Source organism: Miscanthus floridulus, chromosome 11 (genome assembly GCF_019320115.1).
Source record: "Miscanthus floridulus cultivar M001 chromosome 11, ASM1932011v1, whole genome shotgun sequence".
Classification (NCBI taxonomy): Eukaryota; Viridiplantae; Streptophyta; class Magnoliopsida; order Poales; family Poaceae; genus Miscanthus; species Miscanthus floridulus.
In genome coordinates, this window is record NC_089590.1 from 54,498,871 (window position 1) to 54,570,577 (window position 71,707).

At 46.1% G+C, this 71,707-nt stretch overlaps 4 protein-coding genes, 1 long non-coding RNA gene and 1 pseudogene across 5 annotated transcripts; 2 read left to right on the top strand and 4 right to left on the bottom strand.

Annotated features, from left to right (window-relative positions):
• Positions 1-269: 269 nt before the first annotated feature.
• LOC136491968 (uncharacterized) lies at positions 270-1,454 on the top strand. The gene has a single exon (XM_066488151.1). The coding sequence runs from the start codon at positions 270-272 to the stop codon at positions 1,452-1,454; it is 1,185 nt and encodes a 394-aa protein (XP_066344248.1).
• Positions 1,455-23,338: 21,884 nt separating this feature from the next.
• LOC136491969 (uncharacterized) lies at positions 23,339-24,674 on the top strand. The gene is made up of 5 exons (XM_066488152.1): positions 23,339-23,363; positions 23,583-23,724; positions 23,809-23,963; positions 24,229-24,409; positions 24,494-24,674. The coding sequence occupies exons 1-5, from the start codon at positions 23,339-23,341 to the stop codon at positions 24,672-24,674; spliced, it is 684 nt and encodes a 227-aa protein (XP_066344249.1).
• An 8,899-nt stretch (positions 24,675-33,573) lies between these two features.
• LOC136491970 (DNA topoisomerase 2-like) lies at positions 33,574-34,186 on the bottom strand (annotated as a pseudogene).
• A 5,339-nt stretch (positions 34,187-39,525) lies between these two features.
• LOC136490910 (uncharacterized) lies at positions 39,526-42,696 on the bottom strand. The gene is made up of 3 exons (XM_066487112.1): positions 42,373-42,696; positions 40,810-40,859; positions 39,526-40,695 (listed from the first exon to the last, which is right to left on the bottom strand). The coding sequence occupies exons 1-3, from the start codon at positions 42,647-42,649 to the stop codon at positions 39,607-39,609; spliced, it is 1,416 nt and encodes a 471-aa protein (XP_066343209.1). The 5' UTR covers positions 42,650-42,696; the 3' UTR covers positions 39,526-39,606.
• Positions 42,697-46,080: 3,384 nt separating this feature from the next.
• Positions 46,081-52,274, bottom strand: LOC136494861 (uncharacterized). Its single transcript, XR_010768713.1, has 4 exons — positions 51,930-52,274; positions 51,192-51,341; positions 50,823-51,057; positions 46,081-46,918 (listed from the first exon to the last, which is right to left on the bottom strand). It is a non-coding gene; the product is annotated as an uncharacterized lncRNA (long non-coding RNA).
• A 1,230-nt stretch (positions 52,275-53,504) lies between these two features.
• LOC136491971 (uncharacterized) lies at positions 53,505-54,692 on the bottom strand. Its single transcript, XM_066488153.1, has one exon. It carries the CDS (start codon positions 54,690-54,692, stop codon positions 53,505-53,507), a length of 1,188 nt encoding a protein of 395 aa, XP_066344250.1.
• Positions 54,693-71,707: the final 17,015 nt, after the last annotated feature.

Genomic DNA, 71,707 nt, shown 5'->3' on the forward strand with positions numbered 1-71,707 from the left:
GGGATGAGAGGAACCGATGAAGCACTATGCCTTTTGTGATTAGCTGTGGGAGACTGGGAGGTCGGGGCCTCGGGGCGGCACGTGGGGGACCTGAGTTTTCTGGTGTGCAGGTGGAGCGCGCAGCGGCGCAGGCTGGCCCGCGTCGGACTAGGACTCCGACTCCGACTCCGCATGCGCCTTGATCTGATCAGAATAAAATGCTCCCCACGGACGGCCTTCATCATCAAATCAGTATTCAACACCAGCGCCCGAATCCAAGATTAATCGACATGGCGCCGTTCGGTCCTTGGGCGGATATTCCCCCGAAGCCCCTCGCCCTCGTCGGCAATGGCCTCCACCTGCTAGAATTCTACTGTCGTGCCCGCGGCGTCTGCACGGCGTGGCGCGCCGCCCTCCCGCCTCCAGTCCCTTCGCTCGTCATCGTCACCATCCCACCACCCGGCGCTTCTTCCCTCTACCGGCACTTCCCGGAGGTGTTCGCCCTGTTCCTGCCGGCGGAGCGATTGTTCCCCCTCACCACGTTTCGACGTGGCAGCCTTTGCGTCGGCTCGAGCAACGGTTGGTTGGCCGTCGACGCTCGCTCCTGCAGCCTGGGGATCTACCTCGTGAGCCGTCTCTCGGGCGGCAAGGAGATCCGTCTCCTCCCGCTGAGGAACGACAACAAGCCTGTGCCAAAGATCGTGTTCGCGCCAAACCCCAAGCCTGATGACTATGTTGCCATTGCTATCTGCGACCTGCGTCGGCTAGCCTACACCAAGACACGGGACATGAAGTGGATGATCCTCGACGTTGCCATTGGGGAGAGGGACAAGCTCATCGACCTGGCCTACGACACCGACGACGGCAAGGTCTACTGCGTCACCTTGTTGGGAGACGTGCACGTGCTCCACATCCCCCGGCGACAGCGACGGAGGCCCATCGTTGAACCCTTGCTGGCCGAGCGCGCCGGCCTCCCGTTCGACCCCGCCGCCGCCTACGCCCCGCCCTACGACACCGTGTCCAAGTTCACAGGCGTCAAGAATGTCTTCTTCTTCGGCGGTAACTTGTACCAGGTGTGGCGGAACGTGATGAAAGACGACATCTTCGTCCTCAAGTACAACCCCGAGCGCCGGCCATGCTGGGACGCGGTGACGAACCTGGGAGGCTACTCGGTGTTCGTCGGCAAGAACCATCCCGTGGTGCTGCAACCAAAGGATGCGCCAGGGGTGACGGCCAACTGCGTGTACTGGATCAATGAGCGGTCGAGGAATGAGCCCATGGTGTTCGACATGGTCACCAGGACCTCGACACTTCACCCTTCCGCCGCCAAAGCAATGTCTCCCTCGTTCGAACCAGTCTGCTGCTGGTACTTCTTGGATGACAAGATTACAGAGGTCCAAGACAATGGAAGAAAACGACGTCAAAGTATAGATCATTGCGAGCAGGTCTCCAAGACTAGTCGGAAGGCTCACTAGTGCTTGGTCACGTACGTAGTTTTTTTTTTTTGACAAGTCGACCCGGGGGAGTCCCCCACCTGAATTATATTGATAATAAGGTGGCTCTCAAAGCCTAATGTTTGGAATACATTGTTTACATTTTCTAGCTTTTGACTTTTACATTGCGTTAACTAGAATAGAACACCAAGCGTCAGCTATGTCTCTGTCCTTCTTTGGCAATCGAACCTTCCACAGTTGAGCTTCAGATTTGCGTGCCGTAAGCCCGTAAGAGCTCCTTGGAGCGTGGTCTGGTCATTCCTGAAGACTGTTATTCCTTCACTTCCAAATATGCCAGCAGCACAATAGCACAAATGTTTGAAAGTGTTTGTCTGGGATATGTGTTGGCGGCGTGATTGGTGATCTGCTGGAGTTGTATGACCGACCAGCTGTCATCAGTTGGAATCTGGATGGCCTCCCAAAATTGCCTTGCTGCAGGGCAACCAAAGATCACATGATCTGCCGTTTCATCAGCTGCATGGCAGATATCGCAAACCGGGCTTTCCACAATACTCTTCCTGGCTAGATTGGTCTTGCACTGTATTCTTCCTTGTGATAGCAGCCAAAGATCACACGAAGAATTTGACCCTAGGCGGCGCCTTGTTGTTCCATACAAATTTTGCCCAAGGTTCAGGATTGGAATCGGCCGTTTTCAGTACAGCATGGAGGTATCCAAGTCACCATTTCGTTTGATCGGGGGGCTCTGTCGGCGGTCTCTGCCCTCCTGTAACTGCTGTTGCTCGATAATCTCAATAACTTGGGCCAGCTGTAGTTCTGCTGCTGCCGATCGCCGAGACACCATGCTGCTCTGAATAGCACCGTTCATTGCTTATCTGACGGTCATCTCCTGCATTCTGCAATGGGCAATGGCTATAGAGCTCTGGAAATCTATCTGCCATTGGGTCATCGCCATACCATGCATCATGCCAGAAAGAAGTGCTTGCTCCATCTCCTAAGATCACAGTAGTGATGGCTCTGTATATCGGCAGTAGGGACCTCAGCATAGCCCAATGGTCGTGCATTAGGAAACGTTTCGTCTCCTTCCGATGTTTATAGAGCTCCTTGGCTTGGTGATTGTGAGAGACGAATTAAATTGGCATCTGCACTACTGCATTTTTCCCCTCTCAGAGAGATCCATCTGCAGGCCCACAATTTTTACTAGTTGATGATTTCCTATATATGCTTGATGAGCAGGTGAATTTTCATTGGTCATTTTACGGTTTCTCATTGTAGTCGCCCCTTCCCTATGTTCATTGGCTTTGTTAGAACACCACCAATAGTTCCTAAAAAGACAATTAGTAAATCCATGAGTTTTCGAGTATCTAAAGAAATAGGAAGCATATTTGTTAGCTTTCTCCAACCATTTTCAACGTCTCGCTCTTAATAGCTAGAAGACAATTTTGTATCACAGACTATTTCTAAATCACCTTAGACACTTTATACTTTCTTTATTTCTTATACCTACTCTTATACATTTGTACTAGGATCATGCCTGTGCATTCCAACGGGAAAAAATAATATCACACAATAATTCAAGTATGAATGCGTGTTATATTATTATCAAAAACGATGTTTTGAGTGTGATGTTTGCAACATTCTGTTTGTAGTCAATCATCAATATTACATGAGTTTTCACGAAGTATGATCAATTAGAATACAATCCATGTTTTGATGTGAACAAAGGTAAACCTCAGGTCTTGTCTTGATTAATACAATGAAATTATAGTACAAATAACGATTGGTCTAAGATAATCACATAGGTAGACCACCGTTGCCAAGGAGTACCACCGTTTTGGATAAATTGATTGATGAAACTGACATCCACGGCTACTTTGATCAATTTTTTTTGGACGTCTACAATTTTTTAGATAAGAAATGTTGTCAATACTGTATGTTTCAAAAATATATTAGTGGGCATTTTTTTAATATGTGAAGATTACACTCACCGTGAGTTGGATTGAATAAAAAACATGTATCCAAACACCCGGTGTTAATATTAATCCAAAATAATTACTCCTCATATTGATAGAGGGATATAATAATAGGAGGAGCTCCGCATATTGAATCCAAAAACATGGTATCCAAACACCTGGGTGGGAAAGGGAGGTTTCGCGGTGAAACTAGTATGGGGCGTGTCACTGAGGGGAGGAGGAGCTTCCGCATGCTGGGGTCGACGGGGAGTGGGCGACCACATCAGATCTAGGCTCGGCCGCAACGGGAGGATATTGTCTGAAAAATGCAACCTTGCAAACGTAACTGTGAGAAGGAAGATTTTGCATCAGAGTTGAAGATATAGTAAATGGTGATCTAAAGAAGTCATTTTCTGAGTGCAAAATTTCATCCATCCGGTTTGCAACATACAAGGAGACAGGTGATTTGGAAGGTTATGCATCTTGACATTTCTGATGGCACGTCTCTTGCTGTTGCTCTGAAGCTAGACCAAGGGGCGCCCAGACAAAATCAGATGTGCTTTCCCCAAAAAGGATAACCAAAAACTCAATGATAATGGGAACTCAGATCATTTTTTGAAAAGTAAAATTCCGACATGCTATGAATGTGGAACCCCTGGCACTTCTCTTCTTGCCCAAACAGGATTCTGAAGTAAGGAAGTGCTAAGGGCGCGTTTAGTTCGGCAAAGTTTACACCTGCAAACTTTGCATAGTGCACGATTCTCCACTGTAGCATTTCGTTTGTATTTATGAATTATTGTCCAAACATTGACTAATTAGGCTCAAAAGATTCGTCTCGCAAAGTTAAAGCAAACTGTGCAATTAGTTTTTGATTTCGTCTACATTTAGTACTCCATGTATGTACCGCAAGTTTGATGTGACGAATAATCTTCTTTTTGCATAGTGCACTTTTGGAGAACTAAACAAAGGCTAAGAATAAGAAGGATTCTGAAGCAAGTGCTGTGAATAATAGATACATTGCCCATATAATTCAGAGCATCTCTAGTAAAGTATCTAAACAGACTACCTATCCCCAATTTAAATAGTAGGGGCAAAAAAAATCCAACTTCAGCAGCCTATCTAGGCCCAATAAATTTGTTGCCTACCCGAATCCCCCTTCCAACTACCCATTCCTGTTGGGCCAAGGATGGCTACCTAAATGTTTTCCCCACCGATGCGCTCGTCTTCGTTTAGTAGGCACGTGTCCCGCCCGTCTCCATCTCCGGCCCCCTTCCACTAGTCCGGCGAGCCCAACGGCGCCGCAGGGGACCCTCGATGCGGCTGCCGACCCTGCTCCGCCGCATCTGGAGGTCCGCCGCCGACCTTGCGGACGTCTTCTTCTCCGGCGGATCCCGCGTGCGAAGTTCCCCGGAGCGGCGTCCTTCCCCGTCGCTGCCCACCGCACGGCCTGCTCCCCGGCGTGGCGGTGCTGCCCCGGCGCGCGCTCCTCAGCAGGCGGTTTGCTCCACGGCGCGGCGGCCTGCCCCTGGCGCAGGCTCCCATGGGCGGAGCTCGCCGGCGCGACGACCTGCGCCCGACGCGAGCTCTCTGGCATGCGGCCTGCTCTCCGGCGGTCGGCCCTGCACCCCACCAGCGCCGCCTTTCTCCCCACCTGCGCGGCTCCATCTGCTCCGGCCACCTCCAGCTCACGAGGGACCCGCCTGTCATTCTCTGCCACGATAGGGTTGGGTAGCCTATTTTAGAAAGTACTGTTGAAGTTGGGAGTAAAATATTGGCAGTAGAAAAATGGGTGCCTATCTAGGGTAGCTTATTTTAGAAAGTACTGTTGAAGTTGGGAAGTCAAATATTGGCAGTAGAAAAATGGGTGCCTATCTAAATAGATATTTAGGTAGTATCGCTGGAGATGCTCAGAGAAAAGATTGCAAGAAAGACACAGCCAAAACATGAGAATGAGATAGGTATCATCAACAATCCCGTTCCTAAGTACTATACAAACCCATAGCAGATCCATCCCCACTAACTAACATTGACACCATGATATCTACCAACGTTTGAACATCATCAGTTACCATAGCCACTACACTTATGCAAGAAAATGATTGTACAGCATGTTGCAACTCCTCTTTACCGAGGTCATCTTCCACCAATCTTCTCTATGAGCATGTTTCGGATAACACCTGAGTTAACAACTGCAGTGGAAGTGAACATTAGCTTTACTTTTACAACTAAATTGCACAAATCCAGACCAGGTAGATCGTAACATACCTTTTTTCAAGAAAACATCAGAAAACTCACATTTCAACCCAAAGCTTTGTGGATTTGTGGTTAAAGTGTCCTTGGTCTGTGAGTCGAAATGACAAAAGGGTACCACAGAAGCTAAAAGGCAAGTTTTATAGGACGGCGATTAGACCTGCTATGTTGTATGGTGCAGAATGTTGGCCTACGAAAAGACGACATATTCAACAGCTAAGTGTCGCGGAAATGCGTATGTTGCGTTGGATTTGCGGTCATACAAGAAGGGATCGAGTTCGGAACGATGATATACGTGAGAGATTAGGGGTAGCACCAATTGGTCTGTGAGTCGAAAGCAGGGTTTTCAAATAGCACATTAACAAATACCCATAAATGGTTCTTTACGTTATGCACATCCACATCCACATTTTTCATTTTCATATTCAAGATCTTTATCACAAAGGTGGCAATCTGATTTGTGACATAATCAACATGACTTCCACCTCCTGTGGTTGCAATTCCATTTACGAAGCTGACCTGCAACACAAAAAGGCATGCGGGGTGCATCAATAATCACATCTCGAGAAGCTACTAGAACAAAAACAAACGCACACAGGCACACTTACCTGCTGGAACTGCCCTTCACTTAGACTCACGCACACCTCCCACTGATCATTTACTTTCTCACAAATCCAGAAATAAAGTCAAAGTGTGAATGATCAGAAACACACAATCACAAGAGCTTTTGTTTATTGGACGTCTCAGTATCATACTCAAATTGATATTTGTAAAGCTATCAAAACCTTGGGGTCCTTGACCTCTCTCCCTGGAAGCAGACTTGATATACCAGTTCACATAGTTTGAGAAGTTCTTTATAGGCACCATCTTGCCATCCAACTCAACATTCACTGTTTCCCCTAGAGTGCCAGCCATATCAATCACTCTCTTTCTCATCAGGGATACTACATCATCCTCCAGATGGGTCATGTTGAACTTGGCAAGATCAGGCTTGAAGGTAACCTGGGTCCACTTCTCCCCCAGCTTTTGCAGATGGTGATCTCCGGCTCTGACTTCTTCCCCATGTTTCCAGTGCAGACCTAAAAAAAGGAATAAAAAGAGGAACACTGCATCTGAAAACAGGGTGGTTGTCCCAAAAAAAGAAGTACACAACACGTAAGTTCATACTAAATGTGCCATCAACGTCCTAACATCCAGCTTTACACTAGGTATGATTTATACTGTGTTACTAACTTACTATAAAAATATACCAGGCAGTGCTACAAACTATTTTTTTTTTTGCAAATTTTGTTGTGGGACACCGCATAAACTTTTAATTGGCTGGCACACACCGCAACGATGCTTCTTTGCCAGTACCATTATAAATTCTTGGTTATTTGACAATGAACACCGCGCCAATTAAAATAAGAATTTCCTACGTCAAGGAGAGAGAAACTTTATAAAATGACCATGGATGCTTCTGTGGACCAGACTTAGTTCGAGTTGGTCGAACCAGACCACGTCCCGACTGGCTTAGCTCGATTTGGTCGAGCCAGACCCCGAACGCATCGGCCGCGAGGAACCCTAGCCCTATCTTATCCCCACTCTCCCGCATCCACCCGCCACCGTCGCCACCATTGCTCTGTTCCCCGCTGGCGGCACAACGTAGATCTTAGTCGCCACCACCCCCGCCGCCGGTGTCGCCCACTCACTTGATGGACGTGTGAAGATGGTGGCGTCCCCGAAACTGAAGCGGCTCCGCCCGAGTATTGATTCTTCCGTCGAAGGGCCTCAATCTGTCATGGGTTTCTAACGGGTATGCACTTTGCTCCTCTGTGCCCTTCTTGATTGTGGCCAGGCTCGGTCGTTGCATTGATTTGCGGTTAGAAGTAGTTGTTTGGCTGATTTTAGGGATTTCATATGTGTTGTTTTTGTCCATTTTTTAGGATGGACAGTAGTTCTGCTTTAAGGATAGCTGTACATGTCCTAGCTTATGTCGAGGCTTGTGATGATGGTAGAAACGTGTTGCACGGTGCATCAGATTTTCAGCTCATACTGGATAGGGACACTATGAATTTGAAGGAGTTGACAGAGGATGTAGCACAGAAGCTGTCTTATGGAAAAAATCAGGGCTTCAATATGTCATTCTTCGACAAGCACATCAAACGCTATACCAATCTAACTACTAATGCAGCTCTGATGAATGCTTGTGCCAATTATTGCGACTTAAGGAGGCTACCTTTGTTTGTGCAATTCTATGACACTGTTGCAATGGCATCTAGTCAGAGCGTGTCTGTTGATAATGAGGCTGGTGCTTCTTTTCATCCCCCTCTGCTTGCAATTGATGATGGCAATGCTGATGTTGGTACTGCCTTCGCTGGTGGAGATGAAGCTCACAGTGGTGATGCTAGTGGAGATGAAGCTCACAGTGGTGATGATGGGCAGGATGTTCAGTCACTTAGTGTGGGAGATAGTGATGCTGACTCTGCAGGCTCTGCTGACTCTGCTGAAGCAAAGAAGGGAAAAGGCACCAAAATGGTTGTTGATGATGATGATGAACCATGGGATGAAGCTGATGAGGAATATTGTCGACGAAATACGTCCGACAGTCTACCGAGGGGTATGTCCCACGGTAGTAGATGAATCGGTGGAGGTGCGTGTGAGGGAATCAGATGATGACATAGAACGCAAGAGACAACGATTAGACAGGTTTAGACCGTTAGCTTAACGTAATACGCTACGTCTTGTGTCTTTGTGGATTGTATTATGAGAGATGAGATGAAAACTGAAGGGGGTCCCTACCCGCCTTATATACTTTGGGGGTAGGGTTATAGATTAGTTGTTTCTATCCTGATCGATTTTATAAGATAGGAAGTTACAGATATTACGGGATCTGGCATATCCGAGCAGGTTTCCTAGATCACCGAAGATCTTCACGCAGTCTTGCAAGGCACGCCGACCTGTGTTGTGCCTCGCACGGCGCAGTCTTGTATGCTAGCCTCCACCAGTGGCTGGCCCATGCGCAGTCTTGTGGGCTGGACCTCCCCTAGCGGCTCAGCCCATGTACAACCCTACTGGTATCGGGGGTTATACCCCCACAGCTAGTCCCCGAGCGCCTTGCATCCGTTGGACAACATCGTCTTGAGCTTGTCCGAGCTGTTGAGCATGCTTCCGAGCTGCTGAAAATGCTGTCTGAGCCATTTGAACATGCATCCAAGCTGTCTGAGCATGCGTTTGAGCTATCTGAGCATGTATCCGAGCTGTTCGTCTGGTTGCTGGAGCCGAGCACACTCGAAGCCAAGGTTTGTCAGAAGAATGTAAGGAGCTCAAGTAAAAAAATTTGAAAACCGCCACCTAGGGTGAGGTGTGCCCACTTAGGTTCTGAGTGTCAAAGTTGGTTGCATGGCGTCCTTGACTTAGTTAGCGCGGAAGAACTTAGCCATTTTGTAGAAGATTAAGACAAAAAATAAGCACATTCACCGCGAGGTGAAGTGTGCCCACTAGTCCCCGAGCCCGGTAGAAGGTGAAGTAGTCACGTGGTGCCAGAGTCCAAAGTAGTGGTATTCAAGTGTTGGGCCAGTCCCCAATGTCGTTGGAAACCAGTGTAGAAATAAATACAGTCATCACGAGATGAGATGACGTGTACACACATAGTCCCCAAGCCTGTTGGAAGATTATGAAGAACTCTTGTAGTAGGGTCAGAGAAAGAAAATAACATGTCATAGTAACACTCAGCATTGAATATCAACCCATGTTTGACACAGTTTGACGCGACGGCCCACCAAGCCCACTCAGTAGCCCAGCGGCATGCGGAGACATCAGAAGAGAATGCGGCACGGCGAGCGTGGTTTCTCAAAAACCCTAGAAGGCAGAGGGTCAGGGGTCCAACCATTATAGGAGTGCCACAACTCCGGCGCACATTCCCCACTTTCTCTTTGCCACTTCATCTTCTTCCTCACGCCCACACCGCTTCGCCTGGCAACTGCTCCGCCATTAGAGCAACCGCAAGCACGCAGCCTCCTCCAGGCGATGGATCTGCTAGATGGTGACCAAAAGAAATCACGGTGGTTCGAGTAGAGCATCACGCAAGCTCAATCGCACCGAGGAATGGGTGGGGTCCGTTAGCAACGAGGCGACACTCAATCGGTTGGTAGAGGATGATGTGTTGACCAATAGGGTGATGGCAGGATGGCATCCGGCTCGCAGTGAGAGCTTTCTGACTCCTCACGGCGATGAATTAGTAGTTTTTGAAGATTATTTCTATCGTGGATTTGGCGTTCTAGTCCATCTATTTCTCAGTGGATTGATTGATAATTACAAGATTAGTCTTTGCAATCTGGGCCTGAATTCCATCATTCATGTCTCTGTCTTCATCCATTTCTATGAGGCTTATCTTGGCATTCTTCCGCCTTTTGATCTCTTCCACCACTTCTTCTATTTGAAAGCCCGAGGGGTCTGGATCTAGGATCATAGGCAGCGCGTACTTGCAGCTTCGGGATGAGATGGTTGTCCAATACATCGCCACCCCATTAAACACAAATGTGAAGTATTGGGCACAACGATGGTTCTACATGCCACAGGGGGAACACTATGTGGCATGCGACATTGATCAGATTTCTATGAGCAACGCCAAGTGGTCGGAGAGACCTGGTGCCAATGGGATGGAGCAAGTGACAAAGCTGTTAGCCCTGATCGACCGGAGAAGGGTGGGTGGGGTCATAGTGGCGACAAACTTCACTTTTCAGCGATGCCAGCCCAGCAAGGAGATAGCACATCCTAGATATGAACTCTGGGGAGATACTGATGGGACCCATGAGGTGCCCGAGCTGATTAACCGGGATGAAGTCATGCAGTGAATTGGGGTGTTTTTTAACATCATGGGGCATCGTAAGATCTATGCTCAGCAGAGGGCCTTTAGTGTAGGGACCCTCCCACCATGGGTAGAGCCTTCTTTTTAGTTTTGCTTGATCTCTTATCTGTTGCAATTGCAATATACTCATTCATTTTCCTGAAGATTCGTGGGCAAGATCGGTTGGTATACTTCTTGGCGGTGCCGTCAGCTGACTGACCGAGGGGTGTTGATGCTCGGTCGAGCCATCCTCAGCGTTGATCTAGCCTGGAGGCTTGTGGGGACAGCTCATCCTGACCTTGATGGCAGAGATGAAGATGAGCAGACGTCGTATGTCCACTAGAAGCTCCGAGGGAAGCGGCCAGCTGGCAAGGAGCCATCCCCAAAAAGAAGAAAAATAGCTAGATCATCTCGCCATGAAGAGAGGCCAGTAACCATTGGAGCATCCACCCAGCCTTGAAGATGGCAGGTGGTGTTGTCGAGCTTATAGGACGATGATGAACAAGCGGCGCCTCCTTCACCGAGCGTCGTGACGCCCTCGCTGTCTGCGCTGGCTAGGGTGGAGACGTGGGAGAGGCGGTGGACACAGGGGGCTACAACAACAATGCTTGAATAACATGTGGGAGGTACTAGCAGTAGTAGCTTGGGTGGCGCCATCAACGACAGACCGGACAACTCTAGTGGCTACAGCGCAGGCAACCACCATAGTCCTCGAGACCACGCTAATGACTCTGGTGGTAGGGGTGGAGGCGTCGAGCAGTTCGACTTGGGTAGACTGGTTCTAGGTGGGGATGCAAGTTCCGAGCCATGCATGGGAGTCCTAGTTGTAAGTGCTTTATTTATTTATTGTATTCCTTCGGCACGATGGTATGCTTCTTGATGAATTTTTTTGTTGTAGTGCGGTCGACGGAGGTCCTGTAGCCATCGGTTGCTGATGATGGAAGGCACACGGAGGAGTTGGCAACTCCCCATGCCGAGGAAGCACAAGCAAGGGCGGATTCGGTCACCCCTACTATGGAGGAGCCCTCAACAACTGGACCGACCTCACCTGGCAGCGGATTGCATGACGAGGGTGATCCTGTGTAGAGGAGGCATGGGGTGCTACGGCGACATCGAGTTGCCTTGTTGGAGCAGGTATGGAGCCTACAAGGGACGCACCAAGCAGTGCAGTGCAAGGTCAGCCTGTGGTTGCTGAGCAAGCGGCGTCTGCAGTGGCATCAACGACTGGGAGTGGTGCTCGAACGCTCTAGTCCGAGCACAGCAAGCAGCTAAGGAGGGCACCTTTGCCTGGTGGCAGTAGTGGAGATTGAAGAGATAGTGTGGGAGCCCACCCCACCACCCCAACTTCTCCACACTGGTAATTAGAGTGGTAGAGAGATGCTAGAGGAGGTGAGAGGCGAGCACAGAGACAAAGAAGCTGAGGGCTAATCTAACATCGATGATGGGCCATATTGAGGTAAGCCTAAAGAAATCTTCTTTGTCCTTTAACTAGCAGTAGTCTATTAATCCATTTGCCCACTTCAAAATGTGATGAAGGTGTCCGAGCTAGCGCCGGCAGCAGCTGGAGGAGATGGCTCCGAATACTAGAGGAGAACAAGAGTCTACAAGCATCGATGAAAGACCTCTAGGCGCGCCTACTCCAAGAGCAGCCACCGCAGGGAAGACCTAGAGGTGAATGTTCTAGCATTGGAGAAGGAGCACCAGCAAATGGAGGTGGAGGGCCAGTCGATGGCCGAGCAGCTCAGTCGTAGCACTGATCGACAGAAAGGTGGGTTTCGGAATTTCGCTTTGTTGGTATTCAACATTGTGAGACATTTGACTGTTATTCATAGCACTAGAGATGGAGCTCGTCCTTTCCCTAGGAGGCCTTCAGCTAGCTTTAGGAGGCAAAGGAGAAAGCATAGGAGAAGGTCGAGAAAATCTCTAAAGATCTTCGACGTGAGTGTTTTTCACGCTATTTTGACTTGCGTGGCGTTAAGCGCATGCTTAGCATATGGCTAGTGTTGTTTGTAGAGTATCGACACCAGGCCCAGGCACAGTTCTAGGTGCTCATGGAACAAGTGAAAGCCCGTGATGATAAGCTAGAGATGATGATCATGAGAATCCAGCCCATGCTAGATTGCGTCAGGTCTTGAGCAACCCGAGGGGTCAAGGTTGCCCGGCAATGGGCCATACCGGTCAGGTCCTGGATCATTGCCAGACTGGCATGGGCAGACTTCAAGGAGTTTGCATGCAGCACCACCCATGGAGCCGTTGTCCACGTACTCACGCAGCTACGTTCACACTACCCTTCAGTGGATCTCCGATGGGTGGTGACTGGGTACGCGTAGGGCACGGACACGGAGAAGATCGCTAGGCTATTAGACGATGTGGAAGAGACGGTGAAGAGGTTGGTCGAGGATGTCAAGTTGTTCAGTGAAGGAGGGAGCAGTGTTCCGTAGAGTAGGAAAACTCATGTTGAATCATTGTACAAAAGTGCTTAGCAACTTTTTGTGAACACTTGTTGTTATGGTATATTTGTGTTTATATTCGATATAAACCATCCAATCAGAAGTGTATAGCTAAGTCCCCAGCCCTAGCTAGCATGTTGACCATAACACGGGGCATAGGGGCCATGTGTGTGTGGGAAGAATAGGGCATCGCAAGGGAACCAATGTTGACCACCCATAACGCAGAGGGTGGACACTCATGCACATGCAAGGAGAAGTCAGAGACAGGGTCATCTCTGGAGGCATCCGAGCATCAACATGTCTGTTTGGGCATTTGCCTTAAGCGTAGTTGGTGTGTCATCTTTAAGATGTTCTACACATAAACAGAAGTGCTTAGAAAAAAGCATGGAGATAACAATATGGAGAAACATTAGAACAAAAACTTTATTGAATACTCGAATATGAATGGTACATATCTTTGAAAGGAGACCCTTCAAGGGTAGAAGCGCCTAAGAAGATCGATGTGCAAAGAATTTGGGACATCTCTTTCATCCATGTCGCATAGCCTATAGGAACCGGGTCGGGTGACCACCTTGACAATGAAGGGGCCCTCCCAGGGTGAAGATAGCTTGTGCGTCCCATCGATCTTCTGCTTCTTGCGGAGCACTAGGTCTCCGACCATGAAGAACCGATCGTTGACATTGCGGTTGTAGTATCTTCACATGTTGTCAAGGTACTTCACTATTCGAACACACAAAATGAGGTGCTCCTCCTTCAAGGCTATCCAACTCGATGATCCAGGCTTGGTCAGAGTTTTCTTCATTGTAGTTCTCCACTTTGGGTGCTCGGAAAGCACGTAACGTCGGCTGGCAAAATGGCCTTCGGAGCCAAAAACCATGAAGTATGGGGAGACACTAGTGTTGCGAACTAGGGCTAGGGTCCTTAGTCCCTAGACCACAGCTAGGCAATTCCTTGAGCCACTTGCCAAGGTGCTTCTGCTCATTCTTGTAGAGCCTCTTCTTCAATGCATCGAGAATCATGTCATTGGCACGCTCAACATGGCCATTGGCCCTAGGGTGTGCGACCGAGACATACTTAACTAAGATGCATCTTTCATCGTAGAAGTCCTAGAAATTGGCACCGGTGAACGTGGACCCCAAGTTAGTGATGATGTTGTTTGGCAGGCCAAATCGATGAATGATGTCGTTGAGCAGCTCGGCTGCCTTCTTCGCTATGGCTTGGACCTAGGGGTTTGTATTCAACCCACTTGGAGAATTTGTTGATGCAGACATAGACCTAGTGGAAACCTTCCTGTTGTGGGCTTAAAGGGCTCGATCATATCCAGTCCCTAGCATATGAAGGGCCAAGACACAGGAATCATTTGGTAGGCCTAGGCCAGGACATGGATTTGCTTAGCAAAAAATAGACAATTCTCACACCGGTGACCGAATGCCTCGGCATCGGCAACCGCTGAAGGCCAATGGAAACTAGCTTGGAAGGCTTTGCCGACCAGTGTTCTAGAGGCTACGTGATTGCCTCAAGTGTCGGCATGGATCTCCTTGAGTATCCGCTCGCCCTCTTCCACGGAGATGCACTTCTAGGAGTAGCTCTCCCTTGGCGTTCTTGTGATATAACTTTCCTTCAACTAGGACATAATGCTTGCTATGGTGGGTAAGGCATTCTCTCTCTAGTGCTGTTAGCCTAGGACATCTGCAAGTGGTGAGGTATTTGATGAAAGGTTCCCTCTAATCACTGCTCAGGCCAGGGACCGCTGCGACTAACGGCTCAGCAGGTGGCTTTTCTTCAATGCCTTCTTGCCCCTACTTGATGGATGACATCATGAGGTCCTAGATGACAACACTCTGGTAGGAACTTTGGCCTGGGTCGACCCTAACTTTGATAGCTCATTGGTTGCTTGGTTGTCCACCCGGACCACATGGTGGTACTCGATACCATAGAACTTTTCTTCTAACTTTCTTATCACTGGCGCAGTAAGCGTCGATCTTCTTGTTGGTGCAATTCCAATCCTTGTTGAGCTGATTGATCATGAGTGTAGAGTCACCGTACACCTAGAGGTGTTTAACACTGAGTTCGACAGCTATACAGAGACCATGAAGTGTCGCCTCGTATTCAACAGGTATTATTAGATGCTCAGAAGTATATGCGGAGAACTGTAGCGAAGCTTATCCCCCAATGGCAAGATGAAATATACACCTGCCCCTAGCTGCCATCGAGGTTGAGAGACCCAGTCGAAGTACATGGTCCTGTGCTTAGGGTGGTCGACTAGGACAAGAGTCTGCATATCCGTTCACTCGATGATGAAGTCGATGAGCGCCTATGACTTGATCGTGTGGTGAGGCCTGAAATTGATGGTATGGGTGCTGAGCCCAACCACCCATTTAATGATGCAACCGTTGGCTTCCTTGTTGCGGAGGATGTCATCGAGTGGGTACTCAGTGACTACCGCTATGTAGTAGGCATCAAAGTAGTCATGGAGCTTTCGGGATGTGATTAGGATGGCATACAATAGCTTATGGACCTAGGGATAGCAAGTCTTGGACTCGTTTAGGACCTCGCTGATGAAGTAGACTAGGCTCTAGACTTTGTATGTGTGTCCGGCCTCCTCTCGTTCAACAACGATGGCGGTCCTGACTATCTAGTTGGTTGCTATGATGTAGATTAGTAGGGTTTCATCCTTTTGGGGGGCGGTCATGATCGGAAGTGTGGTGAGGAACCGCTTGAGCTCGGCGAATGCCTTGTCAGTGTCCTTCAACCAGACAAATTTCTCTTTAGCCTTGAGTAGCTTGAAGAAGGGGAGTCCCTTTTCGCCTAGATGGGATATGAAATGACTTAAAGCCACCATGCACCCCATTAGCTTCTGGACATCCTAGATGCAGGTCGGTGGCTTCATGGTTGTCACCGCTGCTATCTTCTCTGGGTTGGCTTTGATGCCACGCCAATTGATGATGTTGCCTAGCAGGATATCGGATGGAACGCCGAAAATGCACTTAGTGGGATTAAGCTTCCATCGGTATACTTTCAGGGCTTTGAAAAACTTTGGTGAGGTCAGCGATGAAGGTGTCGGACAATCTTAGACTTAACCACCACATCATCGATGTAAGCCTCAACATTTGTCCTGATCTAGGTCCATGAGGCAGTGCTAGATGGCTCTTTGATAAGTTGCACCCACATTCTTGAGCCCGAAGGACATGGTCGTTTAGCAGTAGGCATCGAAGGGTGTAATGAACGACGTCTTAATCTGGTCTTCTTCCTTCAGCAGCGATCTGATGATAACCAGAGTAGCAATCTAAAAAGCATAGGAGCTCACAATCAGTTGTAGAATCTATGGCCTCATCAATGCGAGGTAGGCCAAAGGGGTCTTTAGTGTGGTGTTTGTTGAGATCGGTGTAATCAACGCACATTCTCCATTCTTTATTCTTTTTTCTTACAAGAAATAGGTTGGCTAACCACTCCAGATGATACACCTCTTTGATAAAGTGGGTAGCTAAGAGTCAGGTTATTCCTACCCTAATGGCCACCTTTTTGTCCTAAACAAATCATCGAAGCTTCTACTTGATCGGCTTGGTGGTCGCCGAGACATTTAAGGAGTGCTCGATTAGCTCCCGAGGCACACCGGGCATGTCCACCGGTTTCCATGCTAACACATCAACATGCTCCCTTGGGAAGCTGATGAGCGCATCTTCCTATTTGGGATCGAGGTCAGCCCTAATTCGAGCAGTATTAGACTGGTCGCCAGGGACGAGGACCACTTCCTTCACCTCCTTGGACTTGGTTGACGCTCGGGCGGCCTCCATGATCAAGATCTCTAGGTCCTGTGGGGAAATCTACTGTGAAGACACAAGGCAGTCTTGCATGAGGATGGAGATGTCTATAGCCTCGGTGAGCGCAAAGCTTTCCTTCTCATAGGAGTAGGCGACGTCGAGGTTGGCACGTAGGGAGTGGACCCCCTGCTCCATCGGCATCTTCAACACCAGGTACATATAATGCAGCATGACCATAAACTTGGCAAGAGCTGGTCGACCAAGGATGGCATGGTATGCCATGTTGAAGTCCATGACCAGGAAGTTAACGTTGTCAACGCGGAAGTGCTTGGCATGTGTCGAATTATACCGGCAGTGTAATCTGCCCTAGAGGCAGGGATGCTTTTCTAGGAATGATCCTCTAGAATGGAGAGTCCATGGGGGTAATGTCTTCTTTCTTGATCCCTAGCTCCTCTAGGGACCTTGCAAATAAGATGTTGAGGGCGCTCCCTCCATCGATGAGGACCTTCTAGAAGCGCACGTCCTTGATGATGGGATCCAGGATGAGCAGGAAAATGTCCCTGGCTATGGGATATCTGACCACTAGTTGGCCCTAGAGAAGGTGATTGGGTGCTTTGACCAGTCGAGGTACTTGGGATCAGCAATAGGGCCATCATATGTAGCAACCGACATGACATGTTAGGTTACAAGATTCTGTCCACTGCTTGTCTTTAGAGATAGCTCTCCCACCAAAGATGGTGGACAACGGTCTTGGTGGGGTCCTAGTAGGTTGGGCCCTTGTTCTTTCCTCGTTCTCTGCCTTGACCGTCTTTGGTCTCATCATTGTCACATCGTGGCTTCTTCGATGATTCACCATCGAGTGCTATCTTTAAGCCTCTACACTATCGCATGGTGTGCTTGGCATCCTTGTGGATAGGGCATGGGCTGTCTAGCAGCTTGCCAAAATCAGCGTCGTAGGTGCACTTGGCATGGGTGTTGATGGTGTTGATGGGGTTATCAGGCTGGCGACGGTGGCCTTGTCTACCTCTTGAGCTATCTGGGTGGTTGTCATGCTAGGGCTCGTGGTCATCTTTGTGGTGGTCACAGTCATCGCGGCGGTCGCGGTCACAGTCGTCATGGCGGCGGTCGCAGTCGTCGTAGCGCCTGTCTTCATGACGGTCATCAGCGTGGCGTTGGTGGTGAGCGGAGCAGGTAGCCTATTTGGCTTCTTTGGCATCAGCATACCCGTTTGCTATTTGTATTAGTTCACCGATGGTTGTGGGCCTCTTGCGGTATAGCTTGCCACAGAGTTGCTCGTGCCAGAGCCCTTTGGTGAAAGCGGCGATGGCCTCAGCATTAGTGATGTTGGGAACATAATTTCTTGTCTCTGAGAAGCACCTGATGAAGTCGTGCATGGGCTCCTCAGAGGATTGATGAAGCTTCTCTAGGTCATACTTGGTGCCAGGCTGCTTGTACGTAGCCATGTAATTGTCGGTGAAGACTTTCTTGAGGTCATCCAAAGATCAGATGGAATTCTCCCATAGGTTGAGGAGCCAGTTGTTCGTAGACTGGTTAAGCATGATGGGTAGATAGTTCACCATGACGTCTTCATCTCCGCCTATGGCTCTCATGGCAATCTCGTATAGTGTTAGCCACTGAGCGGGGTTGGCCTTTCCGTCATAGGTGTTAACACCGAGAACCTTGAAACCCACAGGCCACAGGATAGCTCAGAGCCTTTTCGTGAAGGGGCAAAGTGCCTGATGCGCTGGCAGGAAGTGACGCTTGATGGGTAGCAAATCCCTCATTTAGCGTCGAATTGCTAGGTGATGCTCCATCTCTGCTTCGTAGCATGTGGACCTACTATTTTCGATGTGGTTGTGGGCATCTGTGCCTGGTGTTGATGTGGTCACGAAGGTCATGAGGGTGGGGTTGATTGACCTCCTAGGTTGCTGGTTGCCTGCCCTGACCTCCCTAGGGGTGCGGTGGGCGGCCGTCGTGGCATGAATGAGCTTCAGTAGTTGCCTCTAGATCCTCCATAGAGGTAAGGACATCTAGCCTGAGGTCAGGGGCCCTTGGTGCCATGATGCTAGCCTCCTCCATCATGGTGGGAGCAGGTGACTACGAGCTGATGTGGTGGAATAAGATGGGGCATCGTTCTAGAACTCATTGACTTGGACTTGCGTTGCTATGATATCTGCTCAGACCTTCTCGACCTCTAGAGTGTGAGGGAGTTTGTCGAACTCATTCAAAGCGACAGGCTAGATTGGCGCTTGGAGTCTGGTAGACTAGTTGGTCATCTACCATGTCAAATGCCTCCTCTAGATTATGTTGATGGCGGGGCGGGCCGTGACCATCCTTGCCAGCCCCTTAGGCCGCTTCAGCATCTCAGCAACATTGGTGATTGACATTTTTTGGTAGACGGGCTTCACGTTCTTCAGTAGTTTCACCATCCTTGGTGACACTGTCATGGTTGACATGGAAAATCATGCCCCTAGACCTCGGAGGGAAAGAAGGGTAGCTTGATACGGTCTTGGTTGAGCCCTCGGAATAATCATCGGGACTCTCATTCAGAACATTATGGAGAGATTCGATCAAAAGAGAGGGTACATCCGAAAGCTAGTGAATAGCCACCATGTTGACCATGGGCGAAGGCTTACTGGGGTCAGTCGGGTCAATCATGTAGAGGTCGGTGACATGGTTGCGCTCAACGTGGTCGACAAAGAGGTGGTGAATGGTGTTCCGATACATAGATCTCGCACCCTCCAACCCAAAGGGATAGGGCTGCTTTGGTGGGTCCTCCATCAGGGCTTTGTAGTCGACCACACATAGGTCAATTGTAGGAAGTGGTTGGTGCCACTGCCATGCGCCCTTCTGGAGTAGCTATGATCACCAGATCAGAATCTGGACGCCTTGAACGATGTGGCCGACTAGGTCGCTCGGTTGCAGCGGCTTGGTAATCTTAGAGTACGAGAAATTCATCGATCACTCTAGATTGATCTAAGACTAAATCTAGGAGGAGCTGACATTCTGCTAAGCGGTCTATGACCTAATCGATGGATGCAATCAGATCATCATTGCTAATGGATCTCCTAACCCAACGGTGGGGCACCGAGATCAGAGATGTCATTGTAGATGTTGGCGCGATCGGCATAGGGTGATCCTACACCACCTCCATGATCTCCCTATTATTGTTGGGGCTAATGACCCAGGTCATAGAACCGATCGTGAAGATCTAGCCTAGCTCGGGAGAGGCCATGGAGCTCAGGAAGGTGACCATCTGGTACGCCATGAATTTTGTATGCACACCCCCTACCTAGCGTGCCACTATTGACGAAATACATCCAGCAGTCTACCGAGGGGTATGCCCACGGTAGTAGATGAATCGATGGAGGTGTGCGTAAGGGATCCGGATGGTGACACAGAACACAAGAGAGTGATTAGATAGGTTCAGGCCATCAGCTTGACATAATACCCTACGTCCTGTGTATTTGTGGATTGTATTATGAGAGATGAGATGAAAAAGAAAGGGGGTCCCTACCCGCCTTATATAGCTCGGGGGTAGAGTTACAGATCGGTTGTTTTTATCCTGGTCGGTTTTACAAGATAGGAAGTTACAGATATTATGGGATCTAGTATATCCGAGCAGGTTAGATCACCAAAGATCTTCATGCAGTCTTGCGAGGCCCAGTCGACCTATGTCGTGCCTCGCATGGTGCAGTCTTGTAGGCTTGGCCTCCACCAGTGGCATGGCCCATGCATAGTCTTGTGGGCTAGGACCTCCCTAGTGGCTCAGGTGCATGTACAAACCTACTGGTATTGAGGGTTATACCCCCACAAATATGTTGGCATAAATGATGCTGAGCCAATACATGTCTAGCCAAGAGCATGGTGGCCAAGATGCAGAACCTGCTAACTCTGACTCTATTGAACATGATGAATTATTTGTTGATGATGAAGCTGGGTGTGACATTTTCTGAACATGTAACTAACTTAGAGAACCCACTATAGCCCTTGGTGTCACATTTGAGTATGTGTACACCTTTAAGAGGGCTATTAGGCAATTTGCAGTGCTTAACGAGTTTGAAATTACAAATCCTTATAGTGAGTCCATAAGGTACAGAGGGTACTGCAAGGGATCTAAGAGCAAGAAGAAGAAGTGCAAGTGGAGAATCCATGCTTCTCAACTATAGGATGGTAGGACTTGGTAGATCTATAACTTGTAGTTCTTAACTCACATGTATGATGTTGTATTTTTTGTGATATATGAATAATGTTGTGTATGTCTTTTTATGCAGATAAAGAGGATGTATGAGAAGCATACTTGTGCTTGCACATCCAAACTCAACCAGAACTGCATGGCTACCAATGCATGGGTGAGGGACAGGGTTATTGAAATCCTGAGGGATGAACCAACAAAAGGAGCAACAAAACTTAAGAAAGATTTAGACAAGAAGTACAACATCCAACTATCCTACTATGTTGTGTGGGATGGAAGATAGATGGCTATAAAAGACATACAGGGCAAATGGGATGACAGTTTTGAAGATGCTTTCAGATTCAAGGCTGAGGTGGAGAGAATGAATCCATGAAGCTTTCAGATGAGGTTCACAAGGATGTTTGTGGCTTTCAAGAGTTATGTTGATGGGTTCTTGAATGAGTGCAGACCTTTCCTTGGTGTTGACTCAACACATCTAACTAGAAGGTGGAGAGGACAGTTAGCTTCAGCATCAACTATAGATGGACACAACTGGCTTTTTCTAGTAGCTTATGGTGATTTTGAGTCTGAATCTACTGAAAATTGGAAATGCTTTTTTGAGCAGCTACAGGTATAGATGGACAAGCAGCCTACAGCCCGATAGCCCAGCATAAAGCCCATTATTTTGGCTCGGTCCGAGCATGGCCCGGCCCTGGTGAGCAATGGGCCCGTGCCTAGCCTAGGCCTAATGCAGCGTGCCATGCCTGGGCTGCTACCTAGGCACGCCGGGTGGCATGGCCCAGCCCACTAAATTGTCACAGGCCCGATGAAGGCCCATAGCTTACTAGGCCATCACCCACCATTGGCCCAATCCTATCCTTGTCCATAGACTTACTCGGACACTATCAAATTCGGAGCGTCGCTATCTTTCCCCTCCCCATTCATAGATTCACTAGTGGAGCACCGCCACCTACCGCATCTGCTACCTTCTTCTCTCCCCATGGCTACTTCTTCCCTCCCCTGCTCCCCACATTGTGCCCTTCTTCTCTCCTCATGGCTGGCTGCTTCTTCTTCACTTTTTGGCTCTCCAAGCCATGTAGGCCTAGATTTCCTCCGCCTGCCTCCATGGAGGCTGTAGGCCTACAGTAGCTATACCCACATCCGTGCTTGGGGTGCTCGACTGCCTTCTCCTGCCATGATACGCCACCTAGCTCCGCCCTACAGCTAGATCCACCAGAGCCATGGCACCATGCGTCAGCAGGCATGCCATGCCACCACCCGTGTCTGCCCTAGAGAGGACGCTGATGCCTCCCTTCCCCTTCATTAGGGCTGCTAGGCTGGCACTGGTCAGCTAGGAAGCTTGGGCCTTTCAGGCCAGCCCGGCCTAAAAAATGGCCCAACAGGCCATGCTTGGGCCGAAGGCCAAGCCTGTGGCCTGATGGGCACGACATGCCATGTCGGCCCAACCCCCTTCAGGTCATGCCTAGCATGGGCCCATGCCATGCCGAACTGGGCTGAACCCGTTGGACATCTATAGCTACAGGTTTGAAAGGTCCTTGTTTGGTTTTAGGTAATTGAGTGACAACCTAGGTGGACTAATTGTGTTTAATATGAGATACACAGGTGATTAGTCCACATGTATACTTGTGTGAGCAACTCATGCCATGACGGTGATGATGGCTTGGATTTGTTGCGAGGCTCACATATGTGATGAAGGAGCTCATTGCATATGAGACATGACATGGAGTCATGTGACTAAGGTGGAGAAGTTTAAGACAAGGCTTGGCTTGAAGGACTGGTTGTAAGAGTGAAGGACAAGTTGAGGACTTGGCACCGATGGACCGAGGCAATGGTGAAAATAAAGTGAGGTCAAGATCAATGAACCAATATAGTCATGTGACTGATATGAAGTGGATCATATCATTTGTTGATCAAGGCTAGTGCATGTGTTGCATCAACATCAAAGAGATGGAATGAAATGCGCAAGGCAAAGGTATAACCTAGGGCATTTCATTTCACCGATCATAGGTGTGTAGAGAAGTTTATGACTGGGTTTAAGATAGATTGTCGTACTATCAAGCAGTAAAAAACAAGGCTGAGATTCCACGGTTGCCTAGGCATGACTAGGCGCTGGGCAGAGGCCTCCCGTGGGATTCTAGGGGGTGAGGCAGACATCTAGGTGGTGGCCACGCCTCCGTGGCATTCCACGGTGCCTTCATGGTGCTTGGGCGGTGAGTAGGAGGAGGAGGCGCCTAGGTGCGAGCGCATGTGCGGGACTATATTTTGGCAGGTAGGAGCATGCGCGCATGAGCAGGCGGCTGTGCAGGGAAGGAAAAAAGCCTCGCGCACCGATGCCTACAGAGATGATTAGAGAGAGATAGAGGGAGACACAATCAGAGAGAGAGAGAGAGAGAGAATAGGAGATCCTCACTGCTTTTCGCCACCAGCCTTGTTCATCTCTCTTGCCGCCCGTAGCTCCAGTGAGTCCCACTCATGCTTGTTGCAGGAAAGGGTGGAGGTGAGTCTAGATCTCCTCCTCGAGCCCAGCAGGGGAGGGAGTCACCGAGTCTAGAGGTACTCATCGTCGCCTTCCACAAACCCCAAGGTGAGGTCCACCCGCCCCTACTCCTCTCTCCTCTGCTTGGCTGCTCCCTTCTATCTTCCTACTCTATATGCCTATGATGTACTGTTGTGTGCCTATGTGTGTTTAATATACCTTTGCTTGCTCTTCATGTAGAATGTCGGTGGAAAGAATGTGCTCCTAAAACTGGTGTTACATCTTGGGATGAGGTGAATGTCCTAAAAAGGAATTCAGATGATGTGGGATGGGAGTATGGGTTTCTAGTGGACGCAAACAACAAGGACAAGGTGGAGTGCAAGTTCTATGGTCATCGGAGCTAAGGAAGGGTCCATCGGTTGAAGGAACATGTGGCCAATGTTGGAACAAATGCAAAGAAATGCAGGAAGAGCACACAAGAGGCTAAAGACAAGTGCAAGAAATCACTAGAAGATTCAAAAAGGAAGAGGAAGGAGCAGGCTGCTCGTGAACTAGAGCTTAGAGAAGAAGTGAATGTTTCTTGGGTTGGAACAGAGGATGATGAAGTGATTTGTGTTGGAAGTTCAGAGCCTCACAAATTAGGACCCATTGATAAGTGGACACGTGCTATTGATCCTAAAGCAACAAAATCTGAATCTTTGAAGCAACAGAAGCTAAACAAGGAACTTTGGAAAGAAAGAACAGCATGAGGTGCATAAATATATTGCAATATGGGTCTATACACATGGTAATTTACTATTATGCATTTCTATTTTACATTTCAGATTTGAATACATGCCTGAACTACACACTAATTAGTTAATTACACTTTTTGTATCATATGTAGCCATACCATTCAATGCTTGTGACAATGATGAGTTCAAGCAAATGTGTGAAGCAATTGGACAGTTTGGTTCTAGACTTGAACCTCCATCTCTACGTGATCTACGAGAGAGTTTGCTAGATGAAGAATATGCAAGAACCAAGAGTTTGCTACAAGAACATGAGGCTGAGAAGGTGAAGAATGGGTGCTCTGTTATGATAGATGCTTGGTCAGATAGGAAGAGGAGAAGCATAATGAACATGTGCATTAACTGTGCTGATTGATCCAGTTTTGTCAGCTCAAAAGAGATGTCAGATGTGTCACACACAAGTGAAGTCATATTTGAACTAGTGGACAAAGCAATTGAAGACATTGGTCCAGATGATGTGGTGCAAGTAGTGACAGACAATGCTTCTAACAATATGGGAGCAAAGAAGCTATTGCTTGAGAAGAGACCAAACATCTTTTAGACCTCTTGTGTAGCTCACATAATCAATTTGATGCTCCAAGGAATTGGCAACATGCCACGGTTCAAGAAGGTGATTGACCAAGCAAAGGCATTCACCATATTTGTCTATCGGCACACAAGAACATTGGAGTGCTTGAGACACTTCACAGAGGGAGAGAGAGACAATAAGGCTAGGAGTTACTAGGTTTGCTTCAGCTTTCTCACTTTGAGCAGCATGCTAGAGAAGGACCAACTAAGAAACATGGCTGGTTCATAATAGGTGGGACACATTGAAGGATGTGAAGTCAAAAAAGGGAAAAGATGCAACAGCAACAATATTGAGTCCAACCTTTTGGAAGGATGTGAAGTTGTGTTTGAGTGTTTTTAGCCATTGGTCAAAGTTCTTCGTTTGGTTGATGGGGATGTGAAGCCATCAATGGGTTTCCTATATGGAGAACTACTAAAGGCAAAGAGAGAGATCAAGGAAGCCTATGGCAATGTTTAGTCCCGCTACAACGAAGTTATTGCTATTATTGACAAGAAGTTGAAAGGAAGACTTGATTCTCCATTGCATTTGACTGCCTATCTACTAAATCCATACTATAGCTATGGTAACCCATCAATCTTTGATGATGCCACAATAACAGAAGAATTTATTAGCTATGTAGAGACTTTTTATCATCATGATGAGGACAAGCAAGATCAGGTTGTCAACACTGAACTAAAGAAGTTTCATAATAGAGAAGGACCATTTAACAAGAAGCTTGCAAAGACTTGTGAAAAATTTGATTACAACCCAGGTAGAGGTAACTCATATTACATGGATGTTAGTCTGTTATAGGGTTGCTGCTATTACATGGCTCTTACAAAGCTTGCAAAGAAGTTTGCTATTTGCATCTATTGTAACTAATATTACAGAGTTGCTGCTCATTTATTTCAGCATCTTGGTGGCGGTTGTATGGAACTGAAACACCAATTTTACAGAAGTTGGCAACAAGGATCCTTTCTCTGACATCAAGCTCTTCTGATTGTGAAACAAATTGGAGTACATTTGAAATGGTTAGTCCCTATCTACTGTCCAGATTTCAGCAATAAACTTACATGAATGAAAATAGTTATATGATCTCATGTTTAATTTTTAGATACACACTAAGAAGAGAAATAGGCTTACTACAACCCGACTCAACAAATTGGTCTTTATTCAATTCAACTCCAAGTTGTTTAATAAGAAAGAAAGGATAATGTCAAAGAAAACCACTAATGTTCTCTTGTCTAGTGAGACAACTGAAGCTCAAGGTTTTCTATATGAGGATGGAGATGATTGTGCAACAGTTGTCTATAGAGATTAGGAAGATGAGGAGATGGAAGGTATAGGGATACCTTGGTCTGTTATTGGAGAAGCAGTAGGAGCAGAACAACAACTTGAGCTGCGTAGAAGTGCAAGAGTGAGACAACTTTATGAAGGAGAAGAATTTGACTCCGAAGAAGAAGAGTTTGATGAAGATGAGGATGAATATATGGAACCCTATTGAAGAAGATATGGCAGTGGGGCTTTATCATGTCATGTTTATCTTTTAATTGTAATTTGTATCTTTAACTTATGAACTTAGAACTCCTACAGTTTGTGTGCCTGTGTGCTTGTCTTCTGTATTTTAAGAATTGAATTATGTGTTGTTCTGTACCATTTAATTTTCTTTGCTGCTACTGTTATCCCTACATGTTTGTGGTTTCAAATGGCTATCATTTGTTGTTGATAATGTCTGATGGATAGGAAAGGGCTAAGATCATTTAGATAAGTACCTAACCTGCTCTTTCCTATTTTTGTATCACTTGTATTGTTCATATGGTCTGTTGTCCTATTTGTATTTAACTACTGATATGGTCTGTTCTCCACTTCTATTGTTGTAGGAACATCATATTTGTATTGTATCAACTATCAACTATGAACTAAGCATGAACATCACTTTTGTATCAACTAAGGTATGTCCTATTGGACCTTTTCTCTTTTTATAAAATTCACTCGGCTACTATATTTATATAATTTATTCAGCTATATATGCTAAAATACAAAAAAGGTCAAAACGCCTAGAAAATGCCTAGGCACGCCTAGGCGCTAGGCGATGGGTCACCGCCTAGAAACCTGCCTAGCGCCTAAAAAACATTGCTATCAAGAGGGGCAAACTTGTTTGCATATCGGTCATCTAGTGCCACTCGAGTGATCTAACTTTGCATCATTGCTAGGATCGAGTGGCATGGATGAATTGATTGATTAACTCCTTAAAAATGGTTGTGAAAATGCTAAAACACTTGCACATGATATTGTACACTTGGTGGTGTTGGCACATTTGCAAACGAGAAGTTGCTGAAGTTGAATTGGATCAACTTAGAGAAGAGAAAAAGGTTTTTTGGTGTACTTAGAACTATAGGATGGTCCTTGGATTGGAATTATGCATTGATCCTATTGTGCTTTGGATCAAATATGAAAGTGGGATGTGTAGCCCTCTGAATAAACTTTCCAAAATGTCTAAGATCATCTAATTTGAAGTTCGAAGCTAAGAGATATGGTCGTTTTAACGTTGAACATCTGTGAGCGGACTCTGCGACCGGACACATCCGGTCAGTACCTACGAGTCCAGTCAGTGTTTCTTTCGTGAGCTAGAGCGATCCGAACGCTCGGTGAGTCCGGTCAGTGATGACCTAACATGTTCGATCATCAAAAGAGCTCACTAGAACCTCTTTGGAAGTGACTGGACTCTAGGAGAGTTGAGTCCAGCCATAGGAGAAAGGAGAGTCTAGTCAGTTGTGCAGAGACGCGTTGGTGCCTAAACTCGGCCACAGCATGTCTGGTCGCTGGACCTAGGCGCGTGCGGTCAGGAGTTTGCGCATGCGGGAGATAGCCGTTGACGAGAAATGGTCATCTTCGAATGGCTAGTACACATGGCATGCGAGGAGCAACTAGACTCTACGACCTACGTGTCCGGTCACTACAGCAGCGAGTCCGGTCAGTATGAAAAGTGCCCAGTGAAGGGGGTAATGGCTATTTTAGCCCTTGGGGCTATAAAAGGAGTGTGTGGCCAGCCTTGGCACATGCTTGGCACCCTTGGGACTTAGTGTCCACACTTGGGGAGTGCTAGGGGGCCTCTAACTCACTTGTGCACATAGTGATTGTATCCGATTGTGAGTGAGTGATTCTAGTGCGATTGCATTGTGAGATTGCATCGAGTGGCACTAGGTGATTGTGTTGCAAGCCAGTGGTGCTTGTTACTCTTAGAGGTTGTCACCTCCTAGATGGCTTGGTGGTGGTCTCCGTTGAAGCACGCAAAGAAGATTGTGCAGTACTCCGAAGAAGCGATTGTGAGGGGGATTATGCTCACCCCACGGGAGTCGCGAAGAGCAACACTAGTAGAGCGTGTCATTGAGTACCCTCACTTGTGGATAGGTTCTTGCAGTGCCCAATGTGTGGGCTTGGCAGGTGATGCTAATTTGCCGCTGAACCACCAAGTGAGTGGTTGACACAATAGGGGACTAGCGTGTTGGCAAGCATGTGAACCTCGGGAGAAAAATCACCAGTGTCAACATTGTTCTTCCCGTTGGTTTGCATCCCTGTTACACAAGCTTGTATTTACTTTCTTGTACTTTGTTCTTGTGTAGTTGTTCTTCTAATTAGTTGGCTTATGTAGCTTGCTAGTTACCTTCTTTCTTGTGTAGCATAGAAGTAGCTCTCTTTCAGTGACTAATTCGGTTTGGGTAACCTTGTTAGTCAAATTGCTTAATTTGTATAGCTAAGTAATTTGCGCTCTATAATTTAGCTTGTGTAGCCTTGTTACTAAGCATTGCTAGTGAGCTTAGGTGGCTCTGTGCTTTTGCTTACTAGCATGTGTAGGAGCTCCCACCCTCGTGCTTGAAGTACTAGTTGCATAGGTTTGTGTGACCTTGCTCTAGAATTGATTAGGTGATCTCTAGCTAGCCCAGCACCTTTGTTGCCTAATTAGGATCTTTATAAGGTGCTTGAGAACTTAGATAGAGGGGTGTAGTCTTGGCTAGACCGATAGTTTTAATTTCGCATATGTTTCGGTTAGCCGGTGTGATTTATGCAGAAAGCTTCACCAAGGGCTATGAAGTGGATAGATGACAACCATAGACACTTATGGGCCCAATGGAAGTTTTCTCATGCAAACAAGTGTGACTATGATACTAACAACATAGTAGAGACATTCAATAGTTGGATTAGGCATGAGAAGTCACTGCATGTAATCCCACTATTGGAAAGGATAAGACAAATGATAATGGAGAAATAAGATATTAGGAAGACACTATCAAGCAGGATGATAGACAAGATCTTGCCTCACTGAAAGGTCCTAATATGGCTAGAGGGGGGGTGAATAGCCTATTAAAAAATCTACAAATTAACTAGAGCAATTTGATTAGTATGACAAATAGCGTAATGCAAACTTGCTCTAGCTCTACAAGGGTTGCAAGCCACCTATCCAACAATTCTAGTTGCAATGATTACTTAGGCACACAAACTTGCTAGTCTAAAGAGCTCAACTAGATGAATATAAATAACAAAGCAAGCTCTCAATTCTAATTACACTAAAGAGCTTGTATCAACTAGTTTGCAAGAATGTAAACAAGCAAGTAGGGTGATTATATCGCCGTGTAGGGGATGAACCAATCACAAGATGAAGATCAAGCCAATCACCGAGAGAATGCAAATGACAAGAGACAATCGATTTTTCTTCCGAGGTTCACGTGTTTGCCAACACGCTAGTCCCCGTTGTGTCGACCAACACTTGGTGGTTCGGCAGCTAAGAGGTGTTTCACAAACCTCGTCCACACGATAGGACACCGCAAGAACCGACCCACAAGTGAGGTAACTCAATGACACGAGCAATTTACTAAAGTTACCTTTTGGCACTCCACCAGAGAAGGTATAACTCCCCTCACAATCACTGAAGGCGGCCATGAACAATCACCGACTCATGCCAATCCTCCACCGCTGCTCCAACCATCTAGGTGGTGGCAACCACTAAGAGAAACAAGCGAAATCCACAGCGCAACACGAATACCAAGTGCCACTAGATGCAATCACTCAAGCAATGCACTTGAATTCTCTCCCAATCTCACAAAGATGATGAATCAATGATGGAGATGAGTGGGAGGGCTTTGGCTAAGCTCACAAGGATGCTATGTCAATGAAAATGTGCAAGAGTTATCCCTTGAGCCGGCCATGGGGCTATAAATAGAGCCCCCATCAAATAGAGCCGTTATACCCCTTCACTGGGCAAAACACGCTCTGACCAGACGCTCCGGTCATACTGACCGGACGCTGGCCCTCAGCGTCCGGTTGCCCGATGGACGCCACGCGTCACCAGCTTCAAACGCTATTCGTCAGATTTCAATGGCTACGAAGCTGACCGGATGCTCCGGTAAAACTGACCAGACGCTCCGGTAAAACTGACCGGATGCTGAAGCCCCAGCGTCCGGTCGTTTCCAATAAGCTCCCCGAGGCATATTTTTTTGACCGGATGCGTCCGGTCCACCTTGACCGGAGCAGACCAGCGTCCGGTGCTCAACCCTAGCCACTGTGCCGTATGACAGCTCGACCGGACGTAGCCTTTCAGCGTCCGGTCGCTGAGTGACCCAGCGTCCGGTCAGTAGACCGATGCCAGCATCATTTCGACCAACTCTATTTCAACTCTAACTTCTTTACCCTTGCCCAAATGTGCCAACCACCAAGAATTTTGCATCCGACGCAATAGAAAATAGGCATTTCATTTTCCTGAAAGCGCCGAACCCCAAACCCATCTCAACCCTGCGAACACCACCTCCTTTGTAGATGTGCCAACACCACCAAGTGTATTACCTTATGCACAAGTGTTAACATGTTTTCACAAACATTTTCAAGGGTGTTAGCACTCCACTAGATCCTAAATGCATATGCAATGAGTTAGAGCATCTAGTGGCACTTTGATAACCGTATTCCGATACGAGTTTCACTCCTCTTAATAGTACGGCTATCTATCCTAAATGTGATCACACTCACTAAGTGTCTTGATCACTAAAACAAAATGGCTCCTACATTTTATACCTTTGCCTTGAGCCTTTTGTTTTTCTCTTTCTTCTTTTCTAAGTTTAAGCATTTGACCATCACCATTGTCATGATCTTTGCCATTGCTTCATCACTTGGAGTAGTGCTACCTATCTCATAATCATCTTGATAAACTAGGTTAGCACTTAGGGTTTCATCAATTAACCAAAACCAAACTAGAGCTTTCACTCACATCACAAAAGAACTTCATGCTATGAGCAAAAACTTGCACTATGTGATACACGGAGGTCCTAACAACACTGTTGAGATTCAAGGCATCACAAAAGAACTAAAAACTTGGAGGCACATTGTGGACCTTGAGACCAGGACATGTAGTTGTCAAAGGTGGTAGATTACTAGATTGCCCTATACTCATGCTCTTTGTCTCATCAATTCTATGCACAACAGAAGTGTGGAAGATTATGTAGACAACTACTACTCTGTTGCTATGTTCAAGAAAGCCTATGAGAATGTGGTATGCCCAATGACAGATAGAACTCGGTGACCTAAAGTTCAAATGGGTTTCAAATGGTGGCCTCCTCATTTCAAAAGGGCTACAGGGCATCCAAGAAATAGAAGGATCAAAAGTTCTGAAGAAGGTGGTAAGAAAGGTAGACAAATGAAGTGCAAGAGGTGTGTCAGTTCGGTCATATGATGAAGACCTATAATGAAATGGTCTATGATTCTGATGCACCCCCACCTAAGCCAAAGAGGGTGAGGACAAATAAATTTAGTGGTACAACCACTGTGTCCACCCAACAATCATAGATTGAAGGCCATTCCATTAGTGTTGCAACACCAACACGAGCACTAACAAACAGCCTAGGAGTAACAAATAGCCTAGCAGCAAACACTAGACGGTAACATGAAGTAGTGGACACTTCATTTTTCTCAAAATTATTACTTCTTTGTGTTTTGAATGTTTTGCCTTGTTTCTACTTCCTAACAGCCGCAAAAGGCATTGGTAGATGCACATGAAGGCTTGCCGCAGAGTAAGAAGATGAAGAAGCTTATCACAACCAAGACAAGCAAGAGCAACAAGAAAACAAAGACTACTACAGTGGGAACAAGCAAGACTATGACCATTGCACAAGATGTTTCCAAGCAAGAGGGTGAGCAAGAAGAAACTAATAATGGACCTATGATGTCAGTTATGACTTCATTTGTGTAATGCCACTTTTATGTAGACCAGTAATGAACTAGGTAATGGACCTGTGATGTTAGTTATGACTTCTTTTGTGTAATGCCACATTTATGTAGAACGAGTAATGAACTGGATAATGGACCTGTTATGTCGAAAGTCAGACTTATGTAATGCCTGCTATAGTCTCATATGGCAAGTTATGTAGTCTCATATGGCAAGTTGCACATTTATCAACTAGCTAGAAACAAGTTCATAAACAAAGTCTTATAAATAGTTGGATACATGTTAGGTTGCTACCATCTTCATTTAACCAACAACACTAATAGCACTAACACTAAAACAAAAAGTTTTGCAGCAGCAGCTACAAGCAAGCCTCTCTCCTATCTTTTCGATCTTGTTGTTCAAAGTGGTGTGGCTGTCAACTAGAGCCTTGAGCATTGCCTCTGAATCTTTCAGATGAATGACAGCACTGTGCAATAGATCTTGGCAGGCCTCAACACCTTGGTAGATCTTCACCATGTCATTGTCAGCCTTCACCACCTCCAGCTGCCATGCCAGTCTCGCCCTCTTATCTGACTACAACCGCGAGGAAGATGGACTTGGGCGACCAAGTATTCCACATATTGTTCTTCAAACATGTATGTGCCACAAGCAAAATCGGTCTGCAAACCATAGATGGGACAACTTGAACTTAAAAAACCAAATCTATCACCATGACAATAACAAGTCAACAAAAACTTACATGCTCAAGCAGTGGACACTTGTAGAACCTCATCCCCTTGCTACCTGGTCTTCTACAAGACAGCAGTCCGATGAGTTTGGTTTCACACTTGGAGCAAGCAACCAATGGCAAGAAGCATGTAGGTCCCTGTACGGCTCAACGAACAAGGGGGGCAAGTGAGGCGCGCCATAGGGGTGGAATGTGAGCTCAATGCCATACCAGAAGCCCAAACCTAAGGAACTAGGGTTCCTGCAAAAGGAGGACGGATGACAGGGAGAGAATGGGGCCGAGAAGAATGGGAAAGAAGATGGGTCTGGGTTCGGGTCCGGGTCCGATCTGGTTTATGTGGTTCAACCAGACGACGAACACGACTCAAGCCGGCAAGGGCAAAATCGTCTACTCCATCAAGTTTCTCTCTCCCTAACGCAGGAAGTTCTTATTTTAATCGGCGCGGTGTCCACTGGCAAATAACCAAGAATTTGTAATGGTACTAGGGCAAAGAAGCATCGTTGCGGTCAGCAAAATTTGCCATTTTTTGAACAAAGTGCTACAAACTATTAGCCCCAAATCCATCTAAACTCAGAAACCTTGTTGCAACTTCAGCATCTTCCAGCAGAATACAAAAAAAAGTCTTCGGCCACTGTCATATGGCACACCAACAAACACCATCCTCATCCTAATGGTTTGCTTTAAAACAGATTTGACTTATATTATGTTAAGTAGGAAATGTACTATGCTATCCTACTAACCATTAACCCCAAAACCATCGAGAATTCAGAAGTTTAGATATTTTGTTGCAACTTCATTATATGCCAGAGAACAACAAAAGATCCCCAATCACCATCACATAGGACATCAACAACAAAACTACTTGGTCCAAAGCAAAACATTATCATCCCTTGCACTTACAGACAACCGTTTCAAAACTAAGTAGCGCCAAAATTCCAACCCAAAAGCCAAAATAGCTATTCTGACAAATTCTTCAGGACAGTGAGCATAACTAACCTACCTTGTAATACCAACCAAAAAACATTTATGTCTGAAGAACGCTTCGGGGCCCAACATCTCACCTGCATGTACTTCACCATACGGCGCCCGTCAGGCAATCGCAACGATGAATTCCGTTGAAAATATGTTGGCAAGCTTGACGCCGGTGACCTCCGCCACGGTGTTGCTGCACTTGCTGCTAGTGGGGAGGTGGCTGAAGATCAACTCCGGCACGTAAGCTCCCTCCTCCCTGTGGAACTCAACGGGGATGCCGTCACCGTTATTGTAGATCGAGATGCGGCAATCGGCAACATCGATCTCCACACGAAGAGTGTTCATCGTCGGGTCGAGTACTCGAGTTGCTTGTTGTTGGCAGCGTTGACAAGGATCTCGTCAAAGACCTTGTAGAGGCCGGGGACGTACGTGATAGCACGGCGCATCATGGTACCACGCTCATAGATCCATAGCATATGCGTGCCCTTTTTCGCCTGAGCCGATGTATACGTCTGGTTGAACGAGGACGTCATCGAGCAGCGTCTTGCCGCCCCCATCAGCGGCGGAGCCGTGGGCTGAGCTCGAATGCTTCATCATGGCGCAACGGCGCACCCGCTAGGGTTAGGGTAGTGTGGGATTGGGGAATGTCCAATTGCGGATCTGGGGCAGAGAAGTTGAGGCTGTGGACTGTGGAGCCCTTGTTTGTTTCGGTGGGCGGTGGCTGCGGGTGCACCTAGCGGCGAACGAGCGAATGACGGTTCTTTTTCCCATGGCTCCGTTCTCGTTTCATTTCACACAAAAGATAAAAGCGCGTAGCAAACGTGACCTTTTGGAATGCAATTTGTGTTATCTGTTTTAATACTCGTACAAGCATATGTTAGGATTTTGGCTGTGTTTGGAAGCTTCCAGACCGTAGAATCCAGAATTCTAGATTGTAGAAGTTGAATAGTGAAAAGCTGGATTGAGGGAGGCATACAGGACAACATGGTCACATAGTGGTACCGATGACAAATGTGAGTAATATTAAGAAAACAGCCAGGATATTTTTGTCTTTTCTATGCCTACAACCTATTGAAAGTCGGGCTCTCTCAGCTTGCGGAATTATGGAAGCTGAGATGGCGGGATTCTAGAAGCTATGATAAAAGCAGGAGCGTTTGGATCCCATCCAAACTTATAGAGGCTAGATTGTGAAATCCGGTGGATTCAAACATGGCCTAAGTCATAGACACGATGGGAAAACTAATTAGACTCTTATGTCTAAATATTACTCCCTTCATTTTAAATTGTAGGTTGGTCTGACTTTTTGAGATATAAAGCTTTTCTACGTCTCTAGATGTACATTATATCTAAACTAGCAAATGTGGTCGTGCATTGCAACGGAAATGAAATCAATACGTCTTGAAATGGAACTCTCTATTATCGCTAGACACGAGTTGTTCTAACTCATATAAAGTATGATTCATGAGTCTAGGTCACATGCGAGATACATCTAACTCATATGAATACAGGTCATGAGTCTAGGGCTCTAGGTCACACACGAGATACATGGCGGGAGGATAGTTTGAGAAGAAAAAGAAAGCAGGATGAAAGAATCCTTCACTGTTTAATATGAGGTATAGATACGAATGTGACGAAAAAAAGTCAAGTGTAAAAACAATGTGAAATACAAAATTAGACCTGAGTGAAAATCAGAATGTATAGGCAAATGGTGACAAAAATATCATGTGGAAAAACCATAAATGACAAAATTAGACCCCAAGCGAAAAAACGGAACAGATCGGCAAAAGGAGACAAGAAAAAACCTGACGTGGTAAAAATAGAAAAAAAATAAAGTAGATATAGTATGCACCGGTCTCTCCTACATGCATGTTGTAAGATGAATGCCACGTTATTATCATCTCATGATCCAACAGCACACGGCTGCCTTTTGTGGTTCTATATGGACCGGAACCCAGGCATCGGATCATTTGTGATACGTTGAGAAAAAAATAAAAAAGGAAAAATCAAACCAAGTGAAAAAAGAATAGTCACACTAGAAAAAGAATAGTTATAGACACAGTCACGAACTCCTCACATTCACTTAGACACGTGTAGGGGAAAAATAGTAGAAATAAAAAAAAAGATATGGCAATAGACTCCGCCCATGGACTCTTCCGATTCGGGACATGGAAAAAACACGCATGTAAATCGGAAAAGAGGAGTAAAAGGGGGTGAATATCAGAAGTATAGATATAGATTATGATTTCTCTTTAGGTTACTCAAGAAGACCTGTATATTTATTTCATATTAAACATGAGAAGTCTATTGAATTGAATTAGAATAGAATTTCTATTCAGGTTACCTCTCAAGAGACATGCATATATATCTATCTCTAATAATAAAGAGGTAAAATTTCAGGTCATTGGCCATGTTCACTTTTCTTATAATCCGTACTTTTCAGCTTGTTTTTTTAGCCAGGACAGTGTTTTTCTCTCACGACAAATCAGCCGGAACAGTGTTTCGGCTTGTTTTTTCAGCGAAGCGAATGGGACCATTTTTTTCGTCCACCTCCTCTAACTCATTGAATGTCAAAAAGTGAAAAACTCTTTATTTATTTGTAGTCCTTCTATTTTATATATAGATAGCTAGAAATCAAATTCTAAATAGATCTCTCCGATCCTAAATCTGAATATGAATTCTAATCAAATAGAAAAGGATCTACCTGTAGTATGTAGGTTGGGAATTAGACTGACACGAAAAAATCGAAACCTACTCGGATTAGATGGACGTCTGTTTGGACAGAACAGAATCGAAGAAGAGGGCATCCAGAAATAAAGCAGGAAATAGACACGGCCCCCGTTCGGATGATATGGTTCTGAAGGAATTTGGGTGGTTTGGAGGAATTTGTGAGAGAAAAACACTGTTCCGGATAAAAAAAGAAGCAGATCAAGCCAAGTTCAAGGGCACGCGAACGGGGCCACGGTCACGGAGTAAGGAAAACGGAAGCAAGAGAACAGAGAGAAACGAAAAAAGCACGGTTGAAAAAAAAAACTAAAACCAAAACCAAAAAAACTCTTTATAGTTCATTATTAGAGTACGATGTAGATAGAAGATATAGATTTTTATTTTTATTTTCTCTATTCTGTTTAGATTAGGATTCTTATTTAGCCAACTCAAAATTAGAGAGATTTATTGTGATTAGGATTCCTAGCTATATCCACGTTAACTGAAAAGTCTTGCACATGGGATATATGAAATATAAGAGGGTTCTGTAGATAATCGAACAGAGACAATTTCTACATTTACAGAGTTTTTTTTTTTTGAGTAATCTACATTTACAGGGGAGGCGCACCAAAAAAAAAAGGCTGAAATTTTAGCTCTTTAACCTCTTGCCTCTCTCTCTGCATTCACCATCTTTCCCGCGATCGAGTCGACTACTTCAACTCGCTCACGTCTCCTGTCTCCGATACGATACAAGTTCCACACGTCTCCCGTCCCAAATACAATACAAGTCCCAAATACAATACAAATCTAAATCAGACTACCTCAATAAGGCAATAACTCCTCAAATCAGACTAATAAATTCATTGTTTCTTCCTCCTTTATTCTATCACAAGAAAGAATTCCACACCAACGGCGTTGTTGAGCCCGGGTCGTCAATGAGGTGGAGGCAGGGGCGCGACGAGGTCGTGGACAGTGGGATTCGGCGCGTCAGGTCGATGAGGGAAGCAAAGCGGCGGAGCTCGGTCTGGCGCAGTCGCAGTCCAGGTGGCACAGCCAACGCTGGATTACAGCGGAGAGGAGGTAGGTGCCTGGTGGCGAGGTTCGGCACTAGCTCTTGGTTGGCGTCGTGGGTGGTTCACGGTGGCGTTCAGGGCCTGCGAGGCTGAGGAAGTTGGTGCCGCACACCCGAAGTCGTCGCGGCCTCTATCATCGTTTCCATGAATGTGTTTTTTTTTTCGTCCATTGCAACGTACGAACATATTTGCTAGTTTCATATCAAATAGGAGGGATGTGGATAGAAATCACAATAGGGAAGGTTTTAGTCATAGAATTAGTTAGGGAAGATGGACGAAAAAATATGTGAAGAGAAATTTTGCCCTTTTAATATTAAAAAAAGAGTATAGATATGTAGCAAACTATATACTAGAACGGTCAGAAGGACTTACCACTTGAAACGGAGGGAGTATCGTATACCTCCCGTTGCTGCGTGCTAGGCATGTGCAGCCTTTGACGATCGGTGTGTGACCCGAATAGGCAATACAGTAGTAAGTACCAGATCGAATACCGATGATTAATAGGAGACAAGAGGGGATGTAGTATATAGGTCTTGTTTGGATTTTTCGGCTTTTTTTTTAGTTGAAACTGTATTTTTCTCTCACAATAAATTAGTTGAAACAACGTTTCAGTTTATTTTTTTTTAGCGAAACGAACTGGGCCATAGTACACTACTCCGTACAACTTTCATATATTGAATGAATCTGCGGGTCAAAGCCTCGAGCAGCTGATAGGTCCACGCTGCCAGCAAACACCGTCCGTTCGATTTTCCTGCCTCTATTAGATCAAGCCGTTGAAACATGCGGACAAGCGCAAGCAGTTTCTGTAGCGTTCCTGAAATCTCATGGTCTATCCGGATGGCTCGTGCGGTGTTCATGGCCACGACACCGACAAATCTGATGCGGTGATGCCTCTCCTCCTCCAGCTCTAGCGTGCACAAGCGCTGTGTCACCTGCGTCTACCAAGAAGCGTGGCAGCAAATGGCTTCTACCATGGGTCACGTGGCACGCCCACGCTTGGTGTTTGTGGTACTACGCAGTGGAGCACGCCGCCGACCATGGCATGCATGTCCGCGTGTGACGACCTATCTGCAGCGTGCCGAATGTGAAAGGAAGGGCTTGAGTATATGTGGTTAAAGTCGTTTTCCCTTTACATCCGCACTGCCACGCACAACCCACAAGCTCTTTTTCCTTCTTGGTTATACTCCTCGTTGCTTGTATTCTGCACATTAAGTGAAAGTGTAGCCGATGGAGTCTCTCGTCTCTTCTGGAAACTACTTGAGAGTGAATAGCCGGATAAAGTGCCTTAGTTCTATGATTGATTCATATTCATTCTCAAGTATGGTTTTCAATTTATCACTCGCTATGAGCAACATATGTTTTCAGTTGGTACAATTGAATAGACTAGCGATCGTTCAACTGAAGCACCTGTTGCATTTTATTTTATTTTTTTCTGTAAGTACCATCCATTCCGGATTTCTAAAGACTGCAGCTCAATTTGCTTGCATTTAGTATTTGGTAGAGCTTGTGGTCCATAAGCTTCTATTGTAGGCTTACACTTGCATGCATGGTAATTCGAGACAGCTGAAGATGCTGTGATTGGTTTTCAAATTTGACAAGGGTAACAGAAAAAATGCCGCGCTCGTTGTAATCAAAATCTAACATATACTGACCTATGTGTCGGTATAACACATTTTTTGCCCTGTGACTCTGTGAGGGTCAATTCAAGCTTCGAAAACCAGTTCCATGGCCATTCTCATTGAAGACGCAAGCCTACGACTTCTCTCTCTCTCTCTCTCTCTCTCTCTCTCTTGGACAACTCCTTTAACTAGAGTAGTGTAGAATAGTTTAGACATTCCTGTTTTACTATACAAAAGTGCATTACAAACTGACCCGAGAACAGATGACCAGACATATTTTTTCATTAAATTTTAGTTCAAAAGATGATCAGAACAATTTGGGAGAACAGATGACCAGACAACTATTACTAACATGTCACTCTGTTTAAAAACAAGATGACCAAAACCATTTGGGAGAATAACGAAGAGATAAGTTCTTGAACTCCAATGAAGAAAGGATAATGCCTCAATGTCTCATTCTGTAGCCACATGTCCAAATGGGGCACTGACAACCACACAGCCACGCACTGAACACACAAATGGCCTAATCCAAATGAAGAACACTAGCGAGATAAAGACAGGATGATCTAACGCGCACCAGTTTTCTAGTGATGCATGTAGTTACTAGTATACAATGACCATACTAAGACAAACGCAGAAAGCTGCTTTGCCGACTTCCAAAGAACAGTTTCTGCATTTGCCCCAGATGTACCCTTCTTGCCGTCTCGGTAAGCACGTCGATAATGATCCAACCATGTCGTTGGCGGATGAGCAACCACCCGGGATCAACGTATCCAATCAACTGGATGTCAAAGAGAGCTTCCCACTCATCTTCAGCCGCTCTACTCCTCAAGTTGAGTGATAAGCTCCGGAATGCAAATCTGTTACGTTCAACAATCGGCTCCATTGCAATGCCTTCTTTAAGGATCCATGCATTAACTTCTAAGGTATATATGTTCACAGTTTCACTTGCCAAATCATAAGACATGATGGCCAGTGCTCCCTGCCGGCTGCATAGAGCGATTTCTGTAATTCCAGCGGCCTCAAGCGGCATATCCAATTGACCTGGCTGTCCCTCGCTAAGATCATAGAAAACCAGCTCATCTCTGGATATATGATAGTAAATGACATCACCCACCGCCACGACATTTCTGGGGTTGAAATCATCGAGGTCAATGACAGAAGGATTGATTCTCCACACCCCATCCTGGGAGTTCCAAGTACGGAACCTTATTCTTGCATTCTCAGCATCAGCATTGATAAAACAGGGTCGATAAGGTACCACAATTGAGTAACTTGCCATTTGCAGGCCATCTTGGAATGTCACAGCCATGCCAGTATAATCACTCTCCTCAGCACTCACTGGGGGGTAGACTGTATGACTCTGACCCACAGCTGGGTTCAATATTACCATCCCTTCTGGATTTCTCATATAGACAAGATATAGTCCACAGCTGGATGCGATGATCCGTGCATCACGAGCAGGAAAATTCTCTTCGAGCCCCTTAAAACGCCTTCGTATTTTCAATCCCACAGAACCATGTCTCTGAAGTTTGTCTGTAGACAATAAGAATCCAAGGGGGATGCTACCCCCACGCGCAGGCTGAATCCGACCAAGATATCCAGTATCACATGCCCTGTTCCAGTTGCGATTCACCAGTCTAGCACATAACACATCTGATGCGGGAAGAATGCGATAAATGTGCTCTGTTATGAGGTCAAATGGAAGTTCCTGAGCAATTTTGAAGAAACAGAATTCAACCTTGCTTAGTTCCTAAAACAAATATCAATACATAAGATCTTGTCTTTAAATGATGACATTGTCCTTGAGTTTTCAGAGACTTACACTGGGGACCCTTGTTGTATCAGCATAACAGGTGGTTGCTTTATCAAGAGCTGAAATTTCATGGAATGAACAAACTGACATCAGATTCATCAGCATTCTATAATATGCAAAATTAGGATTTCACAGCAGAAAGAAAGTATTGATGTGCATACACCATTGCTTGCAAAGCTTCATGCAGAACAAAGTTTTCTATCATCCTATGATAAAGGAACCAACAGAGTCTTGAATGGCAGGAATGTAACTGAGGTTTGGGGACAAAGCCCTTAGGTGCATCTCAGAACAATTGTACAATATGGAAGAAGTAGCAGTTTTAAAGGATGCTTTTAAGACTTATCTAAAAAATAAACAAGCAAGTGAACTGAGATTTTGTGATCACACAAAAAAGTACCACAAACCAAAAGAATAGCAAATGTAAATGTGACTGAAGATGTTCAACTTGTGTGAGAGATCACAAGCAGATTTATGCTCGAGTTTTGATGTGCATAAGCAGTAGCAAGAACGACAAGGGGCATCAAGAGAAACCGGTGATAAGAGGAAACGGTATTGTTTTTAAGAGGAAAGGAAAGTAGAGAGATAATCATGGAATCACGGTGCTCCTTAGCCACCTTCTCTCTGAATAAACCGCTACAAAAAGCAACAGCAAAACAAAGACCGCATGCAAGAACACAAGGAAGTCCGAACTGAGAGCATAAGTTTCAGAGATCTGTGTCACTTCAAAAAGTTCAGCTAATTGCACTATGTACAAGTTGATTAAATCAATTTTCAGGCAATCCGAATCAGAAACCAAACATATCTTAATCGACAGTGCGCCTGCTTTTGGTAATCAAAACTAAATTAGGTGATCATGCATGCAAATAAAATAACCCTGCCATTGTAGGTTGCTGCTTTTTGTCTCAGCATGCATGGCTAGTTAGTCGTTACAGCCGGCAAGTAAACTGCAATTTCCAATCTCATGCAAACTCAAGATAAATTTATAAGCCATCTAGGCGACATCTACTAAACTAGTTCTCCAATTTCATACGACAATATTATGGCGATACTAGTATGCAAATGACTGTTCATGCCAAGTTGGCAACACCCTAAAACAGGGCAAGTACTGGAAGCACAAATATTACATGCTTGGGGACTTATATGCAGATAGAAAGATCATATAATGCGCTCTTGGAATCGGGAATTCTGTCATCGTGAAGAACAATTACACGACGTACTCACTGCTCCTACCTATTGGGAAACTTTCTAAAACAGGGCATGCAGTACTTTGATGCACTACAGACACAGACACCACACACCACATGACTGCAGATTTTACGTATTGATAGAAAGATACATGATAGATCATGCAATCCTTCTGATATTTTTCAATCAAAGTGTATGCAATCGCAAATCACAAGTATTGGAGACATATACTATGCGTGCCAAGCCAGTGCACTAATGTACTAGATCTGAAACTCCAGAGGGAATCAGCACTTCAGCAGCATGATAATTGAATCGCAGCCACACAGGAAGAAACAAGCAAAGCAAACGCAGTAGATTTTGTTGAAATGGAACGAATGTCCGTCTTACCTGCGGCGCCTGGGGCAACCGCTTGTGCCCGTGGCAGGTCCCAAGTGAGTACATAGCGGCTGCATGCCGGCAGCGGCGGCCATGGGACGTTCACCAGCTCATAGGCTTCGTAGTGCACTACCTTCTGCTGGGACACACAGACGCCGAAGAGGCGCTGCTCCAGAGTGAAGTAGAGCAAGTCTGGATCCAGCGGGCACACGACCACAAGCACGGGGGCTTTACGCGGCAGCCGGGTCTTCTTGTAGGTGGAGTCATTCCAGATATCCTCGAAGTTCATCGTGTACTCGGTTTCCCATCTCCACCCATCCGCACCGATGACCCGCGTCCACATGATCACAGTCGCCGCTTCTTCCTCGCCTTCATCATCGATGATTTCCACGTAGCGTAGACGGCCTTGGCTCACCGCGATGCAGCGCTTGGTTAGCACGGCCTCTGTAGCCACCTCGAGAGCACGGCCATCAGGGAGGCGGTGGAATAGCAGCTCTGTCTTCACGTCGGAGAGGTTGCAGCTCAGGATTCCCCACGATAGGTCGAACCACCAGAGCATGTTGCCGATAGGGACTGCACCGTGGGGAACCCACTCCCGGTCCACTTCAGGCAAGGGGGATTTCACGTCCTCTGAATACCAGTGTTCGTTGCCGGATTCGAAGCAGACGAGCGTGGCATCTTTGGAACCCCTGAGAACCTGCAGCTCTGCGATCATGTAGTACTCTCCTTCGTCGTCGGAGATGAGGCCAACACCCCCGATGTTCATGAGGCTGGGGGTGTGGCCTGGCGCGGTCGGGAACTCGCTCGGCGGAGGCCGTGATCTGGCCGTCGAGGTTGTGGAAGTAGCGCACCAGGACGAGGTGGCTCTCGTCGGGGTGGTTGCTGAAGTAGGTGCCAATCGATGGCGCGACGGCAAAGTGGGCGAGGAGGCAGAGGGATCCCGCGGCGATGATGTAGGGGTACTCGTCGGGGCTGTCGGGGTCAGGGTGGGCGCTGCGGTCCGCGGCGACGATGGCGACCCGCGGCGGCAGCGCGGCCGGGAGCGTGAAGTCGGCCGCGGAGTGCTCCGCCTCCGCTCGGATGACGCGGCCGAGGATCGCCCACGGCATCGCCGCCATTTTGGTGCTTGGCGCGCTTCGGCTTCGGAGCGAAATGAAGGAGCCAGACGGGGGAGATCGATCTCCTTCCCGAGGCGGTCCTTGCTGGAGACAGAGAGGGAGGGGGGCGCTTATACCCAGCAGCGCCACCGCCTCCACGCCACGCCCGCCTCCGGTCGACTCAATTGCTTTGCTTCCCGGCCCGGGTGGCCTGGTGCCCTGGTACTGATCGAACGACTCGGGGTTGCCGCCTCCGGTCGACTCAATTGCTTCCTAGCCCGGGTGGCCTGGTGCCCAACGGCCAACACTGATCGAACGACTCGGGGTTGCGCTGCGCACACCCGGACAAGTTTATGCTGACCTCCCGGTCATTGCCTTTTACCGATTGTATTAGCCTGTTAGGACTTATGAGTTAGGACATGGTTTGGGAATAAAAGATTGCAAAACATAGGAATGAAAGGTTTATGCAATTTAGATCGCAAGAAACAAGCTGCATTATCACAAATATCCACCAAGCAATAAAAAAATGCCTTTATTTTCTTTTTGTTTATTACATTACAAAGAAAGTTCGTCTATTTAGTTTCCAGGTATGATTTGTGTGCTTATTAATTGGTCATTTGGCGCATTTATAACACTATTAATTCACAGTGATACAGTACTCATCTTAATCTTATATTATATAGTGTATGTAGATGTCAATACAAGTTTCTAAAAACTTAGTTAAAGTTAAAGAAAAATTTGACTAAAGACAAAGCAACAAACGGAGTATAAGGGTATTAAGACTGCCGGAGATGCTATATTTTGTAACAAGTTGAGTATAAAGATCGACATTGATACTGCTAGAAATGTCATAATTTGGAAAAATAAAAGGCGAATTCCAGATGTGTTCAAACGAAACTAAGGGTGCTGTATCACACTGGTACCACGCTGTCACTCTTCTTTCATTAGAGGGCACTTTTCTGTCATGTTAATTACTACTGCTATTTTGCTGAGACAGCGGTAGGCCTGCAAAACAGATTTCAAATTCTCTCCCCTACTTATATTCTCAAAACAAAGGTAACGAAATCGCGTGGCGGGGCAGCAGGGTTTGCCACGCTCGATTTCAAATTCGTTTCAGATCTAAGTTGATACGTGGATGGATCAAGTTACGTGGACAGATTCAGTTATTCCACCAGTCGGCATTTGTGGAGGACGGTGCCTATGGATTAACAAACAAATGAATTGGCATGGCTCTAGTGAAATCACGGTGCGGCTTAATAATATTTGGCAGAGATAACAAAGCGTGAACGGAAGTAGACATGACTCATGAGGAGGTAAAAGCTACTAGTACTACTCCTAGACGCTAAAGACAACGACTGGGGCAGCTAGCTAGCATAATCAGCGTGGGAAATATGAACTCAAATTACCTCGGGGTGATCTAGGCTTGGTGTAGTCACAGTAGTCGTACCTGGTGGTTGTGTTCCCCGACTCCAAACGTGCGGAGTGCGGTGCGCATGCGGGCTGCGGCGAGAGGGAGATGCAGCAGAGGCACACGTGCGCGCGCCAACGCGGACGGCTGGCTAGCTTGCATTCGTCGCGGCGCCCCAGCGCTGGCGGCAGCGGCACCCGAGCGGGCAATGCTGCACGGATCCTCGCAGTGCCGCCGTCTGGCGCACGGCGACGGCGACGCTCGCGAGACAGAGAGAGGACTGCTTGACCGGCATGGCGGGCCATCGACAGCAGCCGCGGTGCGTTTGCGGTTCTCCGGTGCGCGGGCGGCGCGGCAGTCCAGACTGCCCAGGCAGCCCGCAGCCTTTCGCGACGCGACGGCGACGGCACTCCGTGAAATACCCGCCCACGGCACCACGGCGTCGGCAGTCGCGGAACAACGACAGGAGGGGGGCGCTAGTGCTAGCGCTAGCCCCGCAGAGCTGCGACGCTGCCTCGCCGCGAAGCAAACGACGCGGGAAGGCGGAGGCGGCGGCGCGACGAGGTGCGGGGACTGGGGAGTGGGGGACGCCCTCCGCAGTCCGCACGCCGCCTCGGGCTGCGTGCGGGTTTGAGGCCAGGTGATGCTCCATGGTGCCCCACATGTCGGCCCGTACCAGAAACGGGGACAAGAGCGAACGGAACGGCAGTAGACAGTTACAGGACACGCGTCCTTGCCGACAGCGCCAGGGAGAGCTAACAAAGCAAAGACCGCAGCTGCCGCACGAGGCAGACGTCCCTCGTCCGCGGCCGCTGGTAGAACGAGGCCAATCACGATCGGCAGGACCCAGCAGAATTCAGATGCTGCTGCTGCCGATCACCTGCCCTTCCCCAGTTCATCCGTCCACGCTTCCAGCGTTAGCCTGGAGGACCTTCCTTTCAGGTTATGACTGTGTGTTCAGTCTGGGGAAAAAAATGAAGATATGGTCCGTATTATTGCAATACGGCCTTGAAGAAATATAATGTAATGTAATCTGCCATTGACAAAACTTTCAGCCACCTGATATTTGGTATTCACTAGCAGCTCAATCCAAGTCAAGCAGACAGTACTGCATTTGCACCAGTCCAATCTGCCATGGAAGTTGGCTCACTTGGTAGCAATGATTTCAGCAAGTTTCTTCACAGCAAGCAACCCCTTTATGCACTGTTTTCCCCATTTCCACAAAAAAACAAGCCTCATTACCGATAACTGTACAATTAGATGTTCTTCGGTAATCGTCAACCGAAGGCGTAAAATGGTGGGCCATGCATGAATTCACTCTACAAGGTTTAAAGATCAACAGTTCTGGGTTCACTCTGAAGATCCAGGCATTTCACCAGGCACAACCTGAAGCTTCTTGCCCTGTTTCTATTTTACACCTTCAAAAAATAAGTAATGCACTCCATTTACGACTCAATTATCAGCTAATTTCCCCATGTGTTGAATGTAATCAGACCCATGAACATAGGGGCCCCCAGCTCATGAGCCCCAGGTTCAGAAACTATTAGATGTGTTCTCCACCTATCAATGCTGATATTTCCGGTTGCAACACCAGGTAGTCCAATGCTGAGCGCATATAGCTGTTATCCATCATTCTAGTGCCTCCCGGATTGATGACTGCTAGCCCACTGGTCACCTTGTTTGCATCGGCAAATGGTGCAGCGGTGAAGATGATATTGCTGAATTAACCATCCAGAACCAGAAGTGGAGGCTGCATCTGTTGTCATCCAGACGCCCACCAGTGGCACAGTAGACAGTACAGCTTGGTTGACAGTTCAGGATCAAGATGCAGCCCACGTGCAACAGAGACAAAGACACGTCATATGTAGTGAAAGATGGAGTCAGAGAGTGGTAGCTTAGGAGAGTGCAGTCCATGAAGGTCATCCTGTAAATTTGGACTTCCATGCCAGAGCTCAGACCATGAGTTGATGAAGTGCAATCTGGATATGCCATCCACAACATGGTATTGCATGCCAACACCAAGGAGGACGCCTCCGCACTTGAAATTTGTCAGCTGGAGAAAAAAAACTGAGGAAAATTAGTCACCTTCCATCTGCAGCATCTAAATAATCAAGATAACCATTATTCCAAACATATCGAAGATGGAATTAATGAAGCAGAACGTTCCTTGACTAATAGAAAGCATGGAACTAGAAAACGGTAATTATTTTTTAAAATAATCCATGAGATGCAAATGTATTTGACTCCTAGGATGTAAGACTAGGCAACATTTTTGAATTAGGCCTAGCAATAAGCACATGGACTCCAAGTCCTAATACTTTTACTTTTCAAAACATTTTCAATCTCAACTCCTACACGTTAAGTAAACAAGGAAAACAGTTGACTAAAATATCTATAGCAGTCCAATGTGACAGTAACAATTGAAGTAATATTGTGTGCATGCATATCACGCCCTGTTTTGTTGTAGCACTGAGTGCGCATGTGGTATAGGAGGGGTTGTTTGATCTACTGGATTCCCGTCCTGCTTAATTTTAAACCAAACACATCAAAATCCTAGAAGCCAGATCAAAATAACAGATTGGTTATTTTATTTTGAAAATTGTTTAAAACAAATGCAAAGATTGGTGCATAGTACATTATCCAAAATAATTAGCTGTCTAGTGAGGTCACCAATAAAAAGTTAATGCGTCTGGCTATACAAAAAAAGTAAAAAATGGAATGCAAATGCGATTGCAAAATATTATACTACAAAAACAAAGGACTCATAAATTAGCCGAGTGCATGGCACAGTACATTTGGAATTGACAAGTCTCTGGTTTACACTTGCAAAGGGGTAAATCCAGAATAAGTTCAGGCTGCTAAGAATACACCTCTGATTTACGCTTACAGAGAATACACCTCTGTTAGCTACTATACTGTCTGCTAACAAAGAAGCTTAAACTGCATATTGCTTGTCTAACTAAAGATGGAATAAACGAATAATGCTCACCTAATGGGTTGCCCTCATTAAAAAATCATATGGAGTCTGCACTAGGGATGGCTCTAGATTTGTATCTAATATACTAAGCACTATTATTATCAGGGTATAAAAGATGGTGTAATACGGTTAATAGGGATTTCAGGTGTGCGAGATTTCAACACTGAAGTTCACATTTGCATATGCCTCTTGTATATAGCTGACTCCCTTGCATACTGCTAAGACATGCACTAAAAGTTTGGTGTTTAACAGTTTATTATCTTTATCCTGATTCTGTCTCTTCAGTTTACTCGCACGGACATGTGCGTAGTTGGCTCAGAGCTTTAACTTGTGCATGGCAGCATGAGGAGCAACTCCAAATAACAAAATCATACAGCAAGCCAGAACCCATTTCCCTGGATAATTTGAGGCTTTTAGTTCCACTCATGTAAATGGAGTCTAGTGAGAACCAGCAAACTTTTCTTTATTAAGTTGGAAGTAAGCAAAGGCAAGCAACTAAAATATTCAGAGTAGGAACAGTTTCATTAATAGCTCATCAACGGCTCGATGAAAAATTCATATTTGAGCTAACGAGCTTTCTCATAGTGGTCACTAACTGTTAAAAGTGCTGGCCTCCATATAAATAATTTAAGCACAACAGCTTTTAACAAGTGAATGAACAATTTTAACTGAACATAACTTTAATAACATATCAATATTATGACGAGATTAGATTGAATACAGAAAGAGGACTTGCCAACAATGGGAGGAAAAGGATGCAAAACAAATACAAGATCCTTACAGAAACTTATCACATGGGCGTGCTCCAGCTAAACTATCATTTTCATACCAACAAACATGAATTGTGCATATCGAGCGAGAGCGTTCAGCATGTAACTGACAGCATACAAGTGAATAAAGAAATTGCAAGATCAGCACAAAATAGGACCTTAATAACTAGTCAACTTTTTTGTTCAGATATACATATACCTCCAGAGGTGCGAAGAATGTGAATAGCAAGGTGATTGTCAGAATGTGCAAGAGTTATAAGGATACTCAGTTATCCAGATAAAGTTAAGCTCTAAGTAAATCAACAATTTTTCAATCATACTTACTACTGTACATTATTGTTTACTTTTTTAATAGAGTCAATTACTCTGGATGTAATAGTGGTGATTCAATATACCTAATCTTCTAGAAACGAAATAGGGGCAGTGCTGCAAATAGACCCAGGAGAAGCCTCGCGATGCGTAGACTCTTCTAGCCACAGCCAAGGAAGGTGTCGGGCTGCCGGCTGTGTGCCTGTGTTCGAGGAAAAAAAAGGAAGGTGCCGGCTGATCGCCAGCAATAGCCACCATGGGCAGACAAGGTTCCTCGCCCTCAAGCCCAGCAACATGATCACCATGTGGTAAAGCATAGAGATCCTCTAGGGCAATAGTGAGTAAATCAGGAGAAGAGGGCCCAGGGACATTCACCTCCAATTGGGCAGGCAGAACAAAACTAGGGTGATACATGTCCATATCAAAGTTAATTAAGTCCATGCATGTCTAGATCATCGAAAAAATACTTACATAGTTGACCTCAATTGGAAGACAAATATGCCTACTGGCTAATGCAAGCACAACCAAACTGTCATGTACATCTGCAGGATTTGTGTAATCGACCTATTAATTTTGGCATAAAAGGGTAGAACAGTTAAAGGCTTAAAGTGCTAATTTTAAAGCCACTACTAGGAAAGTTCTGCACATGCCCTTTCAATTATTACCGAATTCAGTGTAGATAACTAAACAGGGCAGACCACAAGTGCTGCAAACAGTAAAGCAGCTGAGGTGGCAAGTTGCTAGGTTATAAATGTTAAAAAGAACACTAGGTCTGCAATCCAAGCATTTCAAGAACTGCACATGCATAGCGTAAATTGACATTGAATATATTGCATGTTGTGTGATTAACAAAAAAAAAAAATCTAGAATGCGCAGGTGATATGCGTATCATTGCATTAAGAAGTAGAGAACTTAAAGTACAACACCCCAAAAAAAACACAACACACCCACACACAGATGCACGGATTAGACAGTTACAATCGAGCCCATTTCTTCAGAGAACACGGCCCGATCTGACATCTAAACAAATCTTCTACCTGGCTGCTACCTCCAAACGGGCTAGCCCCTTGGCGTCAGCAATACACCAAAGATGAACCTCCCCTCAAGGATATTTCTAAACACAAGCTGTATGTTAGGAACAGCTCCATTAAACACACAATCGCTGCGATGTTTCCCAAAGAATCCAAGCACCAAGAATTTTGTGCGGTTAACAAATTGCTCTTCTACTGAAAAAAATCCTCATGTTTGGAAGGACTGTAACTCTCATGGTAACCTGCTTGGTACTGCTGTGCACGATACATCAAAATTTAAATCAAATGCACGTTGCCATTAATTTCACATAGTATAAATCTCACATATTTTTTTAAAAAAAAAACACTATAAGGTAACATAGACACATAATGGAGTCTAAATGTATGAAACACAATCACTAGACAACAAATCAGTTTATTGACAATAGAATTCAATCAGGTCAAGGTGAAAAAAGAATTTATTCGATGGAGTAATGAATACAGCCACCGCTGATTCTTAAGCAATTTTGAACAAAGCTTAAGGGAAAGTGTACGAATCCAGTTAAAAATAGAAGACAACAGCTTCCTGGGTATAACCACAAATGTGCCACAGATGATAAAAGGTAACCAAATGCAGGAGTTCACCACAGAGATAAGCGCTTGATACTCTCAACCTCCCAAGAGGATCAAATTCACATCACAATGAAACACAGGACCCAGCCATCCAATCAGCCACCAAATATAATAGCTTCACTGGTGGTGCATGGCTCTTTAAGGCATTGTGAACAGTGAACCATTAATATTACTTTTTGAGAACTTTTCTAGATTCTAAGCTTTTGAATTCTTAATCAGAAAAGATCAGAATCGGCAGATACTGAATAATGAGCACACCTGGAGCACAAGGAGTATACGACAGTCGGGATGAGGCACCTAAGCTCCATGGTGGGCGTGAAATCGCCTTAGTCGTCGACGGCAGCGTCGGGTGTGCAGGCCTTTATGAAGAGCATACCCTCCCCATTGTAGTAGATCTCAACCCTCCCACCTTCATCTCACGCAAGCCGCCCTGCCACCAAGAACGTCATGGGCACCTCCATGAGCGTGTGTTGCATTCCAGTCGCCCTCTCACCTGCAAGTTTGCAAATGCAATTTCTAGTTCAACCATCCAAAACTCTGCCAGTTGTCTTGACATATAAGAGTTCTCTGCCGGAATGTTGGTCCAAAGGTGTACACACTACTTAGAAGACAAGCATAAGTCTCAACCTGAAGTTGGCCTGATATATGATCAAAAAGCTTGACACTTGAAGAAGTCATTCTCAAAAGTCAAAAGGAATCGTTCCCATTCTGAAAACGAATCATTCCACCATCCTTGCGTGGAACAGTTCCAGCACCCTGGCTGAATAGAGCTGTGACCTGAAACATATCACCAGCAGCCTCACAGTAATTATTATAGGTGTATAGAGTATGGACATAAAGAAAACCGTTCTTGTAGAAAAAGTGAAAAACTTGTGTGCCTAATCCCAGCAACTGCGTTTATCCGCAGACGATTAACTAGAATTGAAATTTCAAGCATTGGGCATGTTTGCTTTGCTCCTACTCCGAGAAGCTTTGCCTGGCGCACAGAGCGTTAACAGGTGGCTTGGATCGGTTCCTGGCGTGCGTGGGAGGCTTCGACCGAAAGACTATACTGATATAGGGGACTACTAATAAAAGAGTTAATTTAGTCCCTTGCAGAAAAGAAGAGAACTAATTTACTTGCACAAATCTATGCCCAAAGAACATCGTTCGCCATACATTTTCCACAAACAAGCAAACAAAAAAAGAACGAAAACAAGCAAATCAGATTTCATGTTGGACGAAGTTCAGTCAACTCTATCCCCATGGAAGATTAAAGTTCGCAATAAAACTCTAGTCGGCGTTCTCAGAGTACACTTGAGGTATGTCCGTCTGTGATGATGAATTAAGCAAACGAATTAATTGAGAAAGCGAGTGACTTTATACCGTGTTGGTCCCTGAAATTCTCGGGCTGTCATGCTCTTGCGTAGCGTCGTCCACCTCCCCAACCTCCATTACCCTAGCTCGAGAAGCACGGAGGTACCCATGGACGTGAGGCGCGCGAGCGGTGCGCCGCGCATTACCCCAGCCTCGGACACGGCCTGGAGGGCGGCGGGGCACAGGAGCCGTCGCTGACCGCGAGGAACACGAACGCGCCGCGGCCCTGCTTGCGGCCTGCGACGACCACATACTCGGATGCGGCCCCGCGCCAACGATGGGGCGGATGCGGGTGCGGGAGATCGAGGGCTCAGGCCTCCGGGTCATCCATGGCGAGCACGCCCGGGAGGTCGATTGGAGAACGAACACCGCACTGGCTGGACTAGTCCGCGAGACCCAATAGAGCCATAGAGGGAGCTACGGGAGAATTCAGATTTGGAGCAGTTTATAGTATGCTCCAAAGTTTCAGGACTTCAGGTGTCCTTTCCTATTTTGACTCTCATCTGATCCGATGCAACTTGATGCTGACTCGCGGGCTGCTCCACGCCGTGGACCGCGTGGACCGCGGGATGCAACTTGATGCCAATTTAATTCGTCTCTCACAATCACCGAGCCAAGGAGCTCTATAAACATCGGAAGGAGACGAAACGTTTCCTAATGCACGACCATTGGGCTATGCTGAGGTCCCTACTGCCGATATACAGAGCCATCACTACTGTGATCTTAGGAGATGGAGCAAGCACTTCTTTCTGGCATGATGCATGGTATGGCGATGACCCAATGGCAGATAGATTTCCAGAGCTCTATAGCCATTGCCCATTGCAGAATGCAGGAGATGACCGTCAGATAAGCAATGAACGGTCCTATTCAGAGCAGCATGGTGTCTCGGCGATCGGCAGCAGCAGAACTACAGCTGGCCCAAGTTATTGAGATTATCGAGCAACAGCAGTTACAGGAGGGCAGAGACCGCCGACAGAGCCCCCGATCAAACGAAATGGTGACTTGGATACCTCCATGCTGTACTGAAAACGGCCGATTCCAATCCTGAACCTTGGGCAAAATTTGTATGGAACAACAAGGCGCCGCCTAGGGTCAAATTCTTCGTGTGATCTTTGGCTGCTATCACAAGGAAGAATACAGTGCAAGACCAATCTAGCCAGGAAGAGTATTGTGGAAAGCCCGGTTTGCGATATCTGCCATGCAGCTGATGAAACGGCAGATCATGTGATCTTTGGTTGCCCTGCAGCAAGGCAATTTTGGGAGGCCATCCAGATTTGTGCTATTGTGCTGCTGGCATATTTGGAAGTGAAGGAATAACAGTTTTCAGGAATGACCAGACCACGCTCCAAGGAGCTCTTACGGCACGCAAATCTGAAGCTCAACTGTGGTCAAAGAAGGACAGAGACATAGCTGACGCTTGGTGTTCTATTCTAGTTAACGCAATGTAAAAGTCTAATGTAAACAATGTATTCCAAACGTTAGGCTTTGAGAGCCACCTTATTATCAATATAATTCAGGTGGGGGACTCCCCCCGGGTCGACTTGTCAAAAAAAAATCTACGTACGTGAGTAACGTGACCAAGCACTAGTGAGCCTTCCGACTAGTCTTGGAGACCTGCTCGCAATGATCTATACTTTGACGTCGTTTTCTTCCATTGTCTGCTTGGACCTCTGTAATCTTGTCATCCAAGAAGTACCAGCAGCAGACTGGTTCGAACGAGGGAGACATTGCTTTGGCGGCGGAAGGGTGAAGTGTCGAGGTCCTGGTGACCATGTCGAACACCATGGGCTCATTCCTCGACCGCTCATTGATCCAGTACACGCAGTTGGCCGTCACCCCTGGCGCATCCTTTGGTTGCAGCACCACGGGATGGTTCTTGCCGACGAACACCGAGTAGCCTCCCAGGTTCGTCACCGCGTCCCAGCATGGCCGGCGCTCGGGGTTGTACTTGAGGACGAAGATGTCGTCTTTCATCACGTTCCGCCACACCTGGTACAAGTTACCGCCGAAGAAGAAGACATTCTTGACGCCTGTGAACTTGGACACGGTGTCGTAGGGCGGGGCGTAGGCGGCGGCGGGGTCGAACGGGAGGCCGGCGCGCTCGGCCAGCAAGGGTTCAACGATGGGCCTCCGTCGCTGTCGCCGGGGGATGTGGAGCACGTGCACGTCTCCCAACAAGGTGACGCAGTAGACCTTGCCGTCGTCGGTGTCGTAGGCCAGGTCGATGAGCTTGTCCCTCTCCCCAATGGCAACGTCGAGGATCATCCACTTCATGTCCCGTGTCTTGGTGTAGGCTAGCCGACGCAGGTCGCAGATAGCAATGGCAACATAGTCATCAGGCTTGGGGTTTGGCGCGAACACGATCTTTGGCACAGGCTTGTTGTCGTTCCTCAGCGGGAGGAGACGGATCTCCTTGCCGCCCGAGAGACGGCTCACGAGGTAGATCCCCAGGCTGCAGGAGCGAGCGTCGACGGCCAACCAACCGTTGCTCGAGCCGACGCAAAGGCTGCCACGTCGAAATGTGGTGAGGGGGAACAATCGCTCCGCCGGCAGGAACAGGGCGAACACCTCCGGGAAGTGCCGGTAGAGGGAAGAAGCGCCGGGTGGTGGGATGGTGACGATGACGAGCGAAGGGACTGGAGGCGGGAGGGCGGCGCGCCACGCCGTGCAGACGCCGCGGGCACGACAGTAGAATTCTAGCAGGTGGAGGCCATTGCCGACGAGGGCGAGGGGCTTCGGGGGAATATCCGCCCAAGGACCGAACGGCGCCATGTCGATTAATCTTGGATTCGGGCGCTGGTGTTGAATATTGATTGATGATGAAGGCCGTCCGTGGGGAGCATTTTATTCTGATCAGATCAAGGCGCATGCGGAGTCGGAGTCCTAGTCCGACGCGGGCCAGCCTGCGCCGCTGCGCGCTCCACCTGCACACCAGAAAACTCAGGTCCCCACGTGCCGCCCCGAGGCCCCGACCTCCCAGTCTCGATTTTTTTTTTATTTTTAACACTTTTTTAAACTAATTTTAATTCTAACGCTGTTTTATTTTTTTCAAAATTAACACTTTTGGTCGTGTCTATTTCCATGGCGTGGCGAAACGTCTGTGCCGCGCCATGCATGGTGACGCGGCGAAGGGGGTGACGTGGCGACGACCGGGGCGCTGATCGGTGACGTGGCAGGGTTTGCCGCGCCACCGATCTTGGTGCGGCACTGACGCAGCACGACCCACGGCGCGGTAGGACCTGGACGCAGACAGAAGCCGACCAGCCTCAATTCCAATTGAACGGGAGTTGTTGTCGGTGTTGTCTTGCTGGATCTTGGCTGAAACTAGCTGAAAACACTGTTCTGGTTAAATTGTTGTGAGAGAAAAACACTGTTCCACCTAAAAAAACAAGCCGAACAAGCCGAATATGGGATAAGTCGAACGGGGCCTATAAGTGCTGTCGCGACACATTGAAACGAATATGAAGCAAATAAATGGAGCCTGTGCGCAAGTTGACAAGTTGCCACATAATATTTTCATTGATTCGACATAAGTTCGACATAACCAAAGTCTGCAAGTTTCAAACGACAATATCCGTTCGACATTAGTTCGACATAACCAACTAAGTCTCATAAGTATAAGGATCCCTCGGACGCCTCTGTCTCTTTGGATTTATAGGCAACACATTAGGAGTGTAGCCAACGTCGGTGTAGTCGCGTTGCCGGTGCGTACGGCTCTACCCTGCAAATATATGATATCCAGATTACTTATAATCTTTATGATCGTTAGTTCATGGAGCCTACGTATTTAAAGAAACTGCCTTTATTATTACCTATGAGGCTCTTTGGTACCAAGCGGGGCACCACCTAGCTAACACATGTCGATCTCGTCTTGCTGCTAAGGGTCCCGCTGGTGGTGCTATATGCGGAAGCCCGAGGGATCGTCGTCGTCGTCATCGTTTGCAGGGTCCTTCCCAGCACTATAATGTGGTGGTGTACGCACAGCGGAAGCGGCATCTATCATCAGCTGAGAAGAGATGGCTGATGTCCTCAAAGAGCTAGAAGACGTGCCACCCGACCGCGCCGAGTAATCGGGTTCTACCCAAGCAGTGTCCATGCAACTCAACTTCTGAGTTAGCTTCCTGCAGCTCCGCTTCACCTTCTGCATGAATAGACATTAAAGTTAGTGCATTTCCCAAACGCATATGCACTAAAGAAATACTTTTGGAACGGACAAGTTTATGTTTACCTCCATAAAAACCCCGAGAACGCCTGACCCCTGCCCTCTAGACTCATGAAGCCGAAACGCTGCTTCGTTGGACGGCCTTGATAATTGTGTCGCCTGGGTATAGAAACGCGGTTGGACAGTTTTAGTACGCATACTTAATACCAAATGGATAACAAATTATACCATTCGAGTATCTTACCATGTATCTTTGAAGCGGGGCTCTCTGTAGTTGTGTGTCATCCCTAGTGGTAACATCATACACATCTTCGATCACATCTTTCTCGTCGTCCTCGTCAATCGCCTCCTCAGTGTATGGGGGCTTGATATGTGTATTCGTAGACCTGTGAAGCCACCGTAGGTACTCGTCGAAGGTGTGCTGGTCGTGTGGGGGACCCACATCGACCGGCTGTCGGTCTCTGGCCTACCATAACTGGATGTACACGTTGTGTGTCATGCGCTAATCCTTGGTCTTGTACATCTTCCTGCGTTTATACCTACAACAAAATGATTGTTAGTTGTACCATACACACCTCTGAATTGTAGCTTTGTTATTAATCAATAACGCACCCATGCAATTCTTGGTTGGTGGAGTAAAGCGGTGGTGGGTAGCCTGTCATTCTTCCAAACTACCTGCAAACCCTGATGGGCAAGTGAATCTCGACCACGTGGAAGAAAATAAGAGGAACATTACAGCAATACTCGTCTGACTCATCCCTAGTGACAGGACTCAGATAGCCCTAGAGTTCTGGAGCATCCCAAAGACACCAATGCACCTAAACATTTCATAATTGAGTTAAGTTATGATATAGTGTACATCGAACAAGACACATGTATGATAGTAAAGAGAGCATAACCTGGTGCTGTGTCAGGACATCGAGACAGTCTGTGTACTCTCTGTACTTGCGTCTCACATTCCCTCTAACTAACTCTGCTTGCGTCTAGATATACAGAGTTATAGCGAGTGTATCCTGCCCGTTCCAATGCTGCATTGAACACGATAATGAATTAGCCATTAATACAGAGTTGTAGGGAGTGTAATTGCCTCAAAGAATATAGTGAACCAAAGTACTTACAGAAAAACCAGTAATAAGGGGCCTTCCAACGGGCCATCATTCCTAACACCAAACCTGGAGTAGGTAGGAGCAACCCCCAAGGTTCGCATACCCTAAGGTGCGACGGCAGGCAACGCATAGCTATCGATACGTCCATGACAGGACTACGCTGCCCCAGCTGTACGTCGCTATGTTATCCCACGAATGACGTAGTATATCAAGAAAGATCAAGCTGATGGTGTTGCCTGAGGCATCTAGGAATAGGAAAGCACTAAGGAAGTGCCAGAGCCACACTCTAGCGAACCTGTCGATCTGAGCCTCATCAGCCTATAGGTCCAAGTAATCAAAGCGCTATATGATCCATGACGACAAAACTCAAGAACTTTTCCTGAAATTCACCAAAAAAAATGAGACCCGATGGCTGTAGAAAAGCAATACAATTATTAAATAGGCTTGAATTGCTCACTTATTTTTCTTGAAAACCTCGTCGTCCGGTAGAAGAAAGCTAGTGAACTAAGCCACTAGCTCCCTCCAGTAATCGTTGTCAGTTATACCTGTCACTAGAAGTCCCTCGAACCAAAGGCCAAAGATAGCCTTCATGTCCTGCATGGTCAAGGTCATCTCGCCGCAAGGTAGGTGGAACGTGTGGGTCTCAGGCCTCCACATGTTTTAAGAATAGAACGACTGTTACTTACCTCAAATTTGTTATAAGAATGTTTACGTAAAATAAAGGTACTCACACCTATCTACAGCTGCAGTAAGTATTGCTGGGTCAAGAGGCGGAAGACCGTAGTTGACAACATGAACAAGCTTGAGGAAGCCAGCACGCCGTATGTACGGCACGTAACGCTCGTCCCACTGGTGCGCCCTGGTATGCGTGCGGGGCCTCAAAGGAGGCAAAGGCACCTCTGCGTCGGTGTCAGTCAAGAAGTGTGCTTCGTGCAGGTCATCGTACTCCACCTCAAGAAGGGGGTACAACTGGTGCTACATAGGAGGGGCCATCCTGTTACAATTTGATAAACAAAGGGTTAGAGTATTCAAATTAACAATATTCAAATTAACATTATGTACCATTGTAAAATTTGAACTACTTGTTATGCAATAGGAACACAATATGAAAGCACATGTATATATTCAAAGTAACATTAACAAACATATTAAACAACTTTACTAGAAAAATAAGCAACTTCTATGTATGGACCTGTTGCCCTCGTCTTCTATGCCTACAGGCGTCCGTGGCGCGGCGGGCGGCTAGAGGGGGTGGCACGTCGGTGTTCATGGCACGGGCGGCGTAGGCGGGTGCGGCGGGCACGTGCGGGCGTAGCGGGCGCCAAAGAATAGGGCGGCGGCATGGCTTCTTGATGCCCCAGCAGTGATCTGCTCGCCTTGGGGCGGAGACGACGCGCGCACATAGCAGGGTGGTAGTGTGGCTCCCTTTTGTGGCTTAATTAGGACTTAATTAGGACTTTAATCAATCTTACGCACTGCCAGCGTGCGTCGTCGTCGTGGTCGTGCGGGCGGCGGTGTCGTGGTGGCGTGCGGGCACGGTGGGAGTGGCGCGTCTGCGTGCGTGGCGCGCCCGGCGTGGTGGGCAGGCGTGGCGGCGAGCAGGCAGATAGAGGGAGGGCGGTGGCTCACGGGCGATATTTACCTAGGATTGCCGCGCCATGAGGGATGGCACAGCACTGCCGTGCCAAGATCGATGGCGCGGCAGACCCTGCCATGTCACCGGTCAGTGTCCCGGTCGTCGCCATGTCATCCTCCTCTCCATGCCACCATGCATGGCGTGGCACAGGGGTTTCATCGCGCCAGGAAAATAGGCGCGGGCAAAAGTGTTAGTTTTGGGGAAAAAAATAAAACAGTGTTAGATTTAAAATTAGTTTACAAAAAGTGTTAAAAATAAAAAATCCCAGTCTCCCACAACTAATCACAAAAGGCATGGTGTTTCCTCGGTTCCTCTCATCCCCTAATCATTTCCCGTCTTTTCCATAAGTTCTCTGCCTGTCATTTGGATCCCACCCCAATAAGCTCACAACAAGACTAAGGTCTCATTCGGTTCTTGTTGGGAACAATTTCTAGCTGAAATGATTGGCTAATTTGTATAACGTTGCATCAGCCGAAATAGCTCCTATGCTCATTTTGGGCTAACCTAACGATCCCTAAGGTGGTGGCCTGGTAGGAAGAAGTGCTCCAATCTTGCACCACAGAAGCAATGCCTTCTTGATTTATTGTTAACGGTGGGGCGTCTTCTGTCCATGGGTGAGCCCTTTCGTTAGTCTGGCTTCACGATCAACACCAAAACAATTCATGGCTAGACCTCGGCCCCTATCTCTCTGCTTTCCTTCTTCCTGCTTCTATTTGGACTAATCCAGCTACTAGGATGCCTAATGCATCGGCTTGTGTGATTACCAGACAAGAAGAAGCAATCTAGTTCGCGATGCCTGTGTTGCTTGGATGTAGCATGTGGTAATTTTTTCAAAGATTAATTCAAATTATATCATTATAAATATTATGTGTCGGGGATCAATACTAGGGTACCCGAAGAGGAGAGGCTAATGGTCATCAACATTAGTTCATTCGGGCAGTCAAGAATGATTACGGCTCTAACCGGCCCCAAGGTCGCGGGCTCCGCCTCGCCCGACCATTGGAGATGGGCTCTGCCTCAATTGACCCCTGGGAGCCCATAGGGGCGAGCTCTACCTCGCCCGACACCGAGGCCATGGGCTCCGCCTCGCCCGACCCTAAGGTCACGGGCTCCGCCTTGCTCGACCTCTAGAGGCAGGCTCTGCCTCGCCCAACACCGAGGCCACGAGCTCCTCCTCACCCAACCCTAAGGTCGTGGGCTCTGTCTCGCCTAACCTCTGGGGGTGGGCTCTGTCTCTCTCGACCCCGAGGCCACAGGCTCTGCTCGCTTGACCCTAAGGTCATGGGCTCTACCTCGCCTGACTTTTGGGGGTGGGCTCCGCCATGCCTGACACCGAGGCCATGGGCTCTGCCTCGCCTGACACTAAGTCCGTGGCCTCCATCTCGCTCAACCCCTCGAGTGCGGGCTCCATCTCGCCCGACGTGATCCCATATCACCGCCAACAACTCCAGGTCCAGTCGTATGGCCCTTGGTCAAAACTCTAATACCAGGGAAGAGACTGGCATGCCCCAATGTAACTCATGGCCATGATGGGCCATACCCGAGGATTCACATCAGGAACAGCATCGGGTGTACCGATGTTGTTCTGCCTAACCCTCGTACGAACATTGACATGCGTGTCTGTTCACCACGACATCCATTAGGATGGAGTGGAGCACCATGACTGGCAAACGACGCCTGCATATGGCACCAATGACAGATAGGGCCACGATGTGGAGTCGTCCCTATTGACATCTACAGGGTCGACAGGACCCGCATAAAGGATAAGAAGGACCCAGCGATCCTAAAGGACTTCCTCTCTCTCTCTCTCTCGTTCTTCTCCTTTCCTCCGCTGTAACTCATGCTTTCCCTTGGCCTATAAAAAGGAAAGCAGGACACTCCATGAAAGGGATCGATTTAGGCCAGACCCGATCAAACCATCATGAATCCATTAGACCATAAAGATCAGATCGACTCATCAAGAACCGATCAAGCGGAACCACGAGATAACAAACACACAAGCACACGGCTGAGTAGCAACTGAGCTCTCGGCACCCGTTCACTCTTTCCACCAGAGACCTAGAACATATCCCTCTCTCACCCGTTTGTAACCCCTACTATAAACTTTTGGTGCTAGTAACATGAGTAGCAGCGACGAACTGGACGTAGGGACATTTTGTTCGAATCAGTATAAACCTTGTATCCTCTAAGCACACCATCCAAACTAGATGCGCAATATTAGAAATTTACTTGTTGGTGGTGACTCGAAACACCAACATTATGGTTCGAAGATTTACCATTACTACTCAACTATTTCGAACCATTTCGGTGTCGGTGCGGCCGACCCAACCCTGCCCTCGTCGCCTTAAGAACTTCATGAGCTAGATGCCATTGGACCTTCCTCGCTGCTAAGAGCATCTCTGAGAGTTTCCAAGACCCACTTCCAATCTTTTTTTGGCAAGATTAAAAAATTGCTCTCCAACAACTCCTTATCTCAATTCCCAAACTTTTTCACACTTGGGAAAATGGACCTAATTACGTGGATATATGTGTGCGCATATCCTCGGCCAATTCGAAGGTGGAAGGACGTGAGAAAGAATAAGGAGCAGGATAGGGTGCATGATGCAAATATACAAGAGAGAAAGAAAGTATAAAAATGGTTTGGGTGATTTAGAAATAGTCTAGGATTTCTCATGCAAAATTACCTTCCACCTTTTATGAGTGAGATTTTGGAAACTGTTAGAGCAAGCCAACAAATATGCCCCTAACTTTTTTTAGTCGCTCGAAAAACTCATTAATTTACCAAGTGATTTTTAGAAACTACTGAAGATGCTCTAAGGTGCTGCCTCTAACAGAGGTCCTACACCCTTCCTTTACGCTGTGCCTCGATGGTGGCCGGTGTCTAAGAATCCCAAGGTCGGCATCCATGGGAGAGGAGAGGAAGGCACATGAGTGGTCCTCCAAAGAGGTAGTTTAAATGGATAATTTGGGCAATACAAAAATACGATCCCTGCGTGTGGTCCAACACGTTAAAAAATGTAGGAAGTGATATGGAACTGCAACGATATATGATTCAAAATAGATGAATAGTAATAACTGACCTTCAAACCATGTTATGTTATAATTGCATGGTTTGAACTAACCTTTTTTTCAAAGCAAGAGAAGGCGTACTCCATCTATCCAAAAAGAATGTAATTTTAGGTTTGGAATGAATCAAACTTTTTTAACCTTGACCAATTTTTTCTAAAAAATAATATAAACATTTATGTCTCCAAACAGATTTACTATTAGAAATATCTCATAACTAATATAATTATATTTATTTGGTATCATAAATGTTAACAGTTCTTTTATATAAACCAAGTCAAAATTGAAATAATTTCACTTTTTAGAAAGTGAGAATTGCATTTGACGGTTTGGTTTGATTCTCGCGGTCCTGGAGTCCTGTCCCAGTGTAACAGAAGTAAACCTATGTTACTTTCTTTCTTTTTTTTTGAGAATCACACAGTACAACATAGACGTCTACATCACGCACACATACTCACCCCTATAAACACATGTACGCAAACCCTATCCCTATAAGCACCTTCGGCAAATCTCGAGATTCACAAATTCACCATAGGCGTCTCGCTATCGACAGGGACGTCGCCTACCACTGAAAGCATAGCGCGCCAAAAAATCCTAGAATAAATCCAGAAAAATACGAGCGCCCGTGCCAAGTTGTAAACTTGAACCCAGGTGGACAGGTTTCACCACAAGGAACCCAACCAACTGATCTATGATCAGTTCAGGTTGGTCTGGAAGAGCAAATTGATTGATCCATTTTTCTACAGAAAATAATTTTCTGATAATTTTGATGGTAACGCCGTCCATCTAAACAGGCTCTAAAGATAACAAATTTACTGATAACAATATCAGAATTAAGAGGGTCTATTGGCTTGACTTGTGACCTCAAAGGCATGTACACAAGCAATTGATTTGAGGTTTATAAAGTTTAATAGTTAACTATACTGACATTTACTTGAAAACACGTAATATAACCTTGATTTTATATGGTTATTTATGTAAAATAAATAATTATATTTTTTATCCAATAATGTATTTTCTATTATTTAAATATATGTTTACTTTTTATGAGAATTACATACATGCAGTGACAAGATCTTTAGATTATACATTTTGAACTAATCAAATACCTAAAGTAGTGATTTTTAGCACTTATGAACAAAAAAATTTAGTGGTTTAGGCTTTTAGCTAACCATTATGCCAATATTTAACAAAAATAACTTTGTTCGGTTTTTGTTTACTTTTCACCAATGACTTGAAATAACATTGACCTCTAGCCTTATTCTACAATTTTCATTTACATACTAAAAAATGTAAGAATGTGTGTGGTGCAGTAAAAACATCTAAAAGGTTTTCTAAAAATACACATGGCCAAAACTGCTACAGTGAAAACATGTGCCAAAATATGTATACTTGATTAATAGGCTTTAACAAAAATGTCTTGGTCATTCACTTCGAAACATATGATGCTACATGACTTCGAGAATATGTGTGCTCCTGCAATATGAGATTTCATGTTACAACCCATTTGGAACGTAGGAATTTGACAGGACTTGTGTAGAAATTCCGCAAGAGTCAATCCATTTTTACATTGAAAAACTCAAAAAACCAGGAAAAATTTCACATTTCAAATGGAAGAGGTCTATATAACTCCATGGCATGTCCAGGATGGTCTATATATCACATGGCCATTGGTGAGCATGAATGAAGCACAACTTCGGCATCAGGTCAACTGCTGCCTGTCACCGGCAATGACCTAGTTGTGTTGGCCACTAGCTAGCACATTTCGTCGAGCGTCCGGGCAGCAAAGACTAGGCCACCGCGAGGGCGAAGGACCCTTCATCCTTTGTTGTGGCACTAGCGCGTAGAGCGCTGGGAGCAATGTCCCTCGGGTCACTGTCGGAGAGTTTGTCAAAGTTTTCAGAGCTCTAGGCCACGGTGAGCTCAACGACCTCGCCCTCGTCTTCGCCCATGGACCGTCACCCTCGTCTAGGCTTGGCAGGATGTGGCCACAAAGCGGGCAGAACCCGTGCAATGTGACGGAGAAGGAGGAGAGGGGGAAGGCATGAGGTTGGATGTGAAATGTTTCAACGTGTGTGCGTAGCCACGTATGTGTAGAAGAAGACATGCTCCGTGGACCGTGAAGACCATGGCACGTTCAAGAATGGAGTTGCCATCTTGGTTGACAGGTGGACCTGAATGCTCTGTTGTCCATGCTAACTAGCGTCGATCGTCAGATCCGCAAAACCACCTCTCAATAGCACCTAGAGGGTTATTTCTCCAATTTTATTAAATTTAGTATGTATATGATATCTGATTTTATAGTTTTGTGTCATATAAACCATCCTAAATAGAGTTAGGGGTTATACAGACTTCTTCCCATTTCAAATGGGGCTTAACAGGGAGTGGACGGAGAAGGAGAAGAGGGGGAAGACATGAGGTTGGAGGTGAAGTGCTTTGATGTGTACACGTAGTCACGTAGATATAGAAGAAGACGCTCCATGAGTCCATGGGGCCGTGAAGACCAGGACATGTTGAAGAATGGAGCTGCTATCTAGGCCAACAAGTGGCACTGGATGCTATGTTGTCGATGCTAACTAGCGTCGATCGCTAGATCAGCAAAACCACCTCCCAATAGCACCTAGAGGGTTATTTGCCCGATTTTATTAAACTTAGTATGATAATATCTGATTTTATAGTTTTGGTTTATATAAAGAGATAAATGCACTATAGGTCCATCAACTTTTTGTGCTGTGTCATTCAGGTCCATTAACTCTGAAAGTGCAGGTTTGAGTACATGAACTTTTAAGTTGTGCCATTTAGGTCCAAATCTATCCATTTAGGGATTAGATCATATGTGGCAATGCATGACAGTAGCCACCGTGTCCATAGGTCATGTGAGTAGCATGTGAGGGCCCTTTGCTAATCGTTTTTTTGCTGATAGCCCCCTATGCTTTCCATTCCCTCACTCTTCACCCCTTCCTCTCCCTTCCCTTCAAAGCCATCGTCTTCAGACGACGCCAGGGCGCTGGGTGGGATGACGGAGGTAGTGGGTGGTACCAACGACGACGTAGCCGTTGGAGGTAGTGAAGATTATGCGGGGTGGTGGTGTCGAGCGCTGACTGCCGCGTAGATCGTGGTCGGTCGGTGCGATGGTGGCCTCTTTGCGACCACTAGGGGCACAGGCGCCATAGTATGGTGAGTTCTTCTATGTCATGAACTCTGAAATTAGTTGGTTTAGGAGTTATTTCTTGCGTTGATTAGCTCGCTTGTTGTAGAATATATCTTCTTTTGTTGGCTAGGGTTTCATGTATTGGTCATTTATGCTGTAGATTTTGGGGTTTTCTTCTATAGGCACTGATGATGAAGAATTCTAAGTGGAAATGCATCATGGGGGGTGCTTTGTTTCTCAAAGGTTAAACAAAGCCTATCCGGGTGGAAGAGTTAGTTGGTTTGACCACGTAGAAGTTGCTAAATGGTCTCCTCTTTTCATAGAGCAACTTGTTTTTAAGTTACACTACCCAAAGAATCCAAACATGAAGGTGTTTTGGCTGCTACCTAGGAAGAATCTTTCAAATGGGTTGAGATTAATTTGGTCTGACACAGACACAATGGTAATATCCTCATTAGTTCACAAATTTAAGAATTTTGTGCTGTATTTGGACCATGATGACAACCTTTCTGGTTTACAATGGGATGACAATGTTGCAAACCCATTGAACTCACCTCCCAAGGTTTTTAGTCCTATGAAGACTATGTATATGGACAATACAGATAGTGGGAGGGTTGGTGATAACAGTGGAGAGGACCCTAATTTTGGTGATGGTAGAGATGATGATAGTGCTGGTGATAATAGTGGAGAGAACCCTAATTTTGGTGATGGCAAAGATGATGACAGTGCTGGTGATAACAGTGAAGAGGACCCTGATTTTGTTGATTCTGACTACGAACTAGATGCAGATGATGATGACCTTTTTTAGTATGCAGATGATGAAGAAGGAAGCAAGAAGAAAGATAAGGGCAAGAAAGCTTTCAGTGTTGTATCAAATGTTGAAGATGACATGTCAACAGAAGATGATGAGCTGCTGCATTTGACTGAATCAGATGATGAAGGTGGAGAAAGCCTAAGGTTTCAGACTTTTAGAGAGCAGGATATGCATAACCCAATATTTAAGTTGGGACAATTGTTTGCAACCCCTGAGATTCTAAGAAAAGCAATTACATAATATAGTTTGAAGCACAGGATTGAAATTAAATTGCTAAGGAATGAGAAGAAGAGAATTGAAGCACACTGTGTAGAAGGTTGTCCTTGGAACTTGTATGCTTCAGTGGATAGCAGATCCCATGGTATGGTTATCAAGCAATTCAATGGACAACACATGCTAGAAAAAGTGGGTTTTGAAGAGGTGCACATCAAGATGGCTTGCTGACCAGTATCTGGAAACATTTAGGGCAGATCAGAAGATGAGCCTCACAAATTTTGCTAGGTCAGCACAGAGGGACTGGAACATAACTCCAGCAAGGTCCAAGCTTGCTAGAGCTAAAAGATTAGCTATGAAGAAAGTTATGGGAGATGAGGTTGAACAATACAAGTTACTTTGGGACTATGGTCATGAACTTAGAAGAAGTAACCTAGGCATCAGCTTCTTTCTGAACCTAGATGGCAATGTATTTAGCACATTGTACATGTCATTGGATGCATGTAAAAGAGGTTTCTTGACTGCATGTAGGCCTATCATATGCTTGGATGGATGCCACATTAAGACTAAGTATGGTGGACAAATACTGATAGCTATGGGCATTGATCCAAATGGATGTATCTTCCCAATTGCCATTGGAATAGTGGAAGTGGAATCACTAGTGACATGGAAGTGGTTTTTGGAGACACTGAAAAATGACCTTGGCATAGATAACACATATCCTTGGACCATCATGATAGATAAACAAACAGTGAAAACAACACTATATCCTTTGTTGTAGTTGTTTGCTAGGTGAAAACACCATTTTCATATGTCTGTACTTTTATTTTCAGGGTCTTATTCCAGTAGTTCAACAGGTCTTCCCTGACTCTGAACATAGGTTCTGTGTTAGACACCTATATTCCAACTTTCAACACCACTTCAAAGGTGAAAATCTCAAGAACCAGTTTTTGTGTTGTGCAAGGTCAAGTTCAATACCTCAGTTCAATAGGAACATGGAGAAAATGAAGACCCTAGATCATAAGGCCTATGAGTGGTTGCAAAAGATGCCTTTCAACACCTAGGTCAGAGCTTACTTTAGCACTTTTCCAAAGTGTGACCTGTTGCTGAACAACAGCTGTGAAGTGTCCAATAGTTATATCTTGGAGGCAAGGGAGATGCCAATTCTTAGTATGCTAGAGCAGATCAAGGGACAGCTAATGTCCAGGTTCTACAAAAAGTAGAGGGAGGTGGGAGAATAGTGGCAGGGACCCATCTATCCTAAGATAAAGAAGATAATTAATAGGAACATAGAATGGGCCAATACATGTTATGCAATGCCTGTTGGATAGGGCATATTCTAGGTACAAGATAGGGAATATAGGTTCATAGTGGACATCAATATGAAGACTTGTGATTGTAGAAGGTGGGACCTCACTGGAATGCCTTGCTCTCATGCAATTTCATGCTTGAGGCATGAAAGGATCACACCAGAGTCAGTTATACCTGAGTGTTACTCTTCCAATAGCTATCTCAGTGCTTATGGCCACAATGTGTGGCCATGTAAAGACAAGAGCACATGGCAAAAAGTTGGAGGCAATGTAATTCTACCACCAGTATATGTGAAGAAAGTTGGAAGGCCTCCTAAATCAAGGAAGAAGCGGCCATATGAGGTACAAGGTAGTCATGGACCAAGGTTGACAAAACATGGAATTTAAATGACATGTAGATACTGTGGAGACAAAGGACATAATAGGGCTACATGTAGCATGAGAAAGGCTGGACTTCCACCCAAGATACCTACACAGAGAAGCCAAACTTCTATGCTAGTTGAAACTGAAGAGGTTTTTAAGGAAGCTGCAACTAAAGATTATAGTGACATGGCAATGATTAGTTAGGTAAATGCTCATGTGACAACACATTGTACTAGTATGTCTTATCTAAGTTGTCAATTATATGTTACAGGTTTCCATGTTTGAAGAAACTGACATGCCAATGATGTCCCAATTATCAAGTACCATGATGTCCTAGATGCAAGCAGAGGTTAGTGCCACTGTCATGTCACTGTCATTTAATTCCTCTAGATCACCCAGCATCTCATTCAAACTAATCATCTCCATTCTCAGTCATCACAGAGTAGATTACTGAAAAAAGAACCACTTCCATTTTCAAGCTTCATATTGTCTAACCAACCAGTAGCTAGGCCAGTTCCACCCACTACTGCAACACAGGTTGGGAGATCAAGGTCCACTGCTGTGAAAAAAACAACTGCTACAAAGAAGACCATGGCTGACAAGAAGAAAACATCCCACAAGAAGGTTTCTGCTACAATGAACAATCCTGATGGTGCTGTTGGTTGAAGAGGACAAGTAGTGATGTGTGTGAAATTGTAAATCATGCAAAAACTCTAAGTGCATGTTCTTCTTTTCTGCCTTTTGTACAACAGAAAGATGACCTTTTGGTTAGGTATAAGTATGTGAATGTTTCAGTAGAAAGATGACCTATCTTTTGTATATGGCTTTTGGTATGCTATACCAGCAAAACTATACGTATGCTTTGGTTGCAAAACAATGCTCCAGTTCACTGGAATGATATCAAAGCATCTTTGGATTATTAGTTCATTTTCTGTGTACACTCTATGCTTGTTGAAATCAGTTTGGATTTCTTTCATTTTTCAAGATGAGAGAAAAATTGCAAACTCACATTCACATTTTAGACAATACACCTCCAAATTGCATAGAACTTCATAACTTAGTCATTCATCCATACACATTTAGACCTTAATGGTGATTACAACTAGGATCAAGAACATCAACAAGGTAATACATAGAGCCATGAAACAAGTCAGTTGCATCAACCTAACTAAGTTGTCAACAGTTCTAACCAAGGTTTTCAAATATTTCACAATATCAGCATCAACAGCAATGCCTCTTTCCTTCTTCATCCCTACGACTGCTTCCTACTCTTTGGAGTCCACAACTTGCTCAGCAATGGAGGCACTTGCTTGCTCCTGTGACATCAGATGCTGAGAAAATCCCATGCCCTCCTTCAAAGAATCAACATGTTCGATATACTCCTTCTCTCATTTGAAAAAGGGATAGCCCAAGCCTTTGCACTACAAGCAAGAGGAAAGGTTCAATCTTCAATGCAGTGTAAACACCCAGTCAAATCAAAATAGTTTGAATCTCACCTTGTGGGCCAGGCAACAGTAGAAAACCTCACCGTCACTCTAGGGTTGCTTTGAAATACGCTGAACCACCTACCACTTGTGGCATTCTGTGCACCTAATCAGTGGAACATCACCTGGTTTACCTAGATCTATAGTGGAGGAACTAGAATCTTGAGGGAACATCGGTCGACCACCCGCCGCCTCTGTCGTCCCACCCAGCGCCCCGGCGTTGTCTGAAGATGATGGCTTTGAAGGGAAGGGATAGGAAGGGGTGAAGAGTGAGGGAATGGAAAGTGAAAGCATCTAGGCCCCTAGATGGGTTTTGGTGATTAATGACAATATGTGATTATTGTGACTAACGTGTGTTTTGCAGAAATAATTGAGTTAGGTCACGGTAATGGTGATCGATTGGGCAATCATGGTTGTCGTACCCCTACGATGGAAATCGTTTTGGTTTTCAAAGGATGGACGACAAGGTTAAGGATGGACTTGTTCTAAGTGTTGTTTGGAGTTGGAGAGACACTTAGAGTAGTTTAGGACTTTGTTTTTCCTTTGGCTGTACTATTAAGGGGGGTATGAACGAGTAGCTTGACCTAGGTGAGTCTAGTGAGTTAGGTGTGGTGCACACTTGTTAAAACTAGCACTAGGTAGCTCCACAACAGCCCTTTGATCCAATGGAGCAAACTTTATTCACATATGTTTGAGAGTTGGAAGTGAATGGAGGGTCAAATACTAACCGGACGCTGGCTCCGGTGTGACTGGATGCTGGCTTAGGGTCCAGTCAGTTCATTTGACCAAGGTGAAAGCGTTTGGGAGTGACCGGACGCTGTGAGGTCATGTCACCGGACGTTGAGGGCCAGCATCCAATCGACTCTAGTAAGGTCCTAAAGAGGGAGAATCCTGATCGGACGCGTCCAGTTAATGCTGACCGGACGCTGATCAGGTTCTGGCTACTGACTGGACGTTGCTCAGCAAGTGACCAGACACTGGTGGTCTAGAGTCTGGTCGACACCAGTAAGGGGAAAATGTGACCAGACATGTTTGGTCAGTGTTGATCGGACGCTGCCAGCGTCCGGTCAACTCTTAACCACTGGAGTTCAGGGTGTACTGACCGGTGCGTCTAGTCAACATGACCGGAGCGTCCGGTCACCCTGCAGAGGCACATAACGGTTTGTTTTTCAGCCAGTGTTATAAATACAACCTCCGCTTGTGTGTGGGGGTTTGCTCATTCCAACAGCTGAGAAACACCTTAGAGAGTGCCAAGAAGAGCAAGGTCCTAGTGAGGTGATTGAGATTTGAGAATCCCAAAGAGAGCCCTCATTAGTGAAGATCAAGAGTAGCAAAGTGTGCATCCACCTTCTCATTAGGCTTGTCGTGGTCAAGTGAGAGTTTGTGCTTGTTACTCTTGATGATCGCCATCACCTAGATGGCTTGGTAGTGATTGGGAGCTTCGTGATCATTCAGAGAGCTTGTGGATCACCCAACTCAAGTTGTGAGCGGTTGTAGGTGATTCACCACGACAGAGTGTCGAAGAATCAACCCGTAGAGAGCACTTGATCCTTGCGCGTATCAAGGGGGAGCTACACCCTTGTGTGGGTGCTCCAACGAGGACTAGTGGGGAGTGGCTACTCTCCGATACCTCGGCAAAACATTGCCGCGTTCCTCCTTCTCTATTTACTTTGAGCATTTACTTTTAGCAATTCAATTCGTGTCTTTACATTCATAGAATTGCCATGCTAGAGTAGGATTGGAACTTAGGTTGCAAGTCTTTTGTGCAGTAGAATAATTAGAAACACTTTCTAGGCACAAGAGGTTAATTGGGCTAACCATAGGATTTAATTATTGCAAAGAAATTTAGAATTAGCCCAATTCACCCCCCCCCCCTCTTGGGCATCTTGATCCTTTTAATTGGTATCAGAGCCTCGTGCTCATATTTTTAGGCTTAACCACCTAGAGCAAGATGTCTCATGGGGATAGACCTCCTTTCTTTGAGGGAGATGATTTTTCTTATTAGAAAATTTGCATGGAGGCATATCTGGAAGCTCTAGATGTTGGTATACTTAGAGCCACCTCACAAGGCTTCCCAAAACCTCGGGATGCTAGTAACCTACAAGGCGATGAGGTGAATTACGAGAAGTGGAATGCAAAGGCTCAAAATGCCATCTTTAGAGGCCTTTGCAAAGATGTATTCAATCGGGTGAGGAACCACAAAGATGCCCATGCACTATGGTCGGACGTTTGTGCGCTCCATGAGGGACCTAAGAGTGAGCATGAGGAATGCTATCATCTTGTCATGAAAAAGCTCAAATCTTTTGAAGTGCTTCCTAAAGAATGTGCTAATGAAATGTATTCACATTTGAATGTTCTTATAGAGGACGGCAATGGGCTTGGACTCACTCAAATGCAACCATCTGATGTTGTAAGAAAGATCTTGAGTGTCCTCCCCATTGACAAATATAGGCATATTATGGCTGTGCTACATCAAGGTGAT

Bases quoted from the DNA above. Each gene is read 5' to 3' on its own strand.
- LOC136491968 (XM_066488151.1), top strand. From the start codon at position 270: ATGGCGCCGTTCGGTCCTTGGGCGGATATTCCCCCGAAGCCCCTCGCC.
- LOC136491969 (XM_066488152.1), top strand. From the start codon at position 23,339: ATGCTTGTTGCAGGAAAGGGTGGAG. The intron at 23,964-24,228 runs GTTCAGAGCCTC...TATCATATGTAG, and splicing joins TGAAGTGATTTGTGTTGGAA to CCATACCATTCAATGCTTGT. The intron at 24,410-24,493 runs GTGCTCTGTTAT...TGATTGATCCAG, and splicing joins GCTGAGAAGGTGAAGAATGG to TTTTGTCAGCTCAAAAGAGA.
- LOC136491971 (XM_066488153.1), bottom strand. From the start codon at position 54,692: ATGGCGCCGTTCGGTCCTTGGGCGGATATTCCCCCGAAGCCCCTCGCC.
- LOC136490910 (XM_066487112.1), bottom strand. From the start codon at position 42,649: ATGAACTTCGAGGATATCTGGAATGACTCCACCTACAAGAAGACCCGG. The intron at 40,860-42,372 runs GTAAGACGGACA...ATGAAATTTCAG, and splicing joins GGTTGCCCCAGGCGCCGCAG to CTCTTGATAAAGCAACCACC. The intron at 40,696-40,809 runs GTAAGTCTCTGA...AAAATTGCTCAG, and splicing joins ATACAACAAGGGTCCCCAGT to GAACTTCCATTTGACCTCAT.